The 61,765-nt window shown below is 41.2% G+C and overlaps 3 protein-coding genes and 6 non-coding genes across 11 annotated transcripts; 7 read left to right on the plus strand and 2 right to left on the minus strand.

The window, feature by feature from the left end:
- Positions 1 to 9,913: 9,913 nt before the first annotated feature.
- Positions 9,914 to 9,996, plus strand: trnal-cag. Its single transcript has one exon. It is a non-coding gene; the product is annotated as a tRNA-Leu (tRNA).
- A 1,064-nt stretch (positions 9,997 to 11,060) lies between these two features.
- Positions 11,061 to 11,143, plus strand: trnal-cag. Its single transcript has one exon. It is a non-coding gene; the product is annotated as a tRNA-Leu (tRNA).
- A 1,064-nt stretch (positions 11,144 to 12,207) lies between these two features.
- Positions 12,208 to 12,290, plus strand: trnal-cag. Its single transcript has one exon. It is a non-coding gene; the product is annotated as a tRNA-Leu (tRNA).
- A 1,064-nt stretch (positions 12,291 to 13,354) lies between these two features.
- trnal-cag lies at positions 13,355 to 13,437 on the plus strand. The gene has a single exon. It is a non-coding gene; the product is annotated as a tRNA-Leu (tRNA).
- A 6,884-nt stretch (positions 13,438 to 20,321) lies between these two features.
- On the plus strand, positions 20,322 to 20,404 carry trnal-cag. Its single transcript has one exon. It is a non-coding gene; the product is annotated as a tRNA-Leu (tRNA).
- A 594-nt stretch (positions 20,405 to 20,998) lies between these two features.
- Positions 20,999 to 21,081, plus strand: trnal-cag. The gene has a single exon. It is a non-coding gene; the product is annotated as a tRNA-Leu (tRNA).
- A 1,018-nt stretch (positions 21,082 to 22,099) lies between these two features.
- LOC120738054 (FERM domain-containing protein 6-like) lies at positions 22,100 to 28,648 on the minus strand. 2 transcript variants are annotated; one of them, XM_040039087.1, is made up of 13 exons: positions 27,844 to 28,648; positions 27,489 to 27,579; positions 26,663 to 26,742; positions 26,074 to 26,132; positions 25,694 to 25,919; positions 25,455 to 25,610; positions 24,992 to 25,057; positions 24,819 to 24,887; positions 24,521 to 24,695; positions 24,184 to 24,336; positions 23,760 to 23,891; positions 23,644 to 23,666; positions 22,100 to 23,560 (listed from the first exon to the last, which is right to left on the minus strand). In XM_040039087.1, the coding sequence occupies exons 1-13, from the start codon at positions 28,060 to 28,062 to the stop codon at positions 23,519 to 23,521; spliced, it is 1,491 nt and encodes a 496-aa protein (XP_039895021.1). In that variant the 5' UTR covers positions 28,063 to 28,648; the 3' UTR covers positions 22,100 to 23,518. The 2 variants fall into 2 exon arrangements, with proteins under 2 accessions (XP_039895021.1, XP_039895020.1); XM_040039086.1 differs by having other exon boundaries at positions 22,100 to 23,666; positions 24,524 to 24,695.
- Positions 28,649 to 28,740: 92 nt separating this feature from the next.
- gpam (glycerol-3-phosphate acyltransferase, mitochondrial) lies at positions 28,741 to 46,073 on the minus strand. 2 transcript variants are annotated; one of them, XM_040039084.1, is made up of 21 exons: positions 45,854 to 46,073; positions 42,898 to 43,035; positions 42,597 to 42,716; positions 41,995 to 42,068; positions 41,086 to 41,199; positions 40,764 to 40,913; positions 40,567 to 40,666; positions 39,105 to 39,241; positions 38,612 to 38,711; positions 36,791 to 37,003; positions 36,431 to 36,544; positions 36,245 to 36,330; positions 35,288 to 35,400; positions 34,213 to 34,283; positions 33,490 to 33,757; positions 33,134 to 33,291; positions 32,619 to 32,696; positions 32,340 to 32,477; positions 32,025 to 32,214; positions 31,675 to 31,733; positions 28,741 to 31,588 (listed from the first exon to the last, which is right to left on the minus strand). In XM_040039084.1, the coding sequence occupies exons 2-21, from the start codon at positions 42,979 to 42,981 to the stop codon at positions 31,472 to 31,474; spliced, it is 2,484 nt and encodes an 827-aa protein (XP_039895018.1). In that variant the 5' UTR covers positions 42,982 to 43,035; positions 45,854 to 46,073; the 3' UTR covers positions 28,741 to 31,471. The 2 variants fall into 2 exon arrangements, with proteins under 2 accessions (XP_039895018.1, XP_039895019.1); XM_040039085.1 differs by lacking the exon at positions 45,854 to 46,073 and adding an exon at positions 45,563 to 45,827.
- Positions 46,074 to 46,470: 397 nt separating this feature from the next.
- LOC120738055 (60S ribosomal protein L19) lies at positions 46,471 to 48,747 on the plus strand. The gene is made up of 6 exons (XM_040039089.1): positions 46,471 to 46,585; positions 47,563 to 47,669; positions 47,759 to 47,881; positions 48,082 to 48,202; positions 48,298 to 48,408; positions 48,499 to 48,747. Exons 1-6 carry the CDS (start codon positions 46,581 to 46,583, stop codon positions 48,623 to 48,625), a joined length of 594 nt encoding a protein of 197 aa, XP_039895023.1. The 5' UTR covers positions 46,471 to 46,580; the 3' UTR covers positions 48,626 to 48,747.
- Positions 48,748 to 61,765: the final 13,018 nt, after the last annotated feature.

The raw sequence follows: 61,765 nt of genomic DNA on the forward strand, positions 1-61,765 counted from the left end.
ATCTAGCGTGGCATACTGTGTTGGATCCAGTAAGGTCGGGGATGCAGAAGCGTACCCACAGAATGCAGTCTTCCTGAGCTCTGCCTCACTGCATGCCGAGAACTCTGTTGGCAACTTAGGCCAAGTGTCAGCAGTTTGTGACAGAAAGGGTGGACCATGTGACCAATGATTGCGGACAGTTAGGTCAGCGAGATGTTTCCCTCTGGTGATGTCATCAGCGGGATTGAGGTCAGAGGTCACATACCGCCACTGTTCAGGAGATGTCAGCTCCTGTATTTCACAGATTCTAGTCCCCACAAATACCTTATAGCGACAGGAACTAGACTGGATCCACTGCAGCACCGTTGTAGAGTCTGTCCACAGGTAGATCGATTGCAGGAGAATGGTGAGCGCTGTCTGGAGTAATTTGGCCAATTGGGCTCCTGTGAGTGCTGCACAAAGCTCCAGCCGGGGCATTGACACCTGTTTGCGTGGGGCCACTCTGGAGCAAGCCATCAGGAATGATGTGGCGATGGGCAGTTGCTGCTCGATTACTCGGACATAAGCCACAGCCCCATACGCCTTTTCTGATGCGTCACAGAATATGTAAGCCTCATATGTCACATTGCTGGAGTTGTGAGGAGGAGCGTAGCAGCGGGGAATGGTGACATGCTGAAGGTGTGACAGTTCACCTTCCCACTCAAGCCAGGACTGAAGTAGATTCCCTTCGATGGGCTCATCCCATCCTCTCTCTGTGCTCCACAGGGCCTGTACAATCAGCTTGGCCCTTGTAGTGTAGGGACAAATATAACCTAGGGGGTCATACTGGGTAGCTAGTACCTTGTACACGTTGCGCAGCGTGACCATGGAGTAGGTTATAGGGCGGTGCTTATATCCCAGGACATCTGTCGGGCAGTGCCAGCTGAGTCCTAATATTGACTCTTGTGGGTCGAGACTTTTGAAGTTCAGCCAAAGCTCGCAGCTCTCTGATCTAGCTGAAGCGGGCAGGTGAGCAACTACTTCGGGCACGTTGCTCGCCCACTGACGTATCTCGAATCCTCCTTGAATGAGTAAATCTCTCATTCGGTCGATGAGCTGCTTTGCCTCTTCTGGGTTGGACAGGGACTGTAAACAGTTATCCACATAGAAGGCTGTGTGGACAGAGTCACAGATGTCCTTGTGGGTGTCTTCGTGCTCCCTTGCATGTCTCTGTAGGGCAAAAATAGCACAACAGGGGCTACATGTTGTTCCGAAGGGCAAAACTCTCCACTCATATACGTCTGGTGGCCAGTCAGTTTCACAATCCCTCCACAGAAACCGTAGCAGAGGACAATCCTCTGGGAGCAGCCGAATGTGGTGAAACATGGCTTTGATATCGCCACTCACTGCTACAGGGTGTTGGCGGAAGCGGAGTAATACCCCCAGCAGAGTGGGCCCCAAGGGAGGTCCTGGTAAGAGGTAGTGGTTCAGGACGGCCCCCTGAAACTCAAACGAACAGTTGAAGACCACCCTAGCCTTATTATTGTGATGTACCATGTGGTGGGGTACATACCATGACTCGGAAGAGCTATGTGTCTCATCTGGGCTCAGCTTAACAACATAACCAGAATCTACTAACCTGTGGATCTCCTGGCTGTACGTGAGGGTCAGATCAGGATTCTTGGCCAGCTTACGTTCGGTAGATCTGAGGAGGCCTTTTACTGCTTCAGGAGAGACACACATCCGCGGAAAGTCCCTTCTCAGCAGCGGAGAGGCGTATCTCTCGACACCGTCTACTGGGACTCTGATGGTCTTTGTTTCCAACATAGCTACCGCCTCTCTGTCCTCCTTTGACCGTGTGACCTCCTTCTCTGTCCTGTAGGGGGGAGCATCTAGTTGCCACAAACGCTTCACATCTTGATGCAGGGCCTCTGCAGGAGAAAGGCACATGTTCAGGCACTGCAGGTCCCCCTCAGATGTAGGCATACTACTGGCCGGCCCCTGGATGGCCCATCCGAGCTTGGTGCAGATAGCTACTGGCCCTTTGGACGACCCCCGAAGGACGGGGCGGACAGGGGTGATGAGATGAGCGTTATGTGAGCCAATCAGCACCAAAGGTTGGATCTGATTAAATCCCTCAATCTGGACTTTCTGTAAGTGAAGATACTTCTTCTTTAGCTGTTCAGCTGGACATGACTGTGTAGCTAGGCTCAGTAGTTGGGCTGTGAAGGCATGTGTTACTTTGTACCTCACTTTGGGCTTAGCCCTTGGTGACACCTGAAATGAGACAAAGCCTCCCTTCATCTGGATTACATCTCGACGGATAGTTCTCAGTGAGAGTGTTGCTTCCTCCTGTTCCAAACCTAGAGATTTAACTGCCGCTGGAAGCACAACAGTCTTCTCTGAGCCGTCATCGAGCACAGCAAATGTATCCAGTGATTTGCCTCCATGATGTAGTTGGATTGGTACTACCTTAAGCATAACACGACCTGAGTGACTTGAATAGTCTAGGTAGACCATACTAGTACTCACAGTTAGTATGTTAGGGTCCCGCTTCTTGGCCTCAACCAGGTCATGGAGCACCGACAAATGCTGGTCACCACAGGTGCTGCACGGCTTCTTCAGAGTACACTGCTCTGGAGAATGTTTACGGCCACAGCGCCAGCATTTGGCCTTCTCGGTAATCCAGGTAGCCATAGCTTTGAGGTCTAGCCTTTTGAATCCATCACAGCCATTCAGATAATGCTCTGTCCCTTCGCAGTATGGACAATAAGGTTTGAACTTCTGTTTCTTCTTAGGTTGGACTGTCGGATCTGGAGCTGTAGATTCTCCCTCCTGTTTTAGCTTGGCTTTAGCTGGATTTGGGCCGTAGTAGATGGAAGCAGATCTGTTGTGTGGCTTGAGCCCTGCTGAGGCTTTGAGTAGGTTCTTCTCTGGACGTGGCTTGTCCGGGGGCATTTGAGAGGCTTGTCTGGATAGCTGAAGGACTTGGGATTTCCGTTCGAGCCATTCTGAGAAGTCGTACATATTGTATGTTCGGCTGCTGCCACTGCGGATGATCCCCCGGGTGATACAGTACTCGATGAAGTTGTCCCTGTAGTTCAGAGGGAGCTTGGTAATCAGTCTGTCCACATATGAACCACAATGAAGCTCACTGGCTGCTACTTCATCCATGGTACTGAGAACCCCGACCAGGCTGGACACCGACAGGGAGAGGTCTTCAATAGCTTGAGAGTCTCCGGCTCTAATAGGGGGGCAGTTTAATATAGTGCTAAGCTCACTTTGGACTAACTGCCTTGGCTGTCCATACCTCTGCTCTAGCGCCCTCATCGCACTAGTGTAGGGAGTGCGGTCGTGAATGTAGCGCTTGGCTACCTGTAAGGCGCTGGGATGCTCTAGATGATCTAGTAGGACCTGATACTTGTAATCTTCTCCCAGATGAGAATGTGGCCCTAAGGTGCTGTCCAGCCCTTTCTTTAATAAGGCGAAGTCACTCTCTCTCCCCGACCATAAGATCACCAGCTTAGGCTTTGGGATGCCATATGAAGACGCCACCATCATCTCTATCAGGTTTGGTAGAGGCGTTCCTGCTGGGTAAGTTGTGGCAACCTGTGGATTATGGTGTTCAGCAGAGGAAGATGATGAATAGTTACTTCCTGAGGGATAAGGAACATAGTACTTGCCAGCTGGATCAGGCAAAGCTTCTGGATGCAGTATGGTGGGCACAGGGCGATGAGCTTCTGCCCACTGTGATGGCTGGGTCACAGGCGCTGGTGGACGTGAAGGTTGCTGCAAGTACACAGGATTAGCTGGATGTCTGACTTGGAAGACAGGAGCAGCGGGAGGTGACATCTGCTGCAGACTCATTGGGTCCACAGCCTGTGATAGCTGGTGCACTGAAAGATGAGCATGTTGTAGTGGCTGATCAGCTAGGGATGCAGGATGTAATAGCTGCACCTGGCATGGCCTGTTTATCAGGAGCTGATGTTCCGATCGCTGATATGAGAAGGGTTCAGCAGTGCATCGTCCAGGTCTCCTGAGTGGCGTCGATGCGGCTACATAAGTGGCAGGGTGCAGCACTGGCTGAATGTGAAGGCTCACTTTACGGGGAGGTGATGGAGCAGATGTTTCCACTGGCGTTGGCATGTTCGCAGGTGTTGTGGTGCCCTGCTCTGAGGGTATTACTGGCACAGTTAGTGGCTCTGTGGTATCATGTAACACCTCACTGCTAGGTTGTAGTGGTGCAACTTCTGTTATGGAGGAAATATGTTGGGGTTGTTCTAACGCTCCTGTTTCTGGGGGAAGAGGACTGCCAGGTTTAGAAGCTTGCTCCAAACGCTCCACCTGCTTTAGTAATGACCCACGAGTTTCCTCCATAGACACTTGCAGTTGAGTCATGTTTTGGAGGACACTGCTCCAAACTGATTCCATCTTCTGCAATCTCTCATCCTCTTCATAGTTGGAGCTGCTTGAACTACTTGGAGCTCTAGATGGCTCGGGTGGCTCAGTTAGGTTGTGCTCATAGTCCACCAGATGTCCTGGAAGTTTCTTCTCCCGCGTTGGATGGGGGCTACTCGATGCACCTCTATCCTGAGGGTTTGCCATCTCATTAACTCAGCCAAGGCGAATCCGGCTCGAAGGACCACTTGTAATGTATGTTTGCACTGATTGCCGATCACGCTTCAACTGAGTCGTCCTCGGTCAGAAGGAATGGTACTCCACAGTGATGTAGTTCAAATAACTTTAATAAGGAGGTGGCAGATGACATCAACAGGATGTACAGCGTTGGTAGGGAGGCAATTGCATCACAGTATTCACATGCAGGTAAAGGGGGTGTGAGTATGTATATGGGTGTGTGTGGTCATCTGTAAACAGAAAGAACAAACATTTGTATTAACCACTATGGATAGCAGTGTACCCCTTATACAGTACTGTGGGTTTCCAGCGTAATGTTATACAATCTGCCATAACCCCATGGCCACTAGATGGCACCCTAAGACCATAAATGAATTTCTGGCTCGTATATACATTGGCAAACCAGACCTCTGCAGATTACAACGATTCAGAGAATAAACATAGTAAATAGTTACATCCACCTACAACCACAATGCTTGACAGTAAGTCGTATATGGAATGAAATATGGGCTGAACACAAGGCTGCCTGTAGTAGGCCAAAAAAACGCATCTTAGCGATAGCAACGGGACTAGCTTCTTACGTAGCAAATTACACAGATAAAGTCAAATAAGCATCACTCTCATCTTACAATACTCACATGGTAAGCACGCACGCAGTATTAACTCACACAGGAATGCAAGTAAATACGTTACTCCTCCGACACACCTCTCATCTGTGCAGAACTGCGCTGAACACGTTCCCAACCGGAAGTACAGATACCGAGGTGCATCATGGGTAACGTAGTATAAAACAGCTACAGTAAACAAGCGGACTTTTAACACTATAAGAGTCCACTATCTCAATGTCCACTCCCTGGATGTTCACCGGTGTCAGTGTGGTGGGTCTGCGTCTCCGGAAGTCCACCACCAACTCCTTGGTTTTCCCGGCATTGATCAGCAGGTGGTTCTGCTGGCACCAGTCCGCAAAGTCCAGAGTCTACTGTCTGTACTCTGAGTCGTCCTCACCTGTGATGAGGCCAGCTATGGCAGTCGTCAGAGAACTTCTGTAAGTGGCTAGCACAGTTCCCTGTGGGGCCTTCATACTGCAGACCAGCGTATCAGAGACACAGCCCTGTGTCCTCACATACTGTGGGTGTTCTGTGAGGTAGTCCAGTATCCACTGGGACATGTGGTAGTCCACTCCCGATAGCTCCAGCTTGTCCCTCAGAAGTCGTGGCTGGCTGGTGTTGAAAGCACTGGAGAAATCAAAGAACACGATCCTTACAGTGCTTCCAGGCTTCTCCAGGTAAGTCAGAGCTCGGTGCAGGAGGTAGATGATGGCGTCCTCCACCCCAATGCCAGGCTGGTAAGCAAACTGCAGCGGATCCAATGAAGACCTCACCAAGGGGTGCAGATGGCTTAGAAGCAGCCTCTGGAGGGTCTTCATCAGATGTGATGTCAGGGCTACCTACCTGAAGCTGCTGAGGTCCTTGGGATGGGAGGTCTTTGGTACCAGTACCACACAGGAGGTCTTCCACAGCTGTGGAACTTTCCCCAGCGACAGGCTCAGGTTGAACAGATGATTGGAATGGTGTATTTTAGTGCATTGATTTATTTTAAACAAAGCAATGTACAACTACCGCTTCTCCCGACCTGCGTTATAGTCAGTGCGGGAGCAGCGGCTTCACTCATGCGCAATTAATTTGCAGTTTGGACGCGTAGGTGTAAACATCTCCTGCTCTGACAGCAGCTGGGGGCGACTGCTGCATTAGGACCGCCGCCTGTGAGTGCTTTGGCACGGGCGAGGTGCCCACGGCAGCTCCCGCTGCTTGTAAGAGCGATACGTGCTTTCACGTCAAAAAAGTCGTAATAAGACTCCAATAACACCAGAAAAGGTCACCAGATTTGTTGCTTTTTAGAGAAAAAAGTCAATAAGGGGGTCTGAAAACTCGCTAGATGTAGCGACAAAGTCGCTGCCGTTAAGTCCTCCGTTATTTATTTAGCTAAACAAGTAACTTAACACTGGGTTACAGCCAATGACTGTATACAGTCATTGGTTACAGCACCATATAAATATATACAAAAAATACAAGCCACCATTATTTATTTAGCTAATATCCTAATAGTCAATGTGCTTTAAGCTAACTCGGCTTCCCACCATCTTACATTTGTATATAAAAATACAAAGAAGTTACCTTTAATACCTTCGACCAGTATAATTTCACTCCACATTAACGGCATTGTTCTTTAGACAAGCGCTGCTGTTCAGTCAGGAGCTTTCTATGTGAGAGCAAGCCGTAAAACTTGAAAACAAAAAGTAAATAATAAAAAAAAGGATATATCATATCTCTTCAGATATGAACAAATCTGAAGAGAATGAACAAAACGCTAACCAAGGAAGTTTTCAAAGAGAGGAGAAAGAAACGTTTTTTTTCCAGAGTTCAAACAAATCTTTCAGCTCTGTCTTCCATTATTACAGCTCCAGTTGAGTCGGTTGGGCGAGGAGTCATTTTTGTCACCAGGCACATTTTTAATATGGGTCGAGCACCATTTACCTCACCCACTAGTGAAACGGAAAAGTCACCCACCTCTGAAACAACTGAGGTTCCTTCACCGAGTGTTTCTGTAAACAACTTTGAATACGAACAGTCATCCTCCAGTGAAACAACTAAGATTCCTACAACCAGTGTTAATATGAACAACGCTGAAGATGAAAAGTCTTCAGCCAGCGAGAGTTACAACACTGATTTATTAAATGCCATTCTTCCTGAACCTTCAGATAACGGACCCGAAGATAATGAACAAAATGTTGTCCCAGGCAGTCTTCAAACAAAGGAAGAAGAAACAATTTCTTCCAGAGTTCAAACAAATGCTCCAAATCTCGATTCCTCTTGTAGAGTTCCAGATGTGCCTGTGGGCCTTAGAGAAGATTTCATCACCAGGCACCTCCTTAATATTGGTCGAGCACCATTTACCTCAGTTACCACACCCACTAGTGAGACCTCTGAAACAGCTAACGTTCCTAAAACCACTGTTTCTATAAACAACTTTGGACATGAAGATTCTCCCACCAGTGAGAGTTACAGCATTGATTTATTCAATGTTGGTCTCCCTGCAGCTTCAGATAACAGATCTGAAGAGAATGAACCAAATATTGTCCAAGGAACTCTTCAAAGAGAGGACGGAGACTCTGCTGTTTCCAGACTTCACAGAAATCTTCCAGGTTTTAATTCCCTTATTACAGCTCCAGTTGTGCTTGCGGGCCAAGGAGTCATTTTTGTCACCAGGCACATCCTTAATATTTGTGGAGCACCATTTACCTCATTGTTCAATCATTTTTCAGCAATTATTCAGCGTAGGTTTCCCCATGGAGCTAATTCAGGCCTGATTCCTACAATCAGAAGATGGTTAGATATAATTTCTTGGATGACTTCAGTAATTGGTGCACTTGCACTGTTAGTTTTACTTATAATCATACTTAAAATAGTCATCATGGTAATTCACTAATTCTAACAAACAAACATGAAATTCAGTATCCTTAGCATAAAATTACATCACAATTATGCCCCCAGCCAGTCACAGCAGAAGGCTGCCCCTCCCTGAGTCTGGTTCTGCTGAAGGTTTCTTCCTATTAAAAGGGAGTTTTTCCTTCCCACCGTCGCCTTAGTGCTTGCTCATAGGGGATCGTTTGATTGCTGGGGTTTTCTCTCTAATACTGTGGGGTTTTAACCTTACAGTACAAAGAGCTTTAAAGTGCCTGTTCTAACACAGCATTATTAAATAGACTTTAAATGGCTTCAACTGAAAAAACATTACTTAATAAAAAAATAAATCAATAAATAATGGTGTGTGTTTGTTTCATTTTTCTATACCAGGATAACTGCTTAAACTTAGTGGGTTATAATTTATGTACAAAAATTTATGTACAAAAATACATAGCTCTAAACCTCAAATCTCACAAATGTGCTTTAGATGTGAAGTAGAAGTCAGTTCCTTTCTGTACTGCAACTTGGTCACGTTCATTTATCAGATAGTTGAAGAAAAGTCTCACCACTCATCAAAGTGACTTCTTGAATCTCAGCTGAATATGTGTTGGTAAAGCAGAGGTGTAATAGTCTGCCAATCTGATCAGTTGTAAAGGTGTCTTGGTCTGCTAGCCTGTCATGTGGATTCTGTATCAAGAGGTGCAAATGTGTCAGGATGGCCGAGCGGTCTAAGGCGCTGCGTTCAGGTTGCAGTCTCTCCTGGAGGCGTGGGTTCAAATCCCACTCCTGACATTCCTTGCTCATTAGCTGTTAGACTGACATGTTATGTGATGTCCTCTGTCAATAAAGGAGTTGCCACCAAATGGCAACTCCTTTGATAAGTTATGAACTTGAAATCTGGTTTAGTTAGTGTCAGGGTTGCTGTAGTGCAGGTCACCTACCAGGTTGGTGATGGGATGCTTTAATCTACATGCCAAATATCCTTGTGCAAGATACTGACCTCAAGTACCTCTCTCATGCGTCTACCGCAGTCCGAATGTTTTGCAAAATCAATTGTTCCACACAGCCAAATTCACTGCAGATACAGACTCCTCCGTTACATCTATGTCCACTGTGAATGACCATCTTTGAACAGAGGTGGTGGCATAGGGCACCAACTGTCTGACATCTATAATCCAGTGTTGAGATACCTTCCCAGAAGCCTTAACGCCCACTCACATCCTGGGCCATTTGACCTCAGGAAATCACATGATAGGTTGGGGCTAGGTTTCACAATGAGCTCACCCGAATCCTTGGTTGCTTGTGACCTACACCCGTTTTCACACTTTGGCTCGTGTCATTAGGGAGAGGATCATTAGAGGGTCCATAGTCCCTCTTGGGCAGACACTCCCACAGGCCTTAAATCTGAGACACTCCACCATTTGACCCTAGAACTGAAGAAATTTCTCGGATGAGAGGTGAAACGTCTTCAAGCAACTTAAAGAAGTTTAAAGAAGTTTCCAAGCTCCTTAGACTACAATGACCTGGATGACTGAGAACCTTCACAGACATCCATTACAAGTTCCTTCACCAACTGGATCTCAGCCTGCAAAAATACATAGCTCTAAACCTCAAATCTCACAAATGTGCTTTAGATGTGAAGTAGAAGTCAGTTCCTTTCTGTACTGCAACTTGGTCACGTTCATTTATCAGATAGTTGAAGAAAAGTCTCACCACTCATCAAAGTGACTTCTTGAATCTCAGCTGAATATGTGTTGGTAAAGAAGAGGTGTAATAGTCTGCCAATCTGATCAGTTGTAAAGGTGTCTTGATCTGCTAGCCTGTCATGTGGATTCTGTATCAAGAGGTGCAAATGTGTCAGGATGGCCGAGCGGTCTAAGGCGCTGCGTTCAGGTCGCAGTCTCTCCTGGAGGCGTGGGTTCAAATCCCACTCCTGACATTCCTTGCTCATTAACCGTAAGACTGACATGTTATGTGATGTCTTCTGTCAATAAAGGAGTTGCCACCAAATGGCAACTGCTTTGATAAGTTATGAACTTGAAATCTGGTTTAGTTAGTGTCAGGGTTGCTGTAGTGCAGGTCACCTACCAGGTTGGTGATGGGATGCTTTAATCTACATGCCAAATATCCTTGTGCAAGATACTGACCTCAAGTACCTCTCTCATGCGTCTACCGCAGTCCGAATGTTTTGCAAAATCAATTGTTCCACACAGCCAAATTCACTGCAGATACAGACTCCTCCGTTACATCTATGTCCACTGTGAATGACCATCTTTGAACAGAGGTGGTGGCATAGGGCACCAACTGTCTGACATCTATAATCCAGTGTTGAGATACCTTCCCAGAAGCCTTAACGCCCACTCACATCCTGGGCCATTTGACCTCAGGAAATCACATGATAGGTTGGGGCTAGGTTTCACAATGAGCTCACCCGAATCCTTGGTTGCTTGTGACCTACACCCGTTTTCACACTTTGGCTCGTGTCATTAGGGAGAGGATCATTAGAGGGTCCATAGTCCCTCTTGGGCAGACACTCCCACAGGCCTTAAATCTGAGACACTCCACCATTTGACCCTAGAACTGAAGAAATTTCTCGGATGAGAGGTGAAACGTCTTCAAGCAACTTAAAGAAGTTTAAAGAAGTTTCCAAGCTCCTTAGACTACAATGACCTGGATGACTGAGAACCTTCACAGACATCCATTACAAGTTCCTTCACCAACTGGATCTCAGCCTGCAAAAATACATAGCTCTAAACCTCAAATCTCACAAATGTGCTTTAGATGTGAAGTAGAAGTCAGTTCCTTTCTGTACTGCAACTTGGTCACGTTCATTTATCAGATAGTTGAAGAAAAGTCTCACCACTCATCAAAGTGACTTCTTGAATCTCAGCTGAATATGTGTTGGTAAAGAAGAGGTGTAATAGTCTGCCAATCTGATCAGTTGTAAAGGTGTCTTGATCTGCTAGCCTGTCATGTGGATTCTGTATCAAGAGGTGCAAATGTGTCAGGATGGCCGAGCGGTCTAAGGCGCTGCGTTCAGGTCGCAGTCTCTCCTGGAGGCGTGGGTTCAAATCCCACTCCTGACATTCCTTGCTCATTAACCGTAAGACTGACATGTTATGTGATGTCTTCTGTCAATAAAGGAGTTGCCACCAAATGGCAACTGCTTTGATAAGTTATGAACTTGAAATCTGGTTTAGTTAGTGTCAGGGTTGCTGTAGTGCAGGTCACCTACCAGGTTGGTGATGGGATGCTTTAATCTACATGCCAAATATCCTTGTGCAAGATACTGACCTCAAGTACCTCTCTCATGCGTCTACCGCAGTCCGAATGTTTTGCAAAATCAATTGTTCCACACAGCCAAATTCACTGCAGATACAGACTCCTCCGTTACATCTATGTCCACTGTGAATGACCATCTTTGAACAGAGGTGGTGGCATAGGGCACCAACTGTCTGACATCTATAATCCAGTGTTGAGATACCTTCCCAGAAGCCTTAACGCCCACTCACATCCTGGGCCATTTGACCTCAGGAAATCACATGATAGGTTGGGGCTAGGTTTCACAATGAGCTCACCCGAATCCTTGGTTGCTTGTGACCTACACCCGTTTTCACACTTTGGCTCGTGTCATTAGGGAGAGGATCATTAGAGGGTCCATAGTCCCTCTTGGGCAGACACTCCCACAGGCCTTAAATCTGAGACACTCCACCATTTGACCCTAGAACTGAAGAAATTTCTCGGATGAGAGGTGAAACGTCTTCAAGCAACTTAAAGAAGTTTAAAGAAGTTTCCAAGCTCCTTAGACTACAATGACCTGGATGACTGAGAACCTTCACAGACATCCATTACAAGTTCCTTCACCAACTGGATCTCAGCCTGCAAAAATACATAGCTCTAAACCTCAAATCTCACAAATGTGCTTTAGATGTGAAGTAGAAGTCAGTTCCTTTCTGTACTGCAACTTGGTCACGTTCATTTATCAGATAGTTGAAGAAAAGTCTCACCACTCATCAAAGTGACTTCTTGAATCTCAGCTGAATATGTGTTGGTAAAGAAGAGGTGTAATAGTCTGCCAATCTGATCAGTTGTAAAGGTGTCTTGATCTGCTAGCCTGTCATGTGGATTCTGTATCAAGAGGTGCAAATGTGTCAGGATGGCCGAGCGGTCTAAGGCGCTGCGTTCAGGTCGCAGTCTCTCCTGGAGGCGTGGGTTCAAATCCCACTCCTGACATTCCTTGCTCATTAACCGTAAGACTGACATGTTATGTGATGTCTTCTGTCAATAAAGGAGTTGCCACCAAATGGCAACTGCTTTGATAAGTTATGAACTTGAAATCTGGTTTAGTTAGTGTCAGGGTTGCTGTAGTGCAGGTCACCTACCAGGTTGGTGATGGGATGCTTTAATCTACATGCCAAATATCCTTGTGCAAGATACTGACCTCAAGTACCTCTCTCATGCGTCTACCGCAGTCCGAATGTTTTGCAAAATCAATTGTTCCACACAGCCAAATTCACTGCAGATACAGACTCCTCCGTTACATCTATGTCCACTGTGAATGACCATCTTTGAACAGAGGTGGTGGCATAGGGCACCAACTGTCTGACATCTATAATCCAGTGTTGAGATACCTTCCCAGAAGCCTTAACGCCCACTCACATCCTGGGCCATTTGACCTCAGGAAATCACATGATAGGTTGGGGCTAGGTTTCACAATGAGCTCACCCGAATCCTTGGTTGCTTGTGACCTACACCCGTTTTCACACTTTGGCTCGTGTCATTAGGGAGAGGATCATTAGAGGGTCCATAGTCCCTCTTGGGCAGACACTCCCACAGGCCTTAAATCTGAGACACTCCACCATTTGACCCTAGAACTGAAGAAATTTCTCGGATGAGAGGTGAAACGTCTTCAAGCAACTTAAAGAAGTTTAAAGAAGTTTCCAAGCTCCTTAGACTACAATGACCTGGATGACTGAGAACCTTCACAGACATCCATTACAAGTTCCTTCACCAACTGGATCTCAGCCTGCAAAAATACATAGCTCTAAACCTCAAATCTCACAAATGTGCTTTAGATGTGAAGTAGAAGTCAGTTCCTTTCTGTACTGCAACTTGGTCACGTTCATTTATCAGATAGTTGAAGAAAAGTCTCACCACTCATCAAAGTGACTTCTTGAATCTCAGCTGAATATGTGTTGGTAAAGAAGAGGTGTAATAGTCTGCCAATCTGATCAGTTGTAAAGGTGTCTTGATCTGCTAGCCTGTCATGTGGATTCTGTATCAAGAGGTGCAAATGTGTCAGGATGGCCGAGCGGTCTAAGGCGCTGCGTTCAGGTCGCAGTCTCTCCTGGAGGCGTGGGTTCAAATCCCACTCCTGACATTCCTTGCTCATTAACCGTAAGACTGACATGTTATGTGATGTCTTCTGTCAATAAAGGAGTTGCCACCAAATGGCAACTGCTTTGATAAGTTATGAACTTGAAATCTGGTTTAGTTAGTGTCAGGGTTGCTGTAGTGCAGGTCACCTACCAGGTTGGTGATGGGATGCTTTAATCTACAAGCCGTCCTACAACCGCATCCAAGAATAACATGCAGCTTATCTCAGAACTGTCGGTGAAAATTATTCTTGGAGCTAGGTTTAATTGAGCTGCATTTTAAAGGGTGCAATTTCACAATTTGTGTATATTTTCTAAGTTCACTATTTTGTCATGTGTTGAAAAAACACAGATTTTAAAATTACATGTATAATTAATGTTATTTAGCATATAACTGCAACATGCTTTTTTTCGGGGGGTTTTTTAAAGACTCGAAAGGACTTGAAATTCAAAGTTTCAGACTTGTGACTTGACTCGGACTTTTACACCAGTGACTTGAGCTCGACTCTGACTTGCCGACATTACTGAGACTTGGCTTGAGACTTGAGGAAAAGACTTGAGACTTACTTGAGACTTGCAAAACAATGACTTGGTCCCACCTCTGGTTTCCACCTAAACATAATATACCATGTTCTGACTGAGGGATTTCTGAAACAAATTAAGACGTACAGCTTTGCTTACTTCCCAAATAAATGAAGACAGGAAAGTAAACAGCAGTGAAGTTTGTAGGGTTACTGAAGTATGAACACAAATCCCCAACTCGAGGATTACCACAACATACCTAATAGACCTACACCTTAGTTCACGGTGTTGTTGTTTTGTTTTATTTTTTTATTTTTGCGGGTTGGTATTATAGATGCCGCTCCAGACAGCTAGAGAATCCCCCGCGCCCGCCCTCTCCTCCCTGTGCAACAAGCAACAGGCGCACCTCGCAAGTGGAGGCGCCCTTACTCCCAACAAAACGGCGACAGAAAACCGATCAGTGCCTATGCCATTCTCATTATGCGCTGGCTGATGTCGGGGCAGCATGGAGAGAGCAATTTCTTTATTTATTCTTTGCCGAGCCCGTGATGCCGCCCCCCCACCACGATGCCTGCCCGGGCAACTGCCCATGTCGCCCATATCAAAAACCACTACTGAGGCTTAGCAATTATTTGAGAATGAGCATTCTTTATTGGTTGTGAGTTACATGTGTTAGATTATAATATTATTTTATGCCATGTTATACCCCACTAAAAGATGTGAATTATATGTAGTTTTAGTTTGCATTATTCTCCTGAATAGAAGAAGCTGATAACTATTGCATTTGTTAAACTGATTGTCATTACATTAGACTGCTGATTTATTGTGGAGAATGATATTGTTTTATTAGTTAGAAGAATACTGTTTGCAGAAAGTCATCGCCTTATTTGTCTGATTAGAAGAGAACAGAATATACTGGAGTTTTCTGCCCCAACTCAGCAGGAGAAGATAAACGGGGAGCCAAGGTCGTAGGTTAGGCGCCGTGTGAGAGAAAAGCATGTGAATGTTTAGGCTTTTATGATAAGGTGGGAGAACCAGAGGCTTAAGAGTTTGAGCAATGCTCCACCATTTGTAGATCTGAGGCTGTCTGCATACGTCCATCTCCCCCACGCGTGTGTTCATTAAAATCATCGTTTGACTTAACCCGGCCGGACCAGTGTTTGTGTTGTGGTTTTTTCTCTTGTCTCCATCCCCAATATTTTGAACCTTAACACATGGTAAATGGCCTGTATTTATATAGCGCTTTACTAGTCCCTAAGGACCCCAAAGCGCTTTACATATCCAGTCATCCACCCATTCACATACAATCACAAGCTACATTGAGCCACAGCCACCCTGGGGCGCACTGACAGAGGCGACAGACCGAGCGGTCTAAGGCGCTGCGTTCAGGTTGCAGTCTCCCCAGAGGCGTCGGTTCAAATCCCACCTGACACCCTTGCTTATTAAAAGTAAGACTGAAATGTCTGTTATTGATGTCATCCTTCGATAAAGGAGTTGCCACAAATGGTCACATCCATTTATCAGATAGTTGAAGAAAGTCTCATCATCAAAGTGACTCTTTGAACTCAGTGAATATGTGTGGGTAAAGAAGAGGTGTAATAGTCTGCCAATCTGATCAGTTGTAAAGGTGCTTGATCTGTAGCCTGTCATGGGGATTCTGTATCAAGAGGTGCAAATGTGTCAGTGGCCGAGCGGTTAGGGTGCGTAGGTGCAGTCTCTCCAGGCGTGGGTTCAAATCCAACTCGGCTAGGTTGCCCTTGCTGCGTATTAGAAAGAAGTACTGAAAGGTGTATGTGATGGGGTGACATACAAACAACATGTGGAAAACTGGGCTTCTCCATAAGAGCTAGAAGGTTGAAAAAATAAAAGAAGAAGAAAAATATATTAGTTACTTCAACTGTAAACTAAGAAATTTAACTAAAGACAAACTTTTGAACTTGCTGTAACATTTGCAAATGAGGCAGATGAAGGCATCCTTTACAGAATGTGTGTGCGGTCTTTGCAGTTTCAGATTTACGGTCAAAGTGATGTCTTGGAGGTAGGGCTGGGCGATATGGCCTAAAATCCATATCATGGTATACTTTGAAGCATGTGCGGTAACAATATATATCGCGATATATTATTTTCTTCACTGCAGCATTACCGAGAGTTGAAAAACTGTCTAAATTCTTTCATCTGTAATAAAATGATCAGTGTGGTTGCTCTACCAGATGTGACAATTACATTTAATATCCAGGCATCCATGAAAACAGAATTTACGAAATTTAACGGAGTTAGAAGTTAGCAGCAAGTTAGCTCGCTAGTTTCCACCAGAGGTGTGGACTCGAGTCACATGACTTGGACTCGAGTCAGACTCGAGTCATTAATTTTATGACTTTAGACTTGACTTGAAAAAATGTTCTAAGACTTGTGACTTGACTTGGACTTTTACACCAATGACTTGGGACTTGAATTGGACTTGAACCGGTTTACTTGAAAAGACTTGATATTTTACCCCAAATATAAAATTTAACATGCATATTATATAGAGATTGAAAATGTGACGTCATTCAGGGGTAAACCGCAAAGGATTCTGGGAACTCGTGGCAAGAGGTACTAGCGCACGCAGGCTTTCAATTGAAATCAGTCACACAGCGATAAAAAGAAACACAAAAATGTCAAGAAGCTGTTGTATTATTAACTGCAATAGCCGGTCGCATGACAGCCACGGGAAGCCGACGGGTAAAGAGATCAGTTGTTATCGGATTACGTCGTTGAAGAGAAATTGTTCGAGCCATGTTTCCGAAGTAACAAAGAAGCAACGGATGGCCTGGATTGCAGCCATTCAAAGATCAAATATTACGTCCCAGAACACTCCAGCTCACAGGTTAGTCTGCTCCAAGCATTTCCACAGAGGTCAGTCTTCTGTTGTAGTTAATACGTCATTTTCACAACATAATTGGTGATATAGGTTACAAGCAAGTCTGGCGCTGAACAGAAATTGTCGCGCTATGCTCCTTTATTTATTGTGTTTATTGTGCATAAATAGTGAATTGTCCTGACACAATATTGCGTTTCGCTTCTGTTATTATGGTACATTGACAAAAACATATACTTTTATTCACAGGATAAAACAGGTTTTTTGTATCACTAATTGTCCAGTGCGATTACAGCATACAATATTATTGTCACTGCTACATTTCTGTGATGCTACCAGAAATTATTTCCACTGCTAATTAATTACCGTTGAGCTCAAAGGTCCTATTAATAAACGGTTAACGAATGTGTATTTATGACGACGATTTGTGAGACTGGTAAACTTATGATATGTACGATGGTCTTTACTTTCTACACGGTGCATTTCAAGGTCCTGTACCCATCCGTTGGTAAACTGTACCTGGGCTTGTTGCAGTGACCGGAAGTTACTAAACTTCATGAGTGTATGCACTCACTCCAAGAACCGTATAATTATAAATATGCATATAAATATGCTACGATGAGATAGCTGACTTCATCTAACTAGCAAATGTTGTCCAGGCTACGTTGGTGATGCAGTTTTTTTTAATGTGTATGATATTTTTGTCATGCGATTTTAAAGCCGGTCCTACAACCGCATCCAAGAATAACATGCAGCTTATCTCAGAACTGTCGGTGAAAATTATTCTTGGAGCTAGGTTTAATTGAGCTGCATTTTAAAGAGGTGCAATTTCACAATTTGTGTATATTTTCTAAGTTCACTATTTTGTCATGTGTTGAGAAAAACACAGATTTTAAAATTACATGGTATAATATTTACATTTAGCATATAACTGCAACATGCTTTTTTTCGGGGTTTTTTTTAAAGACTCGAAAGGACTTGAAATTCAAAGTTTCAGACTTGTGACTTGACTCGGACTTTTACACCAGTGACTTGAGACTCGACTCTGACTTGCCTGACATTACTTGAGACTTGGCTTGAGACTTGAGGATAAAGACTTGAGACTTACTTGAGACTTGCAAAACAATGACTTGGTCCCACCTCTGGTATTTATGACGACGATTTGTGAGACTGGTAAACTTATGATATGTACGATGGTCTTTACTTTCTACACGGTGCATTTCAAGGTCCTGTACCCATCCGTTGGTAAACTGTACCTGGGCTTGTTGCAGTGACCGGAAGTTACTAAACTTCATGAGTGTATGCACTCACTCCAAGAACCGTATAATTATAAATATGCATATAAATATGCTACGATGAGATAGCTGACTTCATCTAACTAGAAAATGTTGTCCAGGCTACGTTGGTGATGCAGTTTTTTTTAATGTGTATGATATTTTTGTCATGCGATTTTAAAGCCGGTCCTACAACCGCATCCAAGAATAACATGCAGCTTATCTCAGAACTGTCGGTGAAAATTATTCTTGGAGCTAGGTTTAATTGAGCTGCATTTTAAAGAGGTGCAATTTCACAATTTGTGTATATTTTCTAAGTTCACTATTTTGTCATGTGTTGAGAAAAACACAGATTTTAAAATTACATGGTATAATATTTACATTTAGCATATAACTGCAACATGCTTTTTTTCGGGGGGTTTTTTAAAGACTCGAAAGGACTTGAAATTCAAAGTTTCAGACTTGTGACTTGACTCGGACTTTTACACCAGTGACTTGAGACTCGACTCTGACTTGCCTGACATTACTTGAGACTTGGCTTGAGACTTGAGGATAAAGACTTGAGACTTACTTGAGACTTGCAAAACAATGACTTGGTCCCACCTCTGGTTTCCACCTAAACATAATATACCATGTTCTGACTGAGGGATTTCTGAAACAAATTAAGACGTACAGCTTTGCTATTACTTCCCAAATAAATGAAGACAGGAAAGTAAACAGCAGTGAAGTTTGTAGGGTTACTGAAGTATGAACACAAATCCCCCAACTCGAGGATTACCACAACATAACCTAATAGACCTACACCTTAGTTCACGTGTTTGTTGTTTTGTTTTTATTTTTTTTATTTTGCGGGTTGGTTATTAGATGCCGCTCCAGACAGCTAGAGAATCCCCCGCCGTCCCGCCCTCTCCTCCCTGTGCAACAAGCAACAGGCGCACCTCGCAAGTGGAGGGCGCCCTTACTCCCAACAAAACGGCGACAGAAAACCGATCAGTGCCTATGCCATTCTCATTATGCGCTGGCTGATGTCGGGGCAGCATGAGTATGAGCAATTTCTTTATTTATTTTTTGCCGATGCCCGTGATGCCGCCCCCCCACCACGATGCCTGCCCGGGCAACTGCCCATGTCGCCCATATCAAAAACCACTACTGAGGCTTAGCAATTATTTGAGAATGAGCATTCTTTATTGGTTGTGAGTTTACATGTGTTAGATTATAATATTATTTTATGCCATGTTATACCCCTAACTAAAGATTGTGAATTATTATGTAGTTTTAGTTTGCATTATTCTCCTGAATTAGAAGAAGCTGATAACTATTGCATTTGTTAAACTGATTGTCATTACATTAGACTGCTGATTTATTGTGGATGAATGATATTGTTTTATGATGTTATAAGAAATACTGTTTGCAGAAAGTCATCGCCTTATTTGTCTGATTAGAAGAGAACAGAATATACTGGAGTTTTCTGCCCCAACTCAGCAGGAGCAGATAAACGGGGAGCCAAGGTCATAGGTTAGGCGCCGTGTGAGAGAAAAGCATGTGAATGTTTAGGCTTTTATGATAAGGTGGGAGAACCAGAGGCTATAAGAGTTTGAGCAATGCTCCACCATTTTGGGATCTGAGGCTGTCTGCATACGGTGTCCATCTCCCACGCGTGTGTTCATTAAAATCATCGTTTGACTTAACCCGGCCGGACCAGTGTTGTTATTGTGGTTTTTTCTCTTGTCTCCATCCCCAATATTTTGAACCTTAACACATGGTAAATGGCCTGTATTTATATAGCGCTTTACTAGTCCCTAAGGACCCCAAAGCGCTTTACATATCCAGTCATCCACCCATTCACATACACATTCACAAGCTACATTGTAACCACAGCCACCCTGGGGCGCACTGACAGAGGCGACAGACCGAGCGGTCTAAGGCGCTGCGTTCAGGTCGCAGTCTCTCCCAGAGGCGTCGGTTCAAATCCCACTCCTGACATCCCTTGCTTATTAAAAGTAAGACTGAAATGTCATGTTATGTGATGTCATCCTTCGATAAAGGAGTTGCCACCAAATGGTCACATTCATTTATCAGATAGTTGAAGGAAAGTCTCATCAAAGTGACTTCTTGAATCTCAGCTGAATATGTGTTGGTAAAGCAGAGGTGTAATAGTCTGCCAATTTGATCAGTTGTAAAGGTGTCTTGATCTGATAGCCTGTCATGTGGATTCTGTATCAACAAGCACAAATGTGTCAGGATGGCCGAGCGGTCTAAGGCGCTGCGTTCAGGTTGCAGTCTCTCCCAGAGGCGTGGGTTCAAATCCCACTCCTGACATCCCTTGCTTATTAAAAGAAAGACTGAAATGTTATGTGATGTGACCTACACCCGTTTTCACACCTTGGCTCGTGTCATTAGGGAGAGGATCATTAGAGGGTCCATAGTCCCTCTTGGGCAGACACTCCCACAGGCCTTAAATCTGGGACACGCCACCATTTGACCCTAGAACTGAAGAAGTTTCTTGGATGAGAGGTGAAACGTCTTCAAGCAACTTAAAGAAGTTTAAAGAAGTTTCCAAGCTCCTTAGACTACAATGACCTGGATGACTGAGAACCCTTACAGACATCCATTACAAGTTCCTTCACCAACTGGATCTCAGCCTGCAAAAATACATAGCTCTAAACCTCAAATCTCACAAATGTGCTTTAGATGTGAAGTAGAAGTCAGTTCCTTTCTGTACTGCAACTTGGTCACGTTCATTTATCAGATAGTTGAAGAAAAGTCTCACCACTCATCAAAGTGACTTCTTGAATCTCAGCTGAATATGTGTTGGTAAAGCAGAGGTGTAATAGTCTGCCAATCTGATCAGTTGTAAAGGTGTCTTGATCTTCTAGCCTGTCATGTGGATTCTGTATCAACAAGCACAAATGTGTCAGGATGGCCGAGCGGTCTAAGGCGCTGCGTTCAGGTCGCAGTCTCTCCTGGAGGCGTGGGTTCAAATCCCACTCCTGACATTCCTTGCTCATTAAACGTAAGACTGTTATGTGATGTCTTCCCTCAATAAAGGAGTTGCCACCAAATGGCAACTGCTTTGATAAGCTATGAACTTGAAATCTGATTTAGTTAGTGTTGGGGGTTCCGTAGTGGAGGTCACCTACCAGGTTGGTGATGGGATGCTTTAATCTACATGCCAAATATCCTTGTGCAAGATACAAGGATATTTGGGCCCCACCGAGATTTGAACTCGGATTAATGGATTCAAAGTCCAGAGTGCTAGCCATTACACCATGGGACCCACGAAGTAAAGGGCTTACAGACAGATTTTGGAAGAAGATTTGGACAAAAACTTTTCTTTATCGAAGATAAAATCCAACTGTCAGGAGTTGGATTTGAACTCCAACTTTAACACAGTGCCTTAGAACACTTGGCCATCCTAACTAAACAAAAAAAAAAAGCATTCGAATGAGCTTACGCCTAAGACTGAACAATTCACAAAACAGCTTAAGTCGAGAAGGTAACAGCCAACAGCTAGTGAAGATGTTACCTTTGTTCAAGATATTGTAGAGGAAACTGTTTTATTTTATGACAGTAAGTGTTTGAATGACATGTAATACTCATACTCATGCTAAAATACCTCTATACAACTGCTGTCAGTGAATACTAGCTCAGGACTAGAATACAACTGTCATTGGACGTTTTATGGTAATAACAAGTGGATCCTCTCACCACCTAAATGAATCAACTGCCACTGAACATGTAGCAGGTGATGTGAAGAAGGAAAGGAAAGTTAACAAATAACATGCATGAGGTCCCACAGAGATTTGAACTCAGATCACTCAATTCAAAGTCCAGAGTGCTAATCATTACACCATGAGACCCACACCACAAAGGGTTTACACACAGATTTTGGAAGCCACACAATGTGATCTCATCAAATGAAATTCTGCATAACACTGTAAGATGCTTTGGATGAAAGCAAACTAAAACACTCTAGTTTTAATAAGTGATTAAAATATATTTTAATGGTAAAATGCTGATATAGTATTTTTGTTGTCTTTTTTTCTTTTTTTCAATGTAGCAATCAGAAATATTGTCAGAAGGCAAAACAAAAGGCCCAACAGATTTGCCAAGTGGACCATTACGGCTTTTGTTATAGTGGTCCACTTTATAGTCATATTTTATTAGAATTTGATTAGGATTTTTTTTTATTTTGAGTTAGTAGACTCAGATCAGACAAGATGGAGGGAACAGGGGAGAAGAAAGAAAGAGGGGAGTGGAGTTGAGGAGAAAGTTAACAGAAGAAGAGGGAGATAAAAATAGAAAAGAAGAGAGAGAAAGAACACTGAGCAGCACACAGTATTAATGATACATGTTTAGAGGCAGCAGCCGACCAAGATAGTGTGTCTGTGGGTACCTGTTTGTACACTTGTGTGTGTGAGCACACTTGTGTTCATTAGGTTACTCAATTTAACTATTTAACAGGTAGGTGTGGGGAGCCACAGCCTGCTCCCAAAGACATGAAACAGGCATGGAGGAGACCTGGGCCCCAAATATCCAGAGGCCCCCCAGAGCATGAGAGCCCCTTTGAACAGAGAGCCAAGGAGAGCCCTAGACAGGATTCACACAGCAGCTAATGTGCAGAGCTGTCAACACTGACAGTGAAACAATCTTCTGAGTGCTTAGTATTAGGGTTTTATCATTGTGTTTTTGAAGGAGATTAGTCCTCGGCACTGTACTTCCATGTGTCCTACACAGTGCATTGCTCTCCGATTTTGCTACCAACCTTCTGATATTGTACACAGATCTTTACTTTATTTTCAGAAAAGCTCATTTATATATGTTTGGTTTAACGCAACAACAGGAGTGTGCCTTGAACCCACACCTCCAGGGGAGAGTGCACCCTTAACACAGCATCTTAGACCTCTCACGTGATGGCATGGACTCTGATTGTTTGGAAATACTGCCACACTGTGGAAGCCTGACAACATAATTTCACATGAATCATAAAACAGAATAAAATCTGACATATTACCTTAAACAATTTTTTAATGGTAACATTAATAATGGCAAATGAACAGAAGTCAGCACTGATTGTAATAGCACTGTTCAAAGAATGACAAAAATGTCCCAAGTGTTGTATTTATTATGTTATTGATATTTTAATACGTTTAGTTTGTAAATATGTATTAAAACACTATTATACCTCTTTCGATTTCTGAAGTGTAATTACTGCAACTTTAGGCTGTATAGTTTAAAGCAAGTTATAACTACTCAGGTCACTATATGGCTTCTGTTTTAGCACATATAATGAGGTTTCCTCTAAGCAAACAAAATATAACGCTCAGCTGTATCCTTTCAGCATTTTAGCTCCATAACAACAAACTCCAACAGGTGTCTCCTTGTCTTGAGATGAAGAACGGGTGATGAATCCCTGCATCCTCTGAATCTCAATTAGTCCACAGATATCCCTTCATCCGTTTTTTTCCACAGAACCTGAAGATCACAGAGAAGGATGTTGGCTTTGATGCAGGATCGTGCTGGAAATGTTCAAACAGACAGACCTGCAGTTTGCTCACCTGTTTCATTTCCATGGTGACAGCTGATAAAAGAGGACACAATATCACATGCTACACAGAACTAACACATGATTAAACTGTTATTTTAGAATGGTCTTAGTGGTTTTTGGACTAACCTGCCCAGCAAAAAGAGGGTAACATCAAAGGAGCGTCGACAGACACACCACGGAGCAGCTCAGCCAGCCAGGACACCTCAGCTGGATCATCAACAAACAACTCCTCTGATTCGTCCAACCACAGCTCAGACTCTGGCATCAGTATAAACAAACAACTGATTTTGAGTTCAAGGCAAAAGTACGACAGGTAAGTTGAGAAAGTAGTTCTGCGTTCATTTGCCTAATGAGCTTTTAAACTTTCCCTCATGGTCACTTCAGCAACATCAGCTGTTTTCTTCCTTAATTAGGTCTGCAGACCTACTGCTGTAAACCATTGCTGGGTAGAATTAAACGTGTTTTTACCAGTTTCCAAACATAAATGCACAATTTGTTTGAGAGGCAAATGTTGCACCATCTACACAATCATTTCCTCCCAATAGCAGACCTGTTGTAGAGCCTCCGTCCTCTTCCTTTTCCTCTTTAAACCAGGCAGTAGCTGTTTCCAGAGCATCACTGCAGTCGGACATTGAAGATGTGAGGTTGCTGCACTGGAGACTCTTTCTTAGGCACGCTGTGTCGCAGATGTAGGCTTCTTTGGCTGAAGATAGACAGAAAAGAGAACACCTTTGGAATGTGACTGTGTAAGAGACTGTGATCTCAAATCTTTTAAAAATCACTTAAAAGACTTATTGTTATTATTATTACATGATATTGGTTTCAGACCAAGACAACTGACTCAGTCGTGTCTTAGATAGGTTGTGGTAAAGTAAAGCCTTACGTACTACCCATGTTTTCCAGCTGTTGGATGGAACTGACTGCATCTCTGATGTTCATGTGGAGTTGGTGACTGTCACGGAGGTGCCTCAGGATGTGTTTAGAGTGGAAAGCTGATTTAGTGTAATAAACCAGTTTAGGAAGGCACAAAGAGCCCACAGCAGTGATTTCAAACCTGTTGCCCTGAAAAGTAAAAGCCATACATAAAGAGGATGATCTCGTGTGTTACGGTTAAAGCTACACGCAGGTCAATGTGACCTTTATTGTATGTATATTTTGATTATAGTCCAATCTTTAGGACCTAACCTGAAAGGTGAAGCGATCAATACCAGTCCAGGAGAAATCGTACAACAAAGATTGTTTCCCTTCCACCTCCTTAAAAACACAAATTCAGATCAAGAATCTATATGTACATGTGAAAATAAGTTCATAAACTTTATTTAAAATTATGTGTGAGACTGTCATTGAAAACGACTCACCTGGCAAATATGGACTCCTTTCACTGTCACACCGAGGAGGATTAAACTCCTCGGCTGTTTGTCCTCCTGTGTGTAAAATAATAGTTGATAAAGCAGTTTTTTTGTTGTTGTTTTTTTAAAGCCATGGGCTCACATAACAAACATGACTCAAAAAGAGTTCTCTAAAATGACCAAGGGAGACAAATAATACAAGAGCATGCCAAAGGATTATTACTGGGGCTTTTTACGAGATCTGTAACAGTTTTCACACCCTGTAGGATATTTTTCTGAAGATTTTCTGAAATGTACGCGTTTATGGAGTGTCTGATATATGTGACCTCTTTTCCTTTTCCTTTTAACTGCCTGGTAGCTCCATATTCAACATCTCAGGACAGAAGTTTCTTAGTTAGTCTCTCTTAAACTAATTAAGAAACAGACATCCTCACAAAGAGTTCGTCCTTGTTTAACTGTAACACTGTCTGACCTCTCTCATCCTGTAGAATGTTACAGGTCCATCCTGCAGCTCGTTGGCTTCCTTTATAAAGTGCAGGATGGCTTGCCTGCGGGACACCCCCCTCAGCTCACCATGCAGCACTGGGCTGTGCTGAAGTAAGTACTCTCTCCCTCTGCGCTTTATGAGCTGAGAAGTTGAACACACAGATATATATATAATAGTATTTCTGTCAAGGTTAGACTACACTTCTTTTTCTTTCTTTTTTTTACCCATGAGGGGAAGTAATCTTCAGGGAGAAAGTAGCATCTGTGTTTTCTCTCCTGCTTCTTCTCTTCTCCGTCTTCCTCAGTCTCCTCTCCCTGTGCCAGATCGCCAACGTCAGCTTGGAGGGCAGAGGCTGCCAGCTGGAAGAACAAAGCCTCCTGATGGTGGCTCTGTGAACGCAGCACCTTCTGCCTCAGCTCAGTGTAGTAGAGCTGCTGCGCTGTGGTGCTCCTGCAAGAAACAGGGAGGGTTTTTCTTCCTGTTATGAAGTCTGTCAGGTTGAGTCAGCTGTCTACTTTTCCCCAAATATTTTCATAAACTTTAACAACACTTATAGTGGAAATTATTAATCTTGGAAAAAGAAGGTAATGGAAAACAAACTTACAAAATCAGCAGCCCACTTTCTACATAATACTGGACTCTTAGAAATAAGATCAACGGGACCTGGAAAGGTGGGATGAGTAAAGAGAGTACTCAGTTTATCGTTTCTGCTATCACACAGTCTAGTTAATATTTGACCAATATGATCAATCATTAAAAAAAGAAAAAGAAAACGTGGACATAAAAGAACTTTTAAAATAAGCCAGATCTTTCTAACATGTTTGACATGTTAGTCCATTGGTGGACTTTATCTGGATACAGTGTTTTCACTGGGAGAAACATCTTAGTACTCATACAAGCAACGCCTTCAGTCTTATCTGTTGCAGGTTTCCCCAGTCTTGTAAACAGCAAAGTTGCACAACTACTGAAATCAGCACCAGTGCATAACAATGAGCCACAAGATCTACTTGAGATCATTGATATGCAAATCATCATGACTGCCAATTAAACCAGGAAAACATGAAATTTTACGTGAGATCACTAAATTCAGCTTTTAGAGTGTTCCCATTACAGCATGGAGCTGTTTGTAGATCTGGTGATTTCTGTTTCAACAGTGCAAACACTACACCAAAAAAAGGAAATGGAAAACGAACCATTAAAGATCCTTTGTTCCATCGTTTCCCAAAGTACTTGCTCAGCTTTTGGTCCAAATCAAGAAACAGGTAATCATTATCTTAAAAAAAAAGGAGAGAAAAAAAGCACACATTCAATCAGAGATGTCAGGCTCAGTTTAGGGTCTACATACAGCTCAGTTTCACACCATGTGGCCCAGAAAAGTAAAAATATTGACTAACAACCTAGCAGTACAAAGGCCTTTTATTTCCATTGCGTTTGCTCTGAAGAAGAACAAATACAATTTTAAAACATTCACACTTATGGGATCACAAACTAGCTGGTGTGTCTTAGATAGTGAGCGCAATTTGAACAACATGTCTCAGTTTTTCCACATTCAATAAATCTGCTGTCATTAAAAAGAACTGCAACTGTCTTAATCAAAGAACCGCATCTATGAACAGCCATGAAACTGACCATATTTCACACTTCTCGGTAGGGCGGCAAAATTAACAGTTGAGGTAGGTTAGCTCCTGACACAACACTTCATGCTGCACAGGAAAGAGTGAAAAAATAGGAAGAAAAATTTCGACATAACTTGCACGCTCAAGTAAAGTAACTCAGTTTTGGCCATATTTGTCCTGCAAACCATATGTTTGACGGCGCTGCATGAAATCAACACAATGAGTCCATTTAACACGTGTTATCCCTCAGTTATGTTGTTTACGGCTGATAGGAGATGGCTTTCCATTTATCATATCTTACAGCAGGTTCACTCACTATCAGCAGCCTCCCAGAATCTCAGCGTTCCACAGTTAATGAATAAAAAACATTTGCTCCTGAACTCCCGCGCAGAAACTAACTGACCTTTCATAACAGCTAGACCAAACACTTGGAGATCACTGACACCAAGATGCTTCAACACACTGTTCAACACCTCACGGCCTCTGGCTTTTACCTATAAACACACAGGAAGAAGAAAGAAAACATAAAACATACTGAGAGTCCATGCTTTCAGTGTTTTGGCTTTCTTGCAAATATGTTTTTTTCTAATAAAATACAGTTTTAGCTCTTCCACTGTTTTAAAAATAAATATACCCTACTGACAGATCAATGCAATCTTAACATGAATGTAATTTAGGTTTCTGTGTGTCCATGTGACGTGTCACAGTAAAATACCAAACAAGAAAATATGCTACAGAAAGGCCCTGTGGTCACTCACCGTGACAGCACAATCCAGGTGCTGCTTGTTCGGTAGAAGAACGCACACCTGTCGCCTCTGTTTGGTCCTCATTGCCACTAAGGCTTCGCATGGTCTCGATCCACTATATATCCTCCTCACAGCCTCCCATGGGCCTAACAAAGCAAGCCTCCCTCCTTCTTCAGCCTGACACATAATGATGTCTGTACAAACAGACAGATGCATCAAAAGTTGCCACATTACCAGATCTGCAACCAGAGAATTTAATGTATTTATTTATTTATTTAGCAGTTTGAGCTCTTTAGAGCTAATTTTGTTTATTTATTTCTAATGTGCTAATAATGTGTTTGCATCATTTGATCGCCTTTTACTTCTTTTGGACATACTGTGAGTTATTTTCACTCCAAATACTACAGAAAACTGAAAGATATTAATGTTTTGCAGAGAGAAATTGTCATGTCAGAAGCAGCTGTTAGAAGTACAGTAATGAACAATAACCTACCACCTACAGATAACTGTGTCTGCTTGTTTATCTTTGGGTTTATGTTCCCGTATGTACTGAATATAGTCAGCTTTTTAAAATCTGTCCTGGTAATAATAGTTTGTTCTACAAGCTACTGAGTGACGGGATGTACTTAGTGTTTCATGCACAGTGTAATAATTCACGCTGTTGTTCATCTGAGGTTGTATTTAAATAATTGACCTGTTGAACTTTGAAACTGAAATATGGTGTATTCTCTCTTTAACATGACTATAGTTTATTCTTATTTAATTTTTCATTGCAGTTACCATTCCTAACTCACTTTTATTTAAGCATTAGTTAACTATAATAACCTTTTACCCCTTTCACACACCAGAAAAATAATCACAAAATGCTTTTTAGATATAATAGAAGAAATAAAAAGGCAACACCATCACTAATCTATCATTAATTTATTTAAAAACAAAATCTAACAATGCCAATTGTGCTTTGCTTCGATAAAGCAAAAAGAAAAGTGACATATTTTTAGTAGCTGGTGATCCTAACATGTTCTCTCAACTTGTGTATTTTTTTTTTCCAAGTTACCATCTACAGTGTTCTTTTGGATTCCCAAAATTATTAACATGCACAAAAAAAACAAGAAAAACAAACAACAAAAGAATACTACAGTGCATTAAAAAGGCACCTGCTTCCCAGATACAGGCATTTATCCTACGTTATACAGAGTAGTGGGATGTGGTTAATGCAGCTTCAGTATCCCACAAGCAGTTCATTAAAAACTATAAATCTGTACCACGTCCATCGAGTATTCGACAATACCACAATGACCTTTTTAGATAACATTCAAGAGGTAACACAATTAATCTTCTACACATACAGCTCGCTTTCATCAACACAACTTACACGACATACACAGCGGTAAGGCTGTAAAAGACCATTATTATCAGGTTGAGCAGAGTTCACATTGAAGTGCCGATGATTAAAGGCGACCAGAGGAAACATGCAGTACAGTACGTATAGTGGTTGGATCATGGCAGATGGGTCCCCTGGTGAGGAGACTTGTACAGACCGAGGGCTCAGAAATGCTAGAAAGCTCTCAGAGCACATTCTTGTTGCAGTAACATACTCTTCTGTTCTTCCACATGCTTTAGGTGTCTTTCACCAATATGTAACTTTTTTTTCCATTTACAAGTTTAGAAAAATATGAAAAATAAACATTACAATGACCTGTAACAAGAAGTGTTGAACTATCACTCGTATTTCCCAATAGAAATATTTATTTAAAGGACCCAATTCTTGTATTGCCCTGACGCATCAACAATGTCCTCACGATCATTCAATAATGATGGCAATTCATTACGCTTCCTTTCAAACTTGCTGCTTCCTCTTTTTCTTGCCATCAAGAAGAGGAGCGGTGTACGTTTATATTCATGTTCACTGCAAACTGAAAGACACACTAAATATTGACTTGATCGACTTTGTGTTATCAAGTTACTTTACAACATAATTAGAAACTCACAGCCAAATGCACAATGCTGTGTTGTTTCACCATCGTACTTTAACTTCAGCCACTCTGCTTTTTGTTCATGTTTTTAAAATTTCACAGTCAGGCATAATCTGACTTTTTGATTCCAACACTGAAACACTTAAATGTGTAAATGCAACTATAACAATAATAATAATAAGAAGAAGAAGAATAGGTAATATCTAGTTACTAGAGTAAACTCTATCATAATGTAAGTCAGTGTAAGATTGATTTTATTAAAGAATGTAACTAATGATGGAATTTAAAATTCCATTGCTATATCTAACATGAAAGAAGAATAATTTAACCCGGAGGTTTTGGATGACTGCATTTTTCCTGTTTCCTGTTTGTTTTTGACCTTACAGAGGTCTGTAAAGAGAACACTATACTGCACTCATAATTAGCCAACTGTTCAAAAGAACTGCACTATTTTACCACACTATGCAGCAATTTCAGCTCACAAATGCCCAACTATTGCTCTTTCAGCAGCAATGCTATAAAGGCTATACAGCGTGTTTATGATAGAAGAAGAAAAAAAAAAAAAAAAAGAGGTGGTAATCCCAAATATCTGCTTTCCCTGAAAGGCATGTCACAGAGTGTCTGAGCGTGTTGTTATTAGAATAAAAGTGGGTGTGATGGCTGGTATTCATTACTTTAAGTGCTGTGCTATGTAACATTCATCGAAAAGTGAGGTGTTCTGCAAAAAGAAAAGAGATCAAAGTCACTTTTCATATGAAAAGTGTAAGTGAATGCACTTAGATATTAGTGGTTTGAATGCACTTAACTGTAGGTGGACATTGTTTTAGGCCTTGACTACGCCAGACTTTCAACAGGTACGTATTGCATTCGCTAAGTAAATATTGTTCATGGGCCAAACTGCACACTGATTGTTTTTATCTAAAAAAAAAAAAAAAAACAGCAACTAGAAATAACTGACCTTCACTGTATGGAGATTTTAATTCATACATTTTGCCACTGAAACCTTGGATATGTACACAATTTGCAGGTGCACTGTATCTCTCTGAGTACAGCGAACTCTTCTCTTTAATTACACCAGAGTGTAATAATTTCAGTGCACTATAAATTAAGTTGTTCTACGCTCTATGTACAGGCAACACATTTTAAACTGTAAGATATTAGAGTGCACTGGAGAGAATACGGCAACTTTATAAACAAGCACAAAGAGTTAACATAAAAATGCCTCTGTTGTTGGTTATGTTTACAGTTATTTTATATGCATATTTTACTTGTTCACTTGTATAGACAAAAGGCAGCTTTGCTTTGTTCAGACTGCACAGTTAAATTTTTTTTCCCATATTAAAACCTTTTGACTTTTCCTGCAAAGTTCACAACGAACGATTCCTAGAGGGACCCCTTCAATACACGTGTTAAATCAACTGCGCGGTTCTAATACAGGAAGTCAGAGACTGAAACAAAAAGAAAAAAAGAAAAAAAAAAAAGAAGAAAGGGAAGACTGGCTTCAAGTCTCTTCCGACTAACAGCTGATAGTTAGCTGCTTTTACGTGAAGGCACTTCCTGGTAAAGCTTTCCACAGAGTAGCACCTGGGACTGTTTAGAAGTAACCAGTAGAAGCCCTTTATTGGAAGGAGCCTGGGGTCCGAGCTGGGTGACGCGCGTCGCGGTCACAGCAGAGTGAAACCTAAGATGTACTGCAGGAGTTTGTTCCGATTTTCCTGAGGTAGAAAGGTGCTGCTTAGCTCCAGAGTTGTCACCTTGTTTTCTCTCCTCTCCTTTAGGACCTGGAGAATAAACAGAAAACAGGAGGTTTAGCTGGAGGACTCTGCACATCACCCAAATACACACATACAAATGCACACATGCTTACCCCGAGCTCCTTGAATGTCCTCACGGTGTTCTTAACCAGATAATGAGTTGCACTTTCACCTGAATGAAAAGAGAAGTGCTTGAAATACATAAAACAGAGACAGGATCTTACTTTTAAAATTTTTCACTAGCTAAATCCTTCTTTAATCTGATAGTAATTTCTTATTTTTCATGTGAATACTACTTATACTTTTGGACTTTATTCCCAGCACCTAAAAAAAATCATGACTGGAAAAACCATTTTCTCATTTTTAGCAATTTTCTCAATTCCAAGTGCGATGTAACACTAGAGAAGTTTTAAATTATTTTTTAAATACATTGTGCAGTATGTGGGCGATATTAGGATATTACCATAACCAGCCACTCCTCTTTCTGTGCGTGTGAGCAGGTATCTGAAGAGCCTCTGGGTGTAGTCTGACTCGACCATGGGCTGGCTCAGACTGTGGACGAAGATCGCAGCCCCGCTGTAGGCCTCCAGCACCGGGCTGAGCAGCCGCTGAAGGAAGACAAAGAACTCCTGGTGCTCTGCAGAAACACTCACCTGAAAGACAACACAAACAGACCAAAAGTCAAATAAAGTCATTTTTGATGGTGAACAGTAGATGTTTGGATGTGAATGCTGTGGCGATTGTGTTGGCTGCAAAATTCCAAATGGTCTAAGTATACCTTAAGGTAGCGATCTCTCTGCTCCTCTCCAAAATCGCTGTCCTCATCCTCTTCGTCACTTCTCCAGGAAAGGGGCTCAGCAAACTTTTTGGGCCACGGCTCATCTGTGGGGCTTGGGCTCAGTTCCTCCTGGTCCTCCTGACGCACAAAAACAGTTCAGAGGATCTGAAAGTTTCATTACCCAATAGCAACTATCGCTAAGAGTCCTTCCCAAAACTTCTGACATTAACCACCATGATCTGTTATTTTTGTCCAGCGGCTGACGGCCTGTAAACTCACCTCTGCCACATAAAGAACTCCATACTGGATCAGCCTGGTTACTGTGTCATGGAAAACCTGGTAAATAGTTTGGCAAGGCTGTGGGACAGACAGGAGAGATGTAGACACGCTAAAACATGAAACCACATAGGAGTTGAAAATGTAATTTTATAAACAACTACTTGTCAACAAACTTGTTCCATCATTACTAGTGTAAACTAATATGCAAACATTGTAAATAATCTTCATTTAGAGCCTAGGTTAGAGTTACTAATTACGGTGACAGGAATGTCTTATATTCAGATGATCAATGAGACTATGACCACACAGAGATGAAGTCAAGATTAATTATCTTGTCACAATTGCACAAAACAATGTCTGGTGTATATAAAAGGACTCTGATTGTAAACATGTCCACTGCTGAAGAAATGAGGCAGTGGACACGAGGTGGATGACAGCAGTAGTCATATCATAGACGCGTATGTAAAATATGTGCAGACATTTGGAGTGATAAAGATGGAAAATGCTGGACTTACTGGTGCTACAGCCACCTCATTGATAAGGAAGTGGGAGAGACCAGCGGCTTTGCGGATGAGTCTCTCTTGACTTAGAAGATGACTACTGGGATTGCCAGGCTGGCGAGCAGACTCTGATTCCATGACCAGCTCTCGCTGCAGCGATAGGACACTACAGGCTGGAGAGGTAGAGGAAAACCTGTGTGTTTAGGACTGCTGAACTTAGATTTACTGTCACTTGTTTAACTTCAAACAGCAATTTAAACTAACTATTTAAAAAAAATGTATTATTCAAGCTTACATGTTCAGTATATTTTCTTAAATAATAACCACAATGATGAACCAAAACAGCACATAATACTGTTGGCATAACTTACCAATGATTGCATCAGAAATGAATACATGGAAAAGGCCGTTGCTGTAGAAGTTGAGCTCAAAAAGCGCAGGTACAGTTTGACTAGGTGCGATGGTAAACTCTCCATTGCGATTAGAACTGCTGGTCACATTGAGGCAGTTCCCCAGGAGGTGGAGAGCACGCATGACCACGTCCTCTGAGTTCCCCGAAAAGCCCAAGTCAAAGTCTCGTGACAGGATCTCCTCCTTCATGTTGAAGAAGTCTTCCACTAGCTTGGACAACACCACCCCCTGACACAAAATGAGCAGAAAACAAACAAACAAACAAACAACAACATCAGAAACTTTTAAAAAAAAAAGTATATTGGTGAATTTTAATAAGCCCACTTTAAAATAATAAAAGTCAAAAAACGAAGAAAAAAACTACAAAAGGGCTTTTGGGGTTGTATGCAGCACTGAGCAGTTGTCATGACATTAGTGTGTCTGTAGAGGGCAGAGTCTCACAATTAATGCAAGAGGCGATGAAAGAGAATGCAGGAAGAAATACGATTTTCTAACAGAGTTATCTATTCCTATATTTATGACTTAAGTGTCATGCCCAGGAAGGTGCATACCTGCTAAACGGAAGAGGAACAAGGGGAAAAACATACCAGACGAGGTAATAATAGCAGGATTTTAAAAAATGTGAGCTGGTGTATCTGGCAGTGACAGAACACGAGGAGAGAGGAGGCAACAGCTACACATACCTGTCTGTGTCTATACAGCAGTAGACAGGCCACAATGTGGGTCGACATGATTGCTGACGATTTATTGGCCGCTATGAGGAGGAGATACAAAAGGGTATAATAAGCAACACACAACAGAAAGAGAACAAAAAAGAGCAGAAGTAGCAGAAGTACTTGTAATTCATTGAGACACCCTTATAGCAAGACTACAGTGCTGTAAGCCCCAAACTAAGCTGTGTTCAGTTCCTTTTTATATATGTATATATGTGTATATATGTATAGCATTCAATCATAGCAGATATCAAGTCAGGAAAGTTTACAGAGTATTACAGAGACGATTCAACCTTGAGCGTGATTAAGTGTGGACAAAAAAAAAAAAAAAGTCTTTTAACATAAAGAAGCCTCAGACAGAACCCAACTCAAGGTGGGTGGCTGTCTGATTTAATAGGCTGGGGAGAAAGGATGTAAAAAAGCTATATACCTGTGTTTTGTTATATATATATAATTTTAATTAATTCATCAGAGTTTGACTTACTAAAAATAAAATATTAAATAGGCTATCAATAAATATATTGATAGCACTCAAAGGCAGAAAGAAAGAGTATGTGAGGGAGTGTGTAAAGACGAGGGTTACTACAGATCACCTAAAGTAGTAATCAAGCCTAGAGGTGCAGGACATTTATGAACAGCTAAGCTGGTACTGCATTCTTCCCCCTCCCCTGTGCTTCCATCCTCCCCTTCACCTTATTGGCTAAAAACAACATGCCATCCAGCTGGTGGTTCTGTGATAGGCTGTTGGTTTAAAAAAAAAAAAAAAAAGCTAGTGTAGGAGAATGCAGCTGAATGAGCTGGGGAGAACCGGTTTCTGGAGTGCTATCCCAGGGCAAAACACCCCGAGTGATGTAAAGCGGATGGACTGATGCTGTGCTGTATTTCATGAGTGCTGCCTTTGTGAGCAGGTGCACCTTTAGCCCAGGATGAAAAGGAGACTTATGTGCTTATTTAAGGGACGGGTGCTTACTGAAGACTTTAAATTATGATTCCTAGTCATCGTGCATGTAGTAAACCCACCATCTGCGGGTTGTGATTTTCTTACTAAAGAGAACGTGCTTGGCCAGGTTGTTGATAAGCTGTCGTCTAGAGATGTCCTCGGGCAGCTCTCTGTTCACCTGCTCTTCCTCCTGTCCATCAAACAGCTGAGCATCAGGCCTGGAAGGATAATAACAACAAGCCAATGTGTTTTTACTGTGTCACACACAGTATGCATAATTTAAGATGGCAGTTGTCATGTCCAAACACACACCAGCTCATCTTTCACTCCTATTTTTGGGAGCTTGCAGTGTAACCCCCAATAATGTTAGAATATAATAATATTAGGTACTGTAAAATGTAATACACATTAGAATATACAACCACTACACGGGGATACAGTATATAAAACCCAAATAAACATAGATGAATAAATAGACAAAAGAGGAACAAAGTGGCATGAGAGTGCCCTGTGTCTGACTTCTCTACAAACAATCTGCCCCTGCTGTTAAAAAAGTACTCAAGTTCAAGATCTCAAGTTAATAGCTTACCAATTATTTGTCATCATTTATCTAACATGATCTCAGGGTGGTTATCTTACTCGTTTACTTCCTGGCTTTTGCCAAAGTCATTGCATGTCTCATCCATCCGTGCCATTAGCAAAACGTGATATGCCACTATTTCACGTGAGTGTTGAAAAGAGTCTTCCATAATATTTGTCTCCAAAGAGTTGAGAAGGTTGTTAATCACCACTGTTGGCACAAGTTTTGAAACTGACTGTAGACCAGCTGGGGCAGACTGCAGTCATCCCAGCGACAGTGCTTTATCGCTCGTTTTTACTATGAAGAGACAGCTTTGAACTGATCTGATCCCTGCCAGGGCTAACTAACGACCCGTTCTCAAATGTCACAGAGCCTGCCATGAAGTAGCAGGAGGGAGGTATAGAGCTTGGACATGAAGATTGTCCAGGAAGGTCATGACATGTGAGACTATGGAGTGAGCGTGTGTGTATATTTGTACTAACTCTGCAGAAATAATGGTGGGCATCAAAGCATGTTCCAGAGATACAGGTGGTGGACTATGACGGCTTCTCTGGGTGTCCAAGTACTCCTATAATTGACATAAATGTGACATATGTACTCATAAATACATATTCAATATAAAGAACAAACATGGAAGATTTTCAGCTCTTTTTAGTGTGATTAATCACCTTCAGGGAGAAGGGCTGGTTGAAATCAACACGGACACAACCGTAGTTCTTCCTCAACATCCTGAACACACCACATGCTATTCCCCACCAGCTTTCGTTCTTCTTCGGCTTGCCCTAGAACAAGACAGATTTGAAAGTTACCAAAAATATAGCTATAAGGACACAGCTGAAGCAGTTTGTGTCAAAACATGCTTGGCTCTACCACCAGAAATACATACATTTTCTTCAGTCACAAATTCAAAATCCAACTAATTTATTTTTCTGTGTATTTTTCTTTTTCTGTGCATGATTAAAAAAACAACAACAACAACAACAAAAAAAAAACACCTTTGTTGCCACCGACGTCATCCAGACACTCACCAGCTGCTCACTATTGTAGTTTCCCTCAATAATGCGGTCATAGGAGATGCCAACTGGCACCACCAGCACGTCTCCGATGGCCCCCGTGCACATTGTGTCAACCACGATAGACAGCATGCCTGCACGTGCTGGAGATGGCTTACCACTGCGCGACCGAGTCCCCTCCAGAAAGACCTCCAAAAACTGCTGCTGCCGCAACAATTCCTCTGTGTACTACGACAATGACAAAACAGGGAAATGATCAGGTGAATACAGAAAAGGTGTGTGTCAGACAAATGAGAAAATACTGCATGTAAAGGTCGCAGTATTTTTGGTGAAAATGTAATTTGCTGATGTCCCGAAGCAGGAAATTCACTTAATTACAAGCTGACAGTCGAATAAAGTCAAGGCCATGCCAGTGCTGTAGTATGCAGGTTAAACATGAGACTCAAAGTGTAGGAAATCGGGTGCATGCTGAGGTAGCTTTGCTGTATAATGATATCCTCCTGAGTACAGTGTGTACACAGCTGTCTTAGCTATGCAGACACTTTTGAGAATAGAAGCTTTGTCCTGAAATAAACTCCAGGCCGTGGCATTCAAAGTAAGCCGGACGTCTAGGTTCAGTTTTCATGGGAGCAACTGGAGTTAGAGCAGCATGTGACCTTTTTCTACAGCTTGCCTGTGAAAGCTAATTCCATTCTGGCAAGTGACACATGCGTGCCAGATTAACATCTCACTTTTTAGCAAATTAAATTACTTTGACCACTTTGAATAATTACAGCTGCAACTTGTGCACTCTTTGACATGTGCAATAACACTAAGTGCAATACTCTTTTCTGGCATCGTTGTATTTTTACTCAGTTGTATACAGCATTTGTATTCTATTTTTATCCTATTGTATATTTTATTCTACTGTATATAGTATTTTATTTTGTTCTATTCTGTACAGTTGTGTACTGTATTTATTCTTATTGTATTCTAATTTTTGCTTCATAACTTTTGCACTGTCCACTTCCTGCTGTGACAAAACAAATTTCCCACGTGTGGGACTAATAAAGGTTATCTTATCTCATCTTAAGAAAAAGAGGTAAAATATGGTTTGTATAACAGGATTGAATTTCAGCTCATCATTTCTACTAGCTGCTCATGTCTTGGGCTGATAATTCTTATCTTAAGGACACAATACGAACCTATCTTACAAGCACAATACACTGTTACTTATTGCCAACCCCTTCTGAAGATACAAAGAAAATCTGCCACTCAGATCAACCCATGCAATTAACTCATTCACTGCCATTGACGTCTATAGACGTCAATGGCAGTGGGGAGTTACCTGATTTGAAAATGGCTGGCAGTGAATGAGTTAAATAAACCACCTAAGTTTCCCCGCTACTTTGTAGAAAACACACTGAAAATCTTCCAAGTAGTTTTTGATGGCAAAACACTAACAAAAACCTATGAATCTGCAACACAAGCCTGAACATCTACTCATCATGTGATACAGAAAAACCTATAATCACTAATACTGGGTTACAACCGGTAAATAAAAGGTTAGATGACGTATAAGCCGACCCAATATGTTTAGAGAGCAAAACCGTTGACACATGGGTCACTACAATAAAGGAAAGGAGCATATCTACCCAAACATTTAGTTTGGGCTTAGAAATGACAGGACTGTAGCAGAGTCAAAATAAGTTCTTTGGAAGATATAATGCTAATTACAAAGTAAAACTGGAAACAAAGACAAGGCTTAAATAACAAAAACATTTCACTCTCTCATTATTCAATAGAAAAGAACACACAGAGCAGAAAACATGAAGAAAACCCGCTCTGCAGACTTACTGCGTGCAAAAGTGATCGGTACAAAATGTCTTTCTTTCCATCTGCAGACTCTTCCATTCTTCGTCGTATGAAGAAACCTCCAAGTTTACGGATCAGGGTGCTGAAAACAAAGAAGTTTTATAAAGTAGTTTCCAAGCTTTTCAATGGGCAGCAACAGCGAGCACAAACTCCACAGCTGTCAGCAAATACAGTTTTAATCAGTAATTTCCTCAAGGTACTAATTTGGATTAAGGTGTGACTATGATGAAAAAGGAGGACAGTTTGATACCGAAGCACTTAAAATATAAAGATGACTCATCCTGACACTTCAGGGACCCATGTTGTAAATACCCATGTAGTACAAAAGGATCAGTGCTGAACCAAATGCTAGTTGAAGCAGGATAAAAAAAAGATTTAACTATCGAACATATTTCCAGGGAATTCTTTATTGTTTGAGTTAAACATAAGTACACCTTATTTCCAGATCAATCTTCACACAAGGCCTCATGTTTACCTGAGGATGGGGATGCTTAAGTTGTTTCCAGCAGCGATGTGCGGGGCTTTGATGTTATGACAGAACAGAATCAACGTGATGAGCAGGTAGTCGATGTGGGATTTGTGAACTGGGAGGAAGACCATCGGCACATTTTGCTGCAAAGAAAAGAGAAATAAGCAATTTCTCCTAACACGTTTTTAAGAACTCTGTATGTGATCAATGTTGAGAACTTTTATTATCTACGAGAAATGTACAATGACAGAAAACACCTTGTAAATATTACAAGCAAGAAAATAAACACTCAGCTAAACAGCCAGTTTATTAGGTACACTTGTTCAACTGCTTGTTAACTCACAAGTCTAATCAGCCAATCCCAATAACTTCCCAGGAACTGAATGCATTTAGGTGTGTAAACACAGCCATGATGAACTGCTGAGGTTTAAACCGAGCATCAGAATGGGGAAGAAAGGTCATTTAAGTGATTTTGAACGTGGCTTGAGTGTTGGTGCCAGATGAGCTGATCTAAGTATTTCAGACACTGCTGATCTACTGGGATTTTCCTGTAAAGGAGAAAACATCCAGCAGTTCTTTGAGTAAGAATACCTTGGTGAAGTCAGAGGCCAGAGAAAAATGAGCAGACTGCTTTGAGTTGAACTGAACACTTGATTACTGCTGCAAGATTTGGATGGTAAGGTCAAAATCAGACATAAACAACATAAGGTAGGGATCCATCCTGCATTGTTCGGGCTAATGGTGGTGGTGGGGCAAATTTTCGTAGCAAACTTAAGATCCCGTAGTAGAAACTGAGCATCATTTAAACACTAGAACCTAGCTCCGAGTATTGCTACTCATCATACCCATCCCTTTATTGCCGCACTGTACCCATCTTCCAGTGTGAATATCATGCCATGTAACAAAGCTTAAATGATCTCAAACTGGTTTCCTGAACATGACAGCAAGTTCACTATACTCAAATGGCCTCAACGGTCACCAGATCTCAATCAAATGAAGCACCTTTACAGAGTCGTGGAACGACAGATTTGTATCTCAGATGTGCAGCCAAAAAATCTGCAGCATGATGTTATCATGTCAACACTGTTCAAAATCTGAATCTGTGCCACAGAGAATTAAAGCAGTACTGAAGTCAAAAGGGGGTCCAACCTGGTACTAGCATGGTGTACCTAATAAAGTGGAGTGTATATATAGTGCTAGTTTATGTATATTTACAACTATCAATCATTTACATTCATAAAGCCTCTTCAGTGGTCAGAAATAAAGGCTGCTTCGCTAGTTAATCGAGACACAGCAATCAGTGAAGCAGACTATGTACATGAAATACTACATCATCTTTATCGGTTTAGCCGTTACCGTTTTCAGCAATCAGAAACAAGTTTTCAATATTAATGGAAAAAACAGTCTTACTCATTTTGGGTAGCAGATTGTGCTGAGACAGTTTCTCATGTGTGTCTTTGCCCCTCACCTCTGTAGCAGCTTTCTTCACCATTTCCAGCTGTCCTTTGTGGATCTGGATGCTCCAGAAGAAGCCATTAAACAGCCTCAAAAGCACCCAACCAGTTAGCCTGATCCAAAAGAAAAATTAAGATGTAGAACAGAACACAACATAGCAAGATTGCTTAAGGCATTACAATATTGTCATAAACTAAAAAGTATAAATACCTAATGAAGGCTGGGGAAATGTTAGCAACCATCTCTTGGAGGAAGGCCCTGGCTTTCTGCTTTACTTTGCTGACAGCTTTGTGCTCCTGGCCAGGCTGGATGGCTGCAGCATCCAAGTCTGTTGCTACTGTCACAATAGCATCCTCCACCCTGCAATCAACAAAAGAAGAACACAAACATAAAGCTGCCTCTTCTAACATTCAACGCATTGTCTCCATTTCTCTAATAAAATGGTTTCTTTATGTCCACCATATCACAAATTTAGCTATGATTGGAAAATAAAGTTTGATGTGGGCTGAATTTCCTGTATCCTGACTTTTACCTGCTGTTGTTGAGTACGTTATCCACCACGTTCCTGGTGAACATGTCCTTGTGGACATCTCTCTCCACAACGAAAAGCACATAACTCAGTCTGCGTGCCAGCCAGCCCCGCTGTCTAGATGAGCACACACACAAAAACGCTTGCATAAAACCACATAAACGATACATATTTACATACGAGAAGAGATTCTCAAATATACTCAGATATATGCTGTAAGCTGTGTTATAAACATGAGCCTTGCTTTTCGCACAAAAACACATAAGTTAAATATATGAATCAACATCCAGATAAGGGACAGTCAGGAATACTTGCACGACTTTTCATGATAATATCACATTTCCAGGAACTGCAGAACAATGCATAACCTGCATAACCCAAACACACAGCTTCATCATCAACAGCTGTGTTACAGGTCAGGTTTGCTATACCTTGATGAGCTTTCAAGTAACATAATACTGACTGTGTCAGGACAAAGCAAACGATGCTAACCCAACCATGCTGAGTACGGTACATCACCATCTGTGTTTCCATGCTAATAGAACTAGATATTAACTTATTTCTGTTTTTCCCCATTCGGTTTGGAGCATGGTGGCATATATCTTACTGAGTATTGTCAACAAAAGCCAGCCACTGGGTGCATGTGTCTGGTGTCCACTGACAAACACTGTAAATTATTCATCTGTCGACCTTTCCACAATTTCAGAGAGTCATCCTCTTGACTTAAATCCAGTTATTTTACACTGGTTGTTAAGAATTTCACCCTAAATCTGAACTGCATTCAATGGGACTGATTGGAGATCAGAGGACTGACAAGGCAAGTAGAGACTTTCCTGTTCTGCCAAAGCACGACGTGAAGTTTCAGTTGAAGAATGTTCCTAAAGTGGAAGGGAAGTGAAAAGCTCCGTTTACCTAGTGTGGGTCTCGTTTATGTAGATGACGTTTCGCAGACCCAGAGATGGAATACTGGGATTGAACAGTCTCTCCTGTAAGGAACAAAAAAGATAAAAAATGAGAAAGTAACTCAAATCAGTTTTGTTTCGCGTTACTTTACAGCTTGTCATGCTTTAATTCTCATTAAGAAAATAAATTTAACTAGAATTGAACCTTTTAACAGCTAATTTTTTATATTACTGCACTAAACTCAATAATGAGGTGTTTTAAGAATTGCTTTATGTCTAAAAAAAACATTCCTTGAAAATGCCTTGCAACTACTTTTCAGATTTTCACCTTTATCATATAAACACAGGAAGACAACCTGAGATCCACATATCATTTAATTAGCAAATTAAATAATCAAATTAGATCTGAATAGATTATATGAATAATAATGACTTATCTAAAATTATTTTTAATTATGATTTTTTTAAGAGGACTGCTTGTTTTTTCGAACAGCTAGGATAGATCGAGTTAGCAGGAACTATTCGATTCCATGCTGGCCAATTTCTTTACAAAAGACCAGAAATCAGCAAATGAACTCAAGCCACAGTTAATTAGCCGTGATGTAATTTTACCCAGCTCTGTGGTGTACAGGAGTGACAGCAGCGCCCCACAAAGGGCCTCTTTCTGTTCAGCAGACCCTCCTTCCACGTGCTGGCGACATTACGCAGGACTGAAGGGCTGGTGCTGCGGTCCTTGAAATGCATAAAAAAAAAAAGATTGATCAGGAAGAAGCAAAAGCATCACATGAAAGGACCGTGTGTGCTGAGATGATATTTATCGCCTTTGATCTTGGGGGGGATGCATGGAGCTGTTCTGAATGTACAATGAAAATTACAACAACAACAAAAAGAAAACAAATGAATTGTGGCTTACCGAGTCTTCATTGGGATGTTTCCAGCGGTTACACCACTGCTCTCCATTGCTGACCTGCAGCAGCAAGCCATCTGACAGCTCCATGCTCTCTGCTGTCTCCTTCCTCTCCCTCCTGGTCACACACCACTAGCTGGCAAGCTGACAACACACACAAATACAATACAGTTATATTTTTTTAATTTAAGTGATCAATAAATATTAGTGAGTAGCACAAAGAAAATGCACAGCGTTTAAATCTAGCTGGTGGAAAAATACAACACTCACTGCAGCAATGTATTAAGCTACAGTGGGCGACATAGCTTATATCGCCTTCACAAGCTGCCTCTGCTCAGCATTTTGACTGCATGAGCAATGATGGTGAACAACCAGATGTTAACAGCTTCCTTTCAACTTTAAAACCAAAAGTCAGCACCTCCCACATGAGGCATCGCTGTGCTATTCAGATTCAGTCAACGTTGGCATGCTCCGGTTAGACCTGATTTTCTAAGAAAAGTCGGAAGTCATACTGGAAAAACCAACAAGATGCAGCAGATAATAATGTATATTAATCACCCCAACATCTCAGACTGAATGCAGTCTGGTGGGACTAGTTAACAGAGAAGTCAAAGTTTTACTTTTTTAACTGATATGCGAGTAAGCCATTTTAAATAGCAGTGTGACCACAGATAGGGCAAAGACTTCCTCATTTTAGAAAACACAAACATTTTCAAACATCAAACAATGCACTTCTAAAGATGTTAATTAAGATCATCATCTGCCCTCAAGACACAGCTGTCGTACTCAAATCCAGCTGACAAGAACCTTAAATTAAATGCACAAACTCAGATATATGCAGCCAAACTACGCTGCTCTTTTTTTGGTTTAGCTTAATGCACACATTAAATATTTGACAATGGAAAAAAACAAATAACAGAACCAAATAAAGCCTTTACTTTGGGAAGCAGCAGGTTTATGGCACAGAAAAATTATCATTTTATCAAAGGCCCGCAGTTAGATTGAGTAACAACATCAACTACTATGTACGCACTGATTTACTGGCTGAACAGTGCTATCTGACAAGTCACCAGTTCACCATGATTTCTGGCAGAGGCCCATTGGCAAACAATAACAAAACAAAAGTAAAACACCAGTATTGCCCAAGCTGACATTTTAACATGAGTATCAGCTCACAGTTACACAACTGGAGCGTCTCTTTCAGTCACTATGTAGAAATGGTCACTACACAAAATAGCAATCTAAAAATAACATAATGGGAAGCTTTTGTTTGGCATTTTAAACATAATTTGTCTAATGTGCCTCAAATGACACTTTGCTTTTGTTACACACCAGTTGTCCTGCATAAGACTGGTAAGCGTCCTGAAACAAAGTCAAAATTTACACTAAACACACAATGCTGGAGGATTTTACAATGAACCAAACATAGCATAACCACTGAACCTTCCTGAAGAAACAAGGTAAGTGGATAGCTAGACATCAGAACGGGGATAGCTAGACATCAGTAAGGAAAGAGAGAAGATGTGAAGAGAACGCACAAAGGTAATTAAGAGAATGTCTCTGATTAGCCTGGAAATGAGTCAATTTATGAATGAATGCTTACACAGACTGTACAGTACGTGTGTCAGTTAAGGACACTGTCGGTCCATCTTTCTCTGAATAATACGTCTAACTGTCAGCAGACTGGCCTCTTCACAAAAATGTCCCTGCCTAACAAGCTTCAATGAATGAATGAACATTGTGACATTGTCCTCCTGTGGTGTCGTGGTTGTAGTGGGTGATGTGCACACAGATGAGGGAAGCAGAGATTTCAAAGGGGTCAACGGCCGAGAGTACTCCAGAAAAACAAAGACCTCCAAGAATGAGGAGCTTGAGGGAATTAGATAACAGGTGAAGGTAGCCCTTACACTGCATTAAAGTTTAATGAGTACACGGATAATAACGTTCAACGTATGCAAATCCTATAAACTAATTTGAATAATTTTCATGGGATATATCTACATTAGTTTGTAGCAACTTCCACTATCTGTTATAACGTTGTTAAATATTTGATTCAATCAGTAATTTCAAAATGAAGTATCATCAAGAAATTATTAAAAAACAACACGCTGAGGCGCTACTATCGAATTACACTGGCAAAGTATGGCCTGGGCCATCTGCCACACAATCACGTTTTATTTACCTTTAGCAAAATCATGCCTGTTCATGCACACTAAAAACCACTGGGTTAATCCGGCAGACAGGCTCAGACCTGCCTTGCAATAAGCAGGTCAAACAGGAGAGGTCTCTTTGTGACAGATGGTCAGTTCAGATAACTAGCTGATCAGACAACAATAGCACCAACCAGACATGCCCATGTCTAGCTTGGCCGCGGAAACGCGGTACTGTTCAGTTACAGCCGACACCTCCTAGAAAGACATTATAAAAAAAGTCTCCAGTTTGTGCATTTGGATGGTGTTGCGTAAAGTTATTAAAACGTGATGTGAGCAGTTTCCGTGACCGTCTGTCGCACGCTGCATGGCATGCTTCCGAGCTTCATGAGGCACATCTCATCTTACAGCTAACGCCGGTACTCACGATGGTCTCCAAGACAGGGGTGACTTTAACCTGTTCTCCACTCGATGTCTTAATCTAGTCTGAATCTTAAATGATTAGCATTAGCCCGGTTTACCTCAGTGCGGATGAGACATGGGAAAAATGTCAAATCCCACATTGCCGGGGGTCGTCTCGAACTCAATGTCAGTGTAAAGTTGACCGACTATGTCGTGTTTTACTGTGAAAAACGGCTCTAAATGATAAGTAATTATCTCTCACAGCCGTGTCAACAAGTCCATATTAACGACACAGTTACTGTTTCTATGACAGGACAGGACCGGCGTTAGTAACAGTTACTAATAATGCAACGATGTAGCTGTTAGCATTAGCTCTCCAGCCACGCTCGCGAGAATGGACTCTCACTTACCTTGACAACAGTGTTACGCTGAGTCATATCTAAAATGTAAGCTTATCGACAAACAGCTGGCCGCTGAGTATTTCGGTACGCTTCTTTTGTAACACACTAGCTCCACTGTCCTTGGTACACCGGACAACACAGCTCTGACACTCGGGGATGTGTGACAGGAGGGAGGACCACTTGCGGTGGTTTTGTTTTGGTACAAGCAGCGGCGCCGCTCTGCCACCAGCCAGAAGAGGGCAGCACGACGCCACTTTGACCACTTTGCGTTGCAATTTGACAACATTAAACACTTAATATAAAGGTGCGTTAGTATTTCTATTTTTTTGTCCATTTTTTATTTGATGTGGAAATGTGTCATCTTGACAAAGCTTTTTTTTTTTTTTTTTTTTTTTTAAAGCTGTTTTTAAAATGCAGTCTTTGAAACATTGGGTTAACGCGCCCTCCAGTGGGCGGATTGATACAAGCATTTTATCGGACCGTACCACTGTGCTACATCAATAGGGTTACTGTGGCTTATTTTAAGACGCAGTAAACCAAAGCCAAAAGATTAAGATTATTAATTATTTGGTATTAATTATTAGTTAATTATTTAACTATTCTGTCACTTCATAAACATTGGCTGTATTTACATTTCTATATATTACAGCCACAGTTGTCTCACCCATGGCAATGGCTATAATGGTAGTGTCACAAACATTCTATTTCCTTCGTTTCTATCAAGCTAGCGGCAGCCATGAGGTAAGCTGTATATTTGAAATTTAATTAAGCTTTTCATTTCCAAGCAGAGTGCAGGAAGTGTTAGAGATTCTTTTTATTTAAAACAGCGGGGAGAACTGTCTAGATGACTTTGAGTGAATTCGCTCATTTCTACCAGAATGCGTTGATGGCCTTTGTTGGTAAGCAAACCGTGCTAATATAGTGAGACATGTCACAACATGTTAGAAGACAGCCCGTCTACTGAGCCAGGCATCAGCTGTAAAGACTGCAGTGTTTTGACTTTTTTTCAACAAGCTGACGAATGGATTGAGTGAAATAAAACCGATTTAATAATGAAAGTCAATTATCTCGGCAAGGTAGAGGTGTTACTTGTTGTCATGTGTTTTGGTACTTGGACTACAGTCTTCTTCTTCCAAGTGGAAAACCAACCAGTAAACAAACAAGTTTACTGCACATCTAAAAGTCAGCAAATAACGTTTCAATCTTTTACAGCCTTTCATCAAAAAACACTCAAATGGGAGTTCAGTAGCTGATTTGTCCATTTATGTAACAGTTAGTTTATGACACTCGAAGAAAATAATTTAAATGATATATTGGCGTTAGGCGCTCAACTGGTCAAGGTCACACCTTCTTGTATAGGCATAAAAAATTAGGTATGAAGTAAAAATGGCTTATGAACACAATCGAGAGTGCTTTTTAATTGAATGGTGATGGGTAGGCAAAGTTTATTCCATCCTAACAAATAAGATTGTACTACAGAAACGTAGAATGTGACATATTTTTTTCATGTATGTTTTCTGTAACTGCCAGGGTGAATTAGTAATAGAATTATAATTTCTATTACTAAATTATACCCACACTGGACTAAACTAGATTAAACTAAATCAAATGATACGCTTCTTGTTGCTGTAATATTGGGGGTTTTGTTTGTTTGTTTTTAATTTAGTTTAATAAAAACTATTTCCAACAGTGCTTATATAATGATTTTGCTCACCCAGCATGCTCAGGCTCCAGAAGCGCTTGGCCTCCAGTGTCTTGCGCTGTGGTAAAAAGAAAGTGTGGCTGGACCCCAACGAGACCAATGAGATTGCCAACGCAAACTCTCGTGAGTTGTTTCCTTTGTGGATTTATGTAGTAGGCTCTGGGCTCCTTAAATTTACGCTTTTATTTAAATGAATTTTATTTGGGCTACAGGCCAGCAGATACGAAAACTGGTAAAGGATGGACTGATCATCAGAAAACCTGTGACTGTTCATTCCCGTGCACGCTGCCGCAAGAACACACTGGCACGCCGCAAGGGACGTCACACGGGTTATGGTGAGTAGTTAGGTTATTGTTATCTTTCCCCAAATTTGCTTTCACTAATAATATGGCTAATAATTGCGTATTTGGGAAAATAAAATCAAGCGGTGTGTACATGTTAAGGACTGCTTATAGAAACTGCAACTAGTGGTGGTTTCAGTATGAACTTGGAGTAAGATAAGAGTTTTATTTCAGTAATATAATTTTCTTTCCAGGTAAGAGAAAGGGCACGGCCAATGCTCGTATGCCGGAGAAGTTGTCATGGATGCGGCGCATGAGAATTCTGCGACGTCTTCTTCGTCGCTACAGGGAGTCCAAAAAAATTGACAGGCACATGTAAGAGTGAATGTCATCACTGATGTACTCACTGATCATGAATAAGGTTTTATGTCAGTTTCATTGATAGATGAGTAATGTTTTGTGTCTTCTAGGTACCACAGTCTCTACCTAAGAGCCAAGGGTAATGTCTTCAAAAACAAACGCATCCTTATGGAGCACATCCACAAATTAAAGGCTGACAAGGCTCGCAAGAAGCTCCTGGCGTACGTTTCCACTTCTTTTTTTTCTTGTATTATTTCACTCCAAGCGCAGCAACATTTATACACTGAAATTAATTTGTTTCTGTCCTGCAGTGACCAAGCCGAGGCCCGGCGCACAAAGACAAGAGAAGCCCGCAAACGCAGAGAAGAGCGTCTCCAGGCCAAGAAAGAAGAGATCATCAAGAACTTATCAAAGGAGGAGGAAACTACAAAAAAGTGAATCTAAAATGTATTAAAAATCTTGTGAGGATCAGCTTTTGGTTGTGAATAAATGTGGATAAGAGAAAATATCATCAGTAATGTTCTTGCCTTGATATTAAAAATGATTTGACATGAAAAGAGTACTTTGGAAAACATTTCATTTTGATTATGATTTATATATACCTGAATAAACAGAGGTGAGAGAAGCCCTTTTCTTCTTTTAACATGGCCATATATATTGTAATATGGCTATGAAAAGACAGCAAACTATGCTTCTGAGGTAATGTTCTGAACACTACAAAAGGTGGCAGCAGAGTGCCAAATACATCTATGTGTATGTCTGCTCATTTTAGCCAGAGGAAATTAAACTAGAAAGAGAACTGGTAAAAATAGTCATTTTCAATCAGCAACTTGATCACACAGCACAGTATTCCTCACTGGTATTATTAAAAATGGTAGATAAGCAACTTGGTAACAACAAACAAAGATCTTCCACTTTTTCCACATATAGCTTACAGTTCAATTTGTGTTCATTCAGCAAAAGCACTGCAAGCATTTGTGCATTTTTAGGAAGGCAGAGGTAGCAACAATTTAGCTGCTGTTGAATTACATATTTTATAAGGGAACTCCTGAAACATCTATAAATATAATAGTAACTTCCTTGCTGAGGCAAACGTTCTCAAGTCATATTCATCCTTAGAGTATGGGCATCTGAAGCTTGGGTTGGATGCCATGCAGACTCGGCTGATGGGAGCAGTGCTGATGGGAGCAGTGTTACGTAACAGGAAGCTCTCACCATACTGGATTTTTCTGAAGATGGCCTGTAAGGAATGTGTTCACATTAACTTGCTGTAATTCTATAACAAAATCTATTAACTTTGTAAAGCAACTCATGCACCTCATGCATTATTAATTACTCAATGGTCTGCTCCGTAAAAGCTTCTTATTTTAAATTATTTTCCTGCTTCGTTTTTCCTGAAAGCAGGAAGTAGCAGAAGCTCAGACAACCACTGTTAGCCCCATTAAACCTGTGCTACTGACACTCCAGACATCCACTTATTTCTTGCTTGAGTCTTGAAGGATTTCATTTTTCATGCATGCAGAAGGTGTGACTGAAGTGTACAGATCCATCCTGTGGTAACTGGGACAGACAGGCTGCTGCTGTGCAAGTGTGTGTGCATGAGAGAAAGGGGAGTTTTTACTATCCAAAGCACACTCAGCATTTCAGATCATTGTAAATACAGCAATCTGGAAAACAAAAAATAATCCCTGTACACTTTATTGGAATGTAAACTCGTCACTTAAAATTTTCTGCCACCTCCTCCTTATTCTTAAGATGCTATGTCTGTGACTGACAGTCATGCATAAACAATGGGACACTCAAGCTTTTGAAGCTGGCAGTGAAGAGCCCTCACATCTACAGTCTGGGTTTCAAAGGCCTTGAGTAGCTGGAATTAAGGTTTTTATACAGCACAATTCACTTGCTTACCTTGATATCCTGATTTAATTTTCTCACAAAGCAGTGTTATGCACAACACTTTCGCTTAAAATGCACTTCAGCTGTATGCGGTCATTACCAAATTGCTCCGCACAATCAAAACGATCTTTATAAATAAACGGGAGCTCTGCAGGAATATGTCGCAGGGATTACTGAAGGAGAAAACAGCCTTTATACAGCCATTTTGCAGCTCCGTTAATGTATTTCTTCATTACCAGGAGGCACTCCTATTTCCTGAAGCGTGAGCCTTAATGGGATTAGATAAGGAGAGGAATATGAGCTGAAACCAAGCAGCACTCTTTATTACAGTTGGCCTTCAACCCAGGCAAAACAAATGGAGCACACTCAAGAGTTCAGGAGGGCTTTCATAACAAATGAAGTGAGGAGATGAAAGTGATTAAAGTAAGATTATTTTAAAATATAAAAACAGTTATCTAACGACTAAACAAATTACTTTGCTTTCGCCTGTTTGATTACCCTCTTTCCACCGTCTGTAGGACTGGTTCTCTTCTTTGCTGCATACTAAACTGTCGGTCAGCCTCTGTATCACATAGACAATGACTGTTAGTCCACACATTAACACTGTCACATATAAAATGTTCGAGTCATCGTCTTTTTAATCCTTTTCAACATTATTTTTTATTTTCTCTTCCCACATGTTCAGTGGACTCTATTACCTAATCACTCTGGTTTATAGACTGACAGAGACACAAAGCACGAGGGAAGAATTCAGGAGCTCTAATTCTCTCATTCTCGTTCGCTGACTGATAGGAGGGATTACTGTAACAGTGCTCACTGATATAGATCAATCAGACAGGCAGTCGCTCTGATCTTATACAGATACGCCTCAGGCCTGTCTTCTTAACACCAGGGGTTGCTCTTTTACGCTTTCACACTGCCGCACACTCATTTAGTGACATCCAGACAAAGCTCAATATCAAAATGCACCAGGAATCAAAGAAATTGCAATATAATATGACGAGAGTGATTGTGCTGATGATCTACTGGGATCCTGTGTGTACAAATTAGCAGTACTACTAGAAAGCAGTCAAATGCTGCTCCTGAAAAGAGCAGGTTGAAAAGTTTGCCTTGAATTTTTTGGTGTGTGCCAGCCGGCATCATCACAAGTGTTCTGTTGTTTCGTTTACACCAGATATATGACAGCTCATGTCTCCTCAAAATTATTTCTGTGTGAAGACTCAAACCCATGACCGCTCTAATCAAACACTTCCAAATGTCTTAGGCGCAATCAGACCAAGGGCAGACCTGCAAACAACGGAGAGATCATGATTCATTTTCTTCAGTTTTCAGAAACAGGAACGCCAGCATGCTTATCTTTAAAAACAGTGGCTGTATTTAATTTGTGTGCAAGAAAAGTTTTACTAAAACTTTTATATAATTTTACTGCTCTGACATCTGACTCACCTTGAACACTGTAGTTGTTTTAACCTGAGAATGTCCTCTATTTGCCTTCTAACTAATCTATTGGTTTTCTTGCTCTGTGAAGCACAGTGTGGGATTACATATGGAGACTGGGTTCTCAGGTGTCCAGTTAGAGGTCAGGGTACATCATATCAAGCAGACTGTAGGCTGCAGTCTGTAATTTGATAAGAAATTAGATTCAAATATGAGAGAGAAATCTCAGTGGTGTTAACTGACACCACTGCTGTTGTGACAAAACCATTAGCTGCCCTTTTCTTAGTTCTTTGTGCCACACTTACACTCTTCTTCTCTGTTTTTATTCCTTGTATGTTTCTTAGCTTGTGGAAAACCTGGATTAAAGTAAAATGCTAGTCTACAAGAAAAACATATACATTATATTATACACTCACCGGCCACGTTTTTAGGTACAGCTGTTCAAATGCTTGTTGATGCAAATATCTAATCGGCTAATCTTTTTGAAGCACAACCTGCTGAAGTTCAAACCAAGGATCAGGATGTTATTTCAGAAACTACTTTTCTGCTGGGATTTCCCCCAAATAACCATATCTAGGGTTTACGGTGAATGGTCCAAGAATGAGAAAATATCCAGTGAGCTGCACTTCTTTGGGGAGAAAAGCCTTGTTGAGGAGAATTAAGGCTAGACTGCATCAAACTGATAGGAAGGTGACAGTAAGTTAAATAAGCAGTGGTTATAACAAAGAGATGCAGAAGTGCATCTATGACTTTGAAGCTGATGGGCTACAGCAGCAGAGGATTGCACCGGTTGTCACTCTTGTTAGCTAAGAACAGGAAACTGAGGCTACAAGATCGGACAGCAGAAGAATGGAAACATGTTTCCTGTTCTACGTGAAAGCATGGCTCCATCCTGCCTTATATCAACAGGTCAGGCTACTGTTGGTATAATGGTACGAGGGATATTTTCTTATTGCTATCAATTCAACATGAACCAAAGTCTCTAAGGAATATTTGTAGTATCTTGTTGAATCTATTCCTTGGAGATTTAAGGCAATTCTGATGACAAAAATGGGTCCAACCTTAGACTAGCATAACAAAGTATACCTAATAAAGTGGTCACTGAGTGTATGCTTGTATGTCATTTCCCTGCAGCTCCTCACTAGCCCTTAGGAGTCAGTCTCTTCTTAGGACTCAATCAGGCACAAATATAATTGTCAATTATAATCTGGAAAAAAACATGGACAGGTTAAGTGAAAACAGAGCTTAATAGCAAAACTGAGGAAAATGAATCTGAGCTGCAGTAAACTCAAAGCTTCATTTGATGATAAATGAGTCAGATAAAGTCATTTATCAATAACTGATTAAAATGCAAAATGGAACTGTTTTCTGCTGAGTGTTCAGATGATTCATCTTCTCACATTTGGCAAGAAATCTGTGCAATTTAATGAATTCGCTGTTTAGTTAAAAACACAAAACTGTTAACAGGGATTTGTTGCTGCCCTAAACCCATTTAGCAATATGTACCTGGAGCCCCCAGAGGAGATACAGTATCTACAGAAGAAACATATGTTACGTGTTCCACTTTAGAAATAAACGCAATTGAGGATGGGAAGAAAAGAAGTCTTTGAAGTGGGAACTGGTTAAAATCATGAGGTGAACAACAGGCCAGCGACAACACTGGCTCAGATGAGCGAATAAGGTTTGCTGCAGAAAAGGTCAAATGATGAGATTCACACACAAAAAAAAAAACCTAAGGCATCAAAATAATTTTTGAGCAAGTTTTTCCAAGTATGAAAATCGTTTGTGTTCATGAGCTGGAGGGCCAGATGGACTCATTAGAAAAAGAAGAAGAAAAAACATAAGAACGCAAAACAAGCTGACTCAGAAAACACCAGCCGGGGAACATTAGTAAAGTAAATTTTATAAATCTGAATGCTGGAGAAAATCGGTTTCAGTCATTAGAGAACATGGCAACTCATGGAAGTGAGCACAGCTTAGTCATTCATTTGAAAGTGATGACTGCAGTTCAGGAAAGAGTTTGTTTGGAAGTGATGACTGATGAAAGTCAGAGAGTTCTGAGTCTTTTATGGTTTGAATCTAGTTAGCTTTTCCCCCGGCATTCCTGCTTTGCCCTCTCACTAGATCCTTATTTGTCATTCCTGTCCTCTTGTTTCTTAGAAGCTTTCCAAACATATACCAGGTAAGGCTAGCCCTATCTCCAGCTCTTTCCCCGTGTAGCTGATTCTTCAGCCTGCTGAATAGCTTCTCCTTTTTCGTCTTTCTGTTTGTCATAACAGAGTTTTTGACTTGGATAAGGAGAGGGATAAAGCTGCAACAGATAGCAAGCAAAGCATCATTAACAAAACAGAGCAGTCCCACTTATCCTCTCATCCCTGCTCTGTGACGCTACACACCCCAAAGTCTGTGACACACATTAAACTGAATGGAATAAATTTTTCTATCCTATTTGTAGCAGGACCAAACATTTTACAGCATCTTTTGTGGGAATAGCAATATACTGAGGGTTTGACTGTAATAAGCCTGTTGTAACGTAAACAATAGATGTTTCTGTGACGTTTTTCTGGGTCTATATTTTCAGATGAAAGTATAGATCCAGACAAACGTTACAGAATGATATATATATATATATATATATATATATATATATACATACATATATATATATATATATATAGGCACAGGAAAGCGCTGAGGCGGCGTAGATAAAAAATTTATATTTTCAGATGCACAAATGCACTGTGAGTGAGAGCATGGAGAGAGAAAGCACAAAGAAAACTCGTCTTGTGGATTTCAAATCCTTTTCTCAGCGACTTAATGGATTTTGAAGTATGCTTTTAAGATTTCAGAGCGTGCTGGATTAGGAAAACATTTAAAGGCAGAGAGGGCTGAGGTTAGGACTTGAGGTATAAAGAGGACCTGTGGCAACGCACTCATGTTTGGCTGAGAGAAACATCACAGCTGTCCAGCTGAGATGACAAGACTGCAGGAAACATCTTAGATCAAAAGGCTCTTAAGTCTTAGTGCTGCAAGCAAAGCACAGCAACTGGTTAAAACCAAACTCTGACATGTTTTATCACATAAAAGATTCATATGCCTTGGAAACCTTTAATAGCTACGAACAACATATAAAATTACAGAGCAACAGTTAATTAATCAAAAACTAAATAAATAAATACACAAAAGAAACAGTTTCTACTCTAATCCAGCCCTTGAAACCCACAACAGACAGCTTAGGCAAAACTGTAAATCAACAATGTCAGTGCTTCACTTTGTGATATAACATAAATTTAGTAGTAGCGAAATATAGACACAGTGAAGAGGAAGAAGTAGCACCTGGTAACCTAATACATCTGTCAACTCTTGACTCCAGTTTAGAGAATTCAAGCAATGTAATCAAATTACATTCAATGTAAAAATAAAAAAAAAGGTGTGTGTGTGGGGAGGGGGGGGGTTGCACCCTGTCTGCATGACTTTTTCAGTCTTTGGCCTTTGGTCTTTCAGTCTTCAGTCTTTTGGCCCACTTTTTGTTACAACATTCCTTCAGGTCATTGAGGTTTGTGTCATGGTCCCTGTACCCCGCTGGTCGACCCTCTATTAGGCAATATGTTTGTGGTTTGTTTGCTCTCTCTCTCTCTCGCTCTCTCTCTCGCCGCAGCGACGCTCATTGCGGGCTCCCGCTGCTGGCCCACACACCTGCTCTCATCACCGCACCGGCCGCTGATCCCAGCTGATTACTGCACTACTTAAGATGGTGAGTCTGCACTAGTCTTCGCTGGATCGTTGAGCTATCAGTGTCAGTCAAACTTGTGTATCTGCCAACCTGTATCTTGAAAGCCCTTTGTTATTATCCCGCTAACCCGACCTTTTGTGTTTAGATCGTTTTTGGAACCGGATTCTGAGAGGAGTGACTGAGGAGGAGCTTTTGTACAGAAAGTGTGGAGCACCTTTTCCCCTAACCCTGTTTCCCACGGACCCTGGCGACCCTGGCGACCCGGACCCGTTCCCCCTGCACGTTGTATATAGCCACTTGGTGATTGTGTTCACTGTGAATAAACGCACTGTTCTTCGCTTAAAGGAATACCCTGGCCTGTGCCTGAGTCTCTTTCGGAAACCATATCAGATTGCTGGTGTTCATTTATGGATTTCTGCTGTAGGTTTGATGCTGTGATTGGGATGATTGTCCTGTTGCATGACCCAATTTTGGCCAAACTTTAGTTGTCAGACAGATGGTCTCACATCTGACTCTAGGATATACAGAGGAATTCACGTTCAATTCAGTCACTGCAAGGTGCCTAGGTCTTATGGCTCCAGAACAAACCCAAATCATGACCTCTCCACCACCGTGCTTCACAGTTGGTGAAGGTGTTTGTGCTGATACGCTGCATTTGGTTTACTCCAAACATGGTTCTATGCATTATGGACAAAGATCTCCACTTTTGGAGAAAGTACTTAGCTTTTCATATACTGTTTCAGCCTTTTGGCTCACAATTTGTTAAATAAATAAATGTAGTATGTCATGTCTTGTTGTTTATTGGCAGCTCTATTTACTTAATTTTACTTTTTTTTTTTTTTTTTTTTTTTAAATGACATCAGAAACAGCAGTATGCGACATTACGTGATGGCAGAGCTTCAGTTCATCCTTTGTCATTTTTTTTTTTTTTTTTAATTTTTTATTTATTTATTTTTTTAAATAGATAGGACAGGGGGAATGAATGAGAGAAAGAGGGGGAGAGAAAGAAAGAAAACCAAAGGGGAGAAGAGACGGTGAGAAGGGGGGGGAATAGAGAGAAAAAAAAAAGGAAAAAAAAAAACAAAAAAAAAAACTCCTGGGTCACCTGTATGGAGAAAAAAAACAAACAAACAGAGGAGACAGCAAACAACAAAGAGCAACATAATAATAGAGAAAACAAAGCACCATCACAATAAATTAGCTAGTCATAGATATCAATAGTTACTAAATAATAAACGATATTGTGCCGCACGCAAGATAGACAGCGCACAGTGTGCTTTGAGGCAGCAGCCAAGAAAGCTTTAGTCCGCGTCTGTGAATACCCGTGTGTACACCTGTGTGCATACCTGTGTGGATCAGCATGCTTGCATTCCAAAGGTTTCTCCATGTAATGATCTGCTAGGGAGTGTGGAGGGGCCACAGCCCCGTCCTCCAGGGATTTTACTTAATTTTAAGATTATTTTATTTATTATATTTTAAGACATGGTGGTGAAAACTTGAAATTCAACAGAGGGTGTCCTTTATTTTTTTTACCATGTCTTTATGACTGTTTGAATAAATAGTGTAAAATTAAATTAAAATTAAGTTTTTAGTGGTGGATGAAAGTTTGCTGCATAAACACGGAAAACAAAAAATCCTACTTTAACACAAGTCAGTCTTCAGAAAAAGGGTTGTTGGCTTTACAGAACCATCTCCAAACATTTTTTTTATTTTGTTCTCTAAAAAGTTCGATCTCTGTCAGTTCACAGTCAGACAGACTGAAATGCAGAAATTCAATGCATTGATTCTCCACAGAAGTGGTCGACCAACAAAGAACACACTAAGAGTGAGCGGTATAACAGTCTGGGATGTCACAAAGGAACACATAGAAACACCTGAGTTTCTTTCTCACATTGGTTAATGTTCATGTTTATGAGTTCACAATCACAGGAACACTAATCAACAACGGTGTTTGTGCAGGACTGTAAGGAGAAAGAACGCAGCTTCCTGTCCAAGTTGTTGTTGTTGAGACCAAAAGAGATGCTTTCAGCATTTACTGCATCTGAGCTGTCATAATTACAGGAACAATTTATTTTAAATTATATCAGGAAATTTAAAAATTTTTTTCCATGATTTTAAAAAAGTAGGCCATGTTTCTACTAATAACAAAAAAATTATGCAAAGAAGAATAAAATCAATGTTTTGAAATATTTTCCCAAATAAATGAATGAAAGTACATTTTTTGGTTTAACTGGTTTCCCTTTGTCTATCCATGTTAAAATCTAGTTTTGTTTTAGGTCATACAGTGAGGGGAAATAATGATTTGATTCCCTCCTGAATTTGTGAGTCTCTATTTTCTTATGGTAGTTTCCCTTTAATGGACTATTAAATACTTATTTCACTCAATGACACACAATTCAATTCATAACTTTTATGAAATGCGTTTTTTCTGGATTTGTAGTTGATTTTCTGTATCTATTAAAATGTAAGTGACTAAACAAATTTGGTAGGAGATCAAATAATTATTTCCTCCAATGTAGTTGTGCAGAAATATGTATTTAAAAAGGTTTTTATTTCAAGGCACCACTCTGTTGGTTTAAATGTCAAACTTTCTAAATTTACTGAATAGCCTGCCTTTTTAGATTTGGGATAAATATGATTACACTGAGACACTTTTTGCTTTTTGATAGTTATGTTATACGGCAGAATGTCAATGGTTAAATAAATGCAGAATTTTGTAACTGGATAGAAATAAGTAACTGGGAAAACAGGACACTTAAGTGACAAAAAGTGTGTTTACACAGTGATCATGGAGATGGAAACTCAATTTTAAATGAATGAGTAACTAATGCAGAGCTGCTGCTGTAGTGTTGGAATGTAACCTTTTTGATCAAAAGAAATTGATAAATAAAAACACTGTCCTTCCAATCCATGTCCTGCTTGACCTCCCAAGATTTTCCTTTTCCATACAAGTCATGAAGCCATCAGTCATATCAAAGCTGCATTACAGCCTGAAGGCTAAACACAGAGAGGTAAGAGAGGGAGAGAAAAAAGAGATTGTGATCACTGATTAAAGAGTGCATTGGGTGAAGTGCTGTGGAGTTTAATCCTCTTACACCATGCAGCTGTGGAGTGACAGTGTGGAGCAAGAGCCTGAGAGCAGGTGTGGAGGTGGGGTGGATCTGCAAGAGTGGAACACAGTGTTGTGTTTTCATTTGGTGTCATGGGCTTAATTCAGAGAAACATCTGTCATAGGCAAAGAAACAGCCATCTGGAACACAAACCGGCATCCGGCGTAGATATTTACCCCAGCTCACAGGACTGGGGGAGATAGGTAGCCACACCTACAACCAGAAAATACTTTTTCAATAGTAAATTCTTTTAGTTTAAACAGCTTATGCATTCCTTATTATCATTACATTTAAACGATGTAACTATAAATATAATCATTCATGTAGTCTGGCTGTGAGGGGCTGGTAGGCGGTCATTTCGGGATTATATGCCGTGGACCATTATGGAAACTGTTCACAGTGCGCTGGTTTAATGCTTAATCAATTCCTCATACATAAAACTTGCTTGATCTCCTTTTTATTATGTACTAGAATAACGAGTAAATCACCCAGGGCCTCCCTGAAATAGTTCGTCAATAGAGGCAAAGGGGCATATGTGATTCCTTAAATCTACCATTCCCAGTGTAGCGTGCTTCAAAGACAGCTTTCATGTGTCACCCCCCAGGCCTACGTTGTCTGTCCTGTTCAACCTCTGAGATCTACTCCGAGACTTTCCACTAGACTTAAAGCTCTTGAACTCATTGTGCCATCTTTTACCTCAGGACTTTGCCATGTGATGCTCATTCCTGTCACTAAAAGTGTGTTTGTGCAAGCAGCATCCTGAAAAAGCGGAGGTAGCCTCAGTGCCAGGAGATGAGACCATGCATTAAACATGCAGCCTCCGTGTACCTTCTCCATTTTTAATGGTGCAATTGGCTGTGGGTCTGAATGTAAACACGATTTTAACAATGGGGTGTTGACTGCATATGACAGACAGGAGGAGAGAAACATAACACACACGACAGACATGCTGTTATTACATTTTTAATGATTTGTAAGACTGCTGTACATATTTTTATTTTGTGTACTTCTTTGAGAACAAGAAGTTTTGCTATATGATAAAGGATGAGATGAGATTTAAGCACATGCTTAAACCAAGGATAGTTCTCCTTTTATTTAAAATTGCTATATTCTGCAGCCTATTTTGTTATTCACATAACTACAAGCACACTGCTTTTAATGGCAAGCTATCAGAAAACATAAAGATCACCAACTTTGCAGTTGCAGATGTTTAAATGGAAATTTCTCAGAACTTGGTGCACACTGTATTCCTAGCAAAGCCAAATACGAGAGATACCATCACTTGTAACTAGGGATGGGTATCGTTTAGTTTTATCCGATACCGGTGCCAAACCGGTACTTTTGAAACGGTGCCGGTGCTTAAATGGTGCTCAAACCGGTGCTTAAAGAATGGAGAACACAAAATTGGTCCAAAAACCTCTCATGTTCAGCTGTTTTTTTGTAAAAAGATAACAATGTTAGCCTTTTCTGCAGCTATGGGGCATATATGGTATCACTCTTGGCTGGAAGCAGTGCTTAATCAATGGAAAAAACACCAATTTTGTCAAAAAACCTCTCATGTTTAGCTGTTTCCCCACTTTTTCTTTGGTCATTTTAGCCTTTTTGGCCAGAGTGAAGGGAGTATCTGCCATCAAACAAGAAGACGGCCGCATGTAGCTATGATGATGTTTGCTAGTTCACCTTACATGCATTAATGTAATAACGTGGTTAGCCTACTCAACGTAAATTACACACGAACAACATTAAGCTACTCGCCCAGAGAAGAACGGCTGCTGCTGCCATCATCATCCGTCATCATTTCTGCTACACTGGCAGGGCTAGGGGCCAGGACTCTACTCTTCGGGTTTTTGGGGGATGTTGCTAACTCCGGGTCCGATAACAGGCACCACACCTGCAGTAGATGTGCTCGGTGTGAGGTCTCGCAGCAAGCTATCAAATACGACGCATTTCTCGGCTTTTAAAAAAAAAAAACGCTATGCATCGCCAGGTGTTTCATCGGATTTGAGGTGTTACATCCTTTGCACAGTATCACAGTATCAGCTTAAAGCACTTGTTGCAGGCTGCTGAGTTTGCATCTTTTGCTGTGAAGTACAGCCAGACTTTTGACCGCTTCGCCTTGGGCATTTTTAATCTGTAGCTCTGCTCTAAAAGAACGTACGTACCTGGGCCCGCCTACTATCCTCGGAAACGTAAAATGATTGGCTAGAATCTAAAGTGTATCACAGCTCAGGAAAAAAACCCACTGAAATAAAGCACTGAAATGTGCTCTGCTTTTCGGTCTGGTTACTACCGTTTATGTCAGAACCGGTGCCATCATGGCACTGGATACCGGTACCCATCCCTACTTGTAACAACAGTGCATGAGTGAGTATAAATAGTGATCAAATTGTAACGTAAGCCACTGTTTGTGAAGGCGTTTTACACACTAATTTAAAGGTTCATACAGTAAGCTAACTATTTTTGCTGTCTGTAAACTGCTAAAAAGGTTTATGTGAAGGAGGTTCCAATGTCTTCTAAGAGAATTTTCAATAAACAAATGAATCCTACATCCTAGTCTAAAGCTGATAACAGTCAAAAACAAGTTACTCCTACTAGTTGCAAACATACATGTTGCGTTTGCTCAGTGGATACTTTGTAAATAGTCTAATGCAAAACTCTGTGCAGTTATATGAAACATTAAGTACACCTTTACTGCTTCCATAGGAATTAAGAGGGTAACAGCCAGACCCTCCTAATCAAATGTATATGATTAACCGATCATCAGCAAGTGTCTTGCACCCTCTAAAAAAGAATTCCCAACAAATTCATCCCAAGGTCAAAGAGTACAATGCTCAGAAAAAAAAAAGAGCTACACCTCAGTCTCTACAGGCCTGAGTTAGCATGTTAAATATTGAAGTTCAAGACAGAATTAGAAGAAGACCGAAAAAGTATAGCTCATTTAGAACTGCTGTCAGGAGTAATCCTCTTCTTTCTGAAAAACATGGAAGCATGGATCAAGTTTGCAAAGCTGCATCTTAACAAACAGCAATACCTCAGGAACAACATCCTTTGGACAGACGAGACCAAAGTGGAGATTTCTGGCCACTATCAACTGTCAAGTACGGTGGTGGAGGGGTGATGATTTGGGTTGGTTTTCTAGCCACGTGACCTGGGCACTTTCCGATCACTGGATTTCCTCTGTATACCAAAGTATTTACAGAATCAAATGCGAAGCCATGTGCTGGACAACTGAAGCAAATTAGGTCACGCAATGGGACAATGATCCTAAGCAAACAAGCAAATCTACAACAGAACCAAGGCAGTGCAATGGCCCAGTCAAAGTCCAGACATTAACCCAACTGAAATGCTGCGGTGCTGTGCATGAACACATCTCCATACATCTCAATGAACTGCAGCAATGCT

This window comes from Simochromis diagramma, unplaced genomic scaffold (assembly GCF_900408965.1).
Source record: "Simochromis diagramma unplaced genomic scaffold, fSimDia1.1 OVJJ01000402.1, whole genome shotgun sequence".
Classification (NCBI taxonomy): domain Eukaryota; kingdom Metazoa; phylum Chordata; class Actinopteri; order Cichliformes; family Cichlidae; genus Simochromis; species Simochromis diagramma.

Coding starts and splice junctions, on each gene's coding strand:
- LOC120738054 (XM_040039086.1), bottom strand. CDS start 28,062: ATGTGGCAACTTTTGATGCATCTGTCTGTTTGTACAGACATCATTATG. Junction 26,743..27,488: donor TGGTCTAGCTGTTATGAAAG/GTCAGTTAGTTT, acceptor TTTTTTTTTAAG/ATAATGATTACCTGTTTCTT. Junction 23,892..24,183: donor GGACGGAGGCTCTACAACAG/GTCTGCTATTGG, acceptor TACTGATGCCAG/AGTCTGAGCTGTGGTTGGAC.
- gpam (XM_040039084.1), bottom strand. CDS start 42,981: ATGGAGCTGTCAGATGGCTTGCTGCTGCAGGTCAGCAATGGAGAGCAG. Junction 36,545..36,790: donor ACTACAATAGTGAGCAGCTG/GTGAGTGTCTGG, acceptor GTCTTGTTCTAG/GGCAAGCCGAAGAAGAACGA. Junction 32,478..32,618: donor GAGTTCTTTATGTGGCAGAG/GTGAGTTTACAG, acceptor TTTGTGCGTCAG/GAGGACCAGGAGGAACTGAG.
- LOC120738055 (XM_040039089.1), top strand. Junction 47,670..47,758: donor GATTGCCAACGCAAACTCTC/GTGAGTTGTTTC, acceptor TTTGGGCTACAG/GCCAGCAGATACGAAAACTG. Junction 48,409..48,498: donor GCTCGCAAGAAGCTCCTGGC/GTACGTTTCCAC, acceptor TCTGTCCTGCAG/TGACCAAGCCGAGGCCCGGC.